Genomic DNA, 72,089 nt, shown 5'->3' on the forward strand with positions numbered 1-72,089 from the left:
CTTGGAAACTTTATGGGACTGCAGGAAACTTGCCTCGCCCAGGATAAATGGCTACACGCGGCAGTCAGAAGTTAATTCAAACTAATTCCTTAGTTTAGATTAATGTTAGTCCTCCTGCAATGAGGTACTGTGGGGAGGCACTGCGGGAGAGCTTCTACCAGGAGGACCAGTAACAGTGCTCTCTGGTCCACCTCACTGGGGGCTTGTGTCTCACTCCTACGTCACATGCTTCCACTTACCCCTCCCTTCCCCCCATTCCTTATGGAAAATAAAGGGTTTTTTTGAACAAACTGAACTCTATTTATTGAACCAAAATGGGTGGGAAATTAAACTCAGGTGAGACTGGGGAAAGAAGGTGGGAGAAGGGAGGAGAGAGACTGGGAGAGGGGAGGGGGAAACATGGGAGGAGGGATCTAGAAGGGAGAGGAAAGAGGAGGAAGGGGGAAGAGAAGCTCGGGGTCAGAGTGGTGCCGGGGCCGCCAGCTCCCATCACCATGTGTGCGGGAGCTTCAGCATCCCCGGGTGTGTGGACGGTGTGGAGGCAGAAGCAGAAGGGGGAGAGGAAGTGGGAGGAGGAGCAATTGCTGGGGAGGCAGCAAAGGCTGGAGTGGCAGAAGGCAGGATGCACCAGGGTCTGGAGATGGGCACAGGTGGCATTGCCCTGGGCAAGCTGCTTCTGCCAACTCTCCTGCTGGAGCTGCAGGTCTTCTTCGACCCAGTGGTCGAGGGTGTTCTGCAGGACTCGCAGTGCCCCCAGCTGCTGCCGCTGGTATTCATCCATTGGATGGATGGGCCTGTGGAGCCCTTGGGTACGGGAGGATGTCCTGGGTGGTGTGGTCAGCCTTCCTCTTGCACCTGGTCCAGCTGTGGAGAACAAGGACAAACGGTCAGTCATCTCTGAGGACACAGTGCCTGAAGCCCAGCCCTGCTCTGCAATGCGGGGACGATAGTTCTCCTTGAAGTTAGAGCCAATGTGTTTTAACACAGACCATGTTTGGGATGTCTGGGGGCCCTGCTATCCCTGAGAGTGGAGCTGCCCCGAGACTGCGCCCATGCCCCTATGCTGTATTTCGGTGTGGCGGGAGGTGTGTGGTGGGGGAGATGTCCCCTGCCTCCTTGTAGAGGGAGGTCATCCTGCCATGTCCCACCCTGGGGTCAGGAGCATGTAATTTCCTCACACACCCTTGTGGCTAACAGGCCCCTGTGTGGCAGCCAGCTAGGGCCATGTGTCCAGGAGTGGCATGGCATGTGCTTGCATGTGCATAGGTTGTTGTGTGATCCATGGCCAGCAAAGCCCAGGCGTGTAGTCCCTCATCCCCCATCTCAGCCTCCCCTCCCCCCCACATAAGGGGACAGTAATGACACTCATATGTTGTTGCTTCACTGGCTTCGGACAACACCTGGGACAGGTCTGCAGGGACAGCTCGGGGGTCCTGGCTCAACTGGGTGGTGACCCTGGCCTCCTCTGGCTCCTGGCCCTCCTCTTCCTCCTCTGTGCCATCATCAGGGCCCTCAGCGAGGATGATATCAGCTGAATCTGCCCCAAAGTTGATGACTACTTGGGGGGAATGAACTTTCCCGCCCTCCCCCCGCCCCCAGGATGCGGTCCAGGGCATCGAAGTAGGGGCAGCTGTCTATGTCTGCCCCTGCTCAGGAACTGCCCTCTCTGGCCCTGGCATAGGTCTGCCGCAGCTCTTTGCTCTTCATCTGCACCTGTTCCTAGGTGTGGACGTGGCCTCTGTCGGCCATGCTGGCAGCCATCCGGCCATAGACATCCACATTCCTGCATCTCATGCAGAGATTGTGGAGGTTGGTGGCATCCCCCAAAACCTCAATAAGGTCCATGACCTCCACACGAGACCAGGATGGAGCCCGTATGTTCCAGCCCCTGGCAGGCTCTTGGGAGCTAGAAGACTGCTCCCGAGGACTGCTGGAGGGCTGGCTGGTACCGCCTGTCTGGCTCATTTTGTGCCACTGAGTCAGGGGCAGCAGCAGAGTAGCTCAGGGCTGGCAGGCCTGATGCTAGCCACAAAGGCTCTGGGCAGACTCTACACCTTTAAGAGGTCTGGAGGTGGGAGGGCGGAGAAGAGTTTTCCTGTTTGTGGCCAGAACAGCCACCAAGGCACCCTGGGAAGGGCTGGAGGCCACCTATTTCGAAATAGTCCATATTCCCTCTCCACACAGCACCTATTCTGAAATAGCTATTTCAGAATAGACACTATTCCTCATAGAATGAGGTATACACATTTCAAAATAAGCCCTTTGCTAGTTCAAAATAATTTTGAAATAGCAGTTTGGCTGTGTAGACGCTAGCACAGTTATTTCGAAATAGTGGCTGCTATTTTGAAATAACTTTGCTGTGTAGACATACCCATAGTAGTATTGCCTTTAATTTACAGAGGATGAAAGGCAGATGAGGATATGAATTAATTTGACCAAGGTCACAAAGGAAGTCAGTGTGAAAGAAGCCTTAGAACCTTTTCTTTAGCCACACTTTCTCATTGTGTTAGTCAAACTGTAACTCACTTCAAAAGCATTTTACTGAATTCATATTAACAAAGAAAAATATTAACGTCTCTTTGATTTCCTCCAAATGTTTTCAATTTAACACCAGAAAAAACCATTTTTTCCTCCTGGAAGCTCATTGTCTCCTGGGCGTGACCAAAACATAAAAATGCACATTTTAAAATTAATCCATTAGTCTTACACGTTCTCATATATGTTTTTTCTCAAGGGTTGCATAGCTCCACAATTAAAATGTGTGCTTCATTGCCTCTCTCAGTTTTTAGTAATTATAAATTCTGCTGAGTGTAAACTGTTGCTAAGATATGCTCACTTAACAAATTCAGCCAAGCCTAAATCTAACAGTGTAGGATATTGTTAACTTCTTCACCAACTGCTCATCCAAAGATAATCACATTTTCTTTTCATCTCTAAATTATAGTTTCCTCAGCTGTGACATGGTTTGGTAAGTTTTCTAAATTTCAGTTTGTGAAGTTGAGAAGAATTATTTAAAAGCAACTTACCTTCCTGTAATATATGCAAGTTGGGGTGATATAATACAGAGGTGGATGACATTTTTCAGATTTTTCCCCCAGGAGAAAGTGGATTCAGTTTGACTGAATCATTTCAAAAAATCATATTGATGTTGGTGAAATGTTTCAGTCAAAACAAAAAGGAAATCTCAAAAGAAATTGAACATTATCAAAATAAACACTTTGGATTATGTTTTTGAGCAAGAACCACAAGAGATTTTGGAGCATTCATAAAATTGTACCAGAGAGGATTCTTTGTTATACCCCTTAGCCCAATAGTTAATGCATTCATCCAGATTATGGGAGATGCAGGTTTAAATCCCTAGAACAGAGTCTTGAATGCTGGTCTCCCAAGTAAATGCTTAAGTAGTAGAGTGGTGTTTATTCTGGACTGAACCTCTCCCTTTTCCAGATGTTCCCCTTTCTACAACTAATAAAATAATCATCCGAGAAGGGAGTGGAACCCAGGTAAGGGCCTTATCCATAGTGTACACAAAATGGAAAATGTTTGGTTGTGGCTCAACCTAAGCCATATTTTTCGTCTCTCAGAGGTATAGCCATGTTAGTCTGTAACTTTCAAAACAACAACTAGTCCTGTGGCTCTGGAGAGCCTAACAAAAATATACAGTATCATGAGCTTTTGTGGACAAACCAACTTCTTCAGATGAACTTGAGTGGAGAAAAAGGGGAGCGGGGAGCAGAATATAGAACAAAAAAGGAAGGGAGAGGGGAAAAGACCCTGCCATCAGTGAGGCTAACTGAGGCTATGTCTACACTACAGTGAAAGTAAAGGGCAGGTATTAAATATAAAATACATTCCTATATTGGAATACTGTGCAATCCAAAAATGTGGGAAACAAGTCCTTGACGATCGTATTTTCTGTGTATTTTGGTCACATAACAATATGGTCTTAAATTTGGTTTGTTTACAGGAAGGGTGACAGATTAAATACACTATGTTTTTGTTTTAATGAAAAACACTGTAAAAATCTCCCTTCCCTAACTATGTGCTGCTACGTACCTATCATTCAGAACCTAGTATGTTAAGAAGATACTGTCATGAAAAGACTTGTACACGTTATTCATTATCTTGAACAGAAACATGGAGTCTTGACTGTCGATCAAGCCTTTTTTCCTGCTCTGAGAGAGCTAAAATGGACTGTTCGGGAATATATCCTGAGTCCATGCTTAGCGCTACACATCAGTTAACTTAGTGAAAGTGCTGGGAAAACATACACAGGATTTATTAGTGTCAAGTGAATGGACTAAAAGTGAAATTTTAGTTACTAACTTATACTGCAGCTGGTAAAATAATGCAAAAGGAATCTTTGATCACAAGATCACGCTACAGACAATGTGGCAACTGTTATTATCACAGATTCTGAGCTACCTACAGCAACAGAACAAAAAACTTCTTAAAAAGAAAAGCTCATGCATTTTTTTTGGATTTTCCAAAGTGTGACGCTGTGTGAGATTTTAATAACGTAATGTCTATTATATAATCAGCAAGTGTTTGTGCCTTGATGGCATCATTTGCCCTGAATAACACAGACAGCTATCCCAAGTTGTAGTATTGGTTGCACTATATCAAAACAGTGTGGCTACATCCAGACTGGCATTATTTTCCACAAATGCTTTTAACAGAAAAGTTTTTCCGTTAAAAGCATTTGCAGAAAAGAGCGTCTAGATTGGCATGGATGCTTTTCCACAAAAGCACTTTTTGCGGAAAAGCGTCCATGCCAATCTAGACGCGGTTTTGCACAAGAAAGCCCCAATCACCATTTTCACGATCGGGTCTTTTTTGCGCAAAACAATAACACGTTGTCTGCACTGGCCCTCTTGTGCAAAAGCATTTGCGCAAAAGGGCTTTTGCCCGAACGGGAGCAGCATAGCATTTCCGCAAGAACACTGACAATCTTACATGAGATCATCTGTGTTCTTGCAGAAATTCAAGCGGCCAGTGTAGACAGCTGGCAAGTTTTTCCGCAAAAGCAGCTGCCAGTCTAGATGTAGCCTGTGTGTCCTGCTATTCTTCACCTGAGCCCAAGGGGATGGAATTTGGGTTTTTCTCTGTACATCTAAAAAAAAAGAGTTTCTTTTTTTTAACTGGTACGACCACACAAATTATACTCTGCGTATATATCAGAAATGAAACAGCTCCCTCTGAAGGTTTTTGCAGAGTTCCACAGTGGCCACTGTGTTGTGACAGCTTCCAGCAGAAGATTCAATCAGGTAGGTTCAGAACACTCCCAAAAGCAGTTCAATGCCACTGGCAAAAGAGGAAGAAGAATTATAGATAACACACAAACAGCCTCTGCACTCAGCAGATGACTCTCTCCTATAGTCCACGCTCAGGCCACCAAGAGTGAGGGATCAAGGGGGCGATTGCCCCAGGGCTCAGCAACTCAAAATGGGCTGGGAGTCCTAGCTGTTGCCACCACTATGCAGCAGCAGTGGTGGTCAGAGCCCTGAACTCTTTGAATCATTGCTGGAGTGTGGAGCGGTGCTAAGGCCTGGCAGAGTGGGGGCATAGCACCGTCCAGGGGGTGATGAGGACATTTTTTTAAGTTTAGTACATTCACATAATTTCCCCCCAAATTGCCTCCAACATCTTATTTTATGAAAACAGTGCCCACTCTATGTGGTTCTGTTGATGCACACAAAATGATTCAGTGAAGATATTGATATGTGACTTTAGCACATCTAAATAAAAGAAAATTAATTAAAACCAGAAATATGGATTTATATCCATATATAGTATTGGAAAGACCATTACTGGAACACTATGTCCAGTGTAAAAAACAGTGTTAAGTCTGGAAAAATCTACCTTACAGAGAGAAATTTAAGAAATCAATTTAGATTATGAAGTTTAAGATCTGTCTTGAACCCACCCTATAAAAACCACAAGAGACAGTAAAGATCTCTGGGTATGTCTACACTACAGCACTAATTAGAACTAACTTAATTCAAATTAGTTAATTCGAACTAAGCTAATTTGAACTAGTGCATCTAGACCTTAAAACTAGTTCGAATTGGCATTTTGCTAATTCGAACTAGCATGTCGACATTGAGTGGACCCTGAACCGAGGTTAAGGCTGGCCGGAAGCAGTGCCGGCAGAGCATCAGATTAGGACTTAGAGCGTGGAGCTGCTGTCTCAGGCTAGCCGAGGGCTGTGCTTAAAGGGACCCAAACCCCACCCCGGACAGACAGTTCTCAGGAGTTCCCCGCTCGCTTGTCTAATTCGATGAGGGACAGAAAAGCAGTCCTGGCTTGGAGTGCCCTGAATGCCCATACTCGGCACATCACAGCACTCGGCCATCAGCCCAGCTGCACTTGCCGCAGCCTGCCATCCGGAGGAAGGGTCAGTCGAGGGGCTTCAGGAGAGCTTCCACCCCAAGGAGCCCGCAGAGCCAGCCCAGTCCTCCCCATTGGAGGCTCGTACCCCATTCCTCCCTCACCTCCTTCCACTTACCCAGGGAGACTGGGAAAAGAAGGCGGGAGAGAGGAAGAGAGAGGGTGGGAGAGGACAGGGCAACTAAAATGATCAGTGGTATGGAACAGGTCCCATATGAAGAGAGGCTAAAGAGACTGGGACTTTTCAGCTTAGAAAAGAGGAGACAGAAGGGGGATATGATAGAGGTCTATAAAAGCATGCGTGGTGTGGAGAGGGTGCATAAAGAAAAGTTCTTCATTATTTCCCACAATAAGGACTAGAGGACACCAAATGAAATGAATGGGTAGCATGCTTCAAACTAATAAGAGAAAGTTCTTCTTCACAAAGCAAATAGCCAACCTGTGGAACTCCTTGCTGCAGGAGGCTGTGAAGGCTAGAACTAGAACAGAGTTTAAAGAGAAGTGAGATAAAGTCATGGAGGTTGGGTCCATGGAGTGTTATTAGCCAGGGGGTAGAAATGGTGTCCCTGGCCTCTGTTTGTGGAAGGCTGGAGATGGATGGCACGAGACAAATGGCTTGGTCATTGTCTTTGGTCCATCCCCTCCAGGGTACCTAGTGTTGGCCGCTGTTGACAGACAGGCTACTGGGCTAGATGGACCTTTGGTCTGACCCAGTGTGGCCATTCTAAGCTCAGGGCTCAGGGTTGGGGGTCTCACTGGACCACCTTGATTTTCATGCCAACCCATGCTCCTGGGTGGCCAGGCTGGCAGCTATCCCGCCCTAGACGGCCACTTTCCTGTGCCTAGTGCGGAGGTCATGGATGAGGTCCACGATGTCTGCACTAGACCAGGTGGGCGCCCGCCTCTTGTGGACCTGGGCAGGCTCCCGGGAGCTGCCAGCCTGGTCCTGGGAAGAGGCGGAGGGCTGGGAAGAGGCGGAGGCTGAAGGCTGGCTCGAGCCGTGCCAGGTGCAGGGTCTGCTGGCTGGGTGCTGGCAGGCTTGCACCTGTCATGGGCACCGTAGCCAGCCCGTGCCCCTTTAAGGGCTCCGGGGCCGGGAGGGGGGCAGAAGAGTTTCCCTGGTGGTTCCCAGAGTGGCCACCAGGGAAAGCTGGGGAGGGCTAGCCTCCCACTAGTTCGAATTAAGTGGCTACACAGCCCTTAATTCGAACTAGTTAATTCAAACTAGCCGTTAGTCCTCGTGGAATGAGGTATACCTAGTTCTAATTAAGAGCTCTGCTAGTTCGAATTAAGTTCGAACTAGCGGTTTGCGTGTGTAGTGCCTATCAAAGTTAATTCAAATTAACGGCTGTTAGTTTGAATTAACTTTGTAGTGTAGACATACCCTCTGATAGTAGAAGGCTGTTTGGTCTAGCACAAGAAGATTCTGTGTCTTAGTAGTTGAGGCTAAATAAATTCAAATTTAGTAGTTGAGGCTAAATAAATGGGGGGGGGGGGAGGTTTGTAACAGCAAGTAACCAGTGGAACAACTTACCTAGGGATATGATGATTCTCTACCACTTGCAGACATTAATTCAAGGGTGGCTATCCTCTAAAATATATCCTCTGGGTCAAAGCTGTTATGAGCTTGATGCAGGAACTATTAAATGAGGTGATCTATATCATGGATGATGTCAGACCAGATGATCATAATAGGCCCTTCAGGCTATATGCTACAGGAAAATTCTGTATAGGTTAAGATTCTTGGAATGTCCCATTTGTGTATTGTTTTATCTCTTTGAAATGAATTGGTGAGTAGATGTCCAAAGCACTGGAACTGAACAATGCAATGAGAATTTTTTGCAGAGATAAATTTTCATATCCTGTTTTGCAATTTCTGTTTCTATTACTATACGTCTATAATGTCAATATGGTATTAGAATTTCAGTGCCTGATTTCATTCTCAGAAATCCAATAATATGCAGGGCTAAACTGACCTTTTCAATATTCCTTTGTTTTATTGGAAGGTGTAGTACAATATGCTAAAGAAAGGAGCTGAAAGACAATTTGTTGACAATTTGCCATGCTTGGGAATGCTGGGATTAAAAAATAATAAATGCCTTGTTCTGAAACATAGATTTTAAACATTATTAATGTTACTCAAAGTCCAAGAGAAGATTTTAAAGTCTTTCAAAGGTAAAAAAACTTCCTGGAGCAAAAAATAAATTAACTGTGAAACCAGTTGTGTTTTTATACAATGCAGTTAAAAACTATTTTGAGAGAAAAATTATTCATACTCAACTTTTAGACTTTTTTCATTTATGTTAATAATATGAACATTTTCAGTCACATTCCCCCTTTTCAGTTGAAACCAATACATGGCAGTTTTTTTACTCTAAACATATAACAGAGTGGTTTTTTGGCCTCTTTGTCAGTCATAATATTCAGTGCTGCCAAGCTGTCATTGAATTATGCATTGATGGAATGGAACAGTCTTGAATTTATAATATACATATATCTATTGCTTTATTCTTGTCAATTTATGTTTAAAAAGATGAAAGGCTCTGGGGAAGCTGTGTTATTTGGAAGTGATATTTTCTGTTTGTGCCAGGTGCTCTTGACTAATTATTCAACATCTCCCACCCTACTGGCAGATGGTTTGTCTTACTTTGCATGTAACTTGTATACCACAATCATTGAGGACTTAAGCTATGACCTATCAGTTTAATAAGAAAGGATTCTGTCTACTGGAGTCAGAAAATGTTTGAAATGTTTCTTAGCAAAGAGCATATTCATTTTGAGTGGGCAGGATTCACTGGCATCATCCATTTCCTCCCTTTTTTTCTGAGCCATCACCTTCAAAAACCTTGCAACACAGTAATATTTGATTAAAGAGATCTAGCTACAGCCTTTTCCATGCATCAGTCAGGAATGTCTACACAGAAGGGCTGAAAGCTGAAATAAGCTACTCAACTTCAGCTATGTTAATTGAGTAGCTTAATTCAAAATAGCTTATTTCGGCTTTTGGTGCTGTCTACACAGCAGGAAGTCTGAGAAAGAGCACTCCTCCTCTGACTTCCCTTACTCCTCATAAAATGAGGGTTACAGAAGTCAGAGTAAGAAGTCCTCCCGCTCAACATTCTTTTGACATGTCAAAATAACTGCTTATATTGTAGATGTGGACTACGTTATTTTTGGAATAACATCGGTTATTCCGAAATAACACTGCTGTGTAGACGTGCCCAATCTGAATTTTGTGCATTTTCCTGTCCCACATTCTGTTGTTTTATTCTTCTCTATTTAGTCTTTGTCACGATAATAAAATGTGAAAGGAATTCAGCATTTGTAATGCAAACTAAGCACAATATTTATCATATTTGGAGAATGTTGTGCAAAGGCCCGCCCAAACTAGATGATATTATCCTTCTCATTGAGCCTAACTCTGTTGATTATTCAAATTTCCCAGAAGTAGATTTTAAGCTCTGTTCTCAGTGAGATATTGTGTCCCAAAACTACTATGCAGGAATAGGTCTGGCACTCTGGAGGTATCTGTGCAGGGAGCCTCAAAGGCTTAAAAATTTGCACTGCTTGAAAGAACTGTTTTGGTGACTATTGAAAATAGCCATTATGCTACATGGAGTCACATAGCAGGGGTGCATCTTCACTGCACTGTAGGTCGAAATAAGATACACAATTAGAGCTATGCAAACTGCATATCTTATTTCAATCTTATTTCAAAATAGCTTATTTCATAATTGGGCGCTGTCTACACAGCACCATATTTTGAAATAATCCACTGTTCTGAAACATCCCTTACTCCTCTCTTTCCCCATTTAACATGCACCCATGCATACACACATACACATATTGTACTCCCACTATGACACTGTCAGAATGGTGTAAAGTGAATTAGTATTACAACCAAATTTTCTAGCTTTTTTGTCTTATTTCATTTTCAGGTAGGAATGAAGAATTGATTATCTGAAGCATTAAGTCACATATGATTTGGCATACACAGTATTAGTCCTTGGTTCAGAAAAGCAGTTAAGTACATGTGAAACTTCATGTGTATGAATGGCCTACTTGTTGCATAAAAAAGCCTCCACCTGAGCTTACTTGATACATGGATTTTCTGTAACGTCTAAGGTTTTAAACTGCAACTTATTGTGATCTTTGTCATACTTTGTAATCTGTGTAACTCTCAGAAATTTACTGTAAACTGCAACTTTGTAATCTTTGTAACTCTCAGCCACCTTGCTTGTAACTTTCCCTAAGCTGCATTCTCCCCTGAGTGAATGGAGAAAGAGTGTGAGAGTGTGTTTGAAGAAGGCTTGGAATAATGGAACACATTTCAATGAGTCATCACAGTATGGGCATGCTCTCTGCTGAATAAAGGAAAGTCTGGGCATGCTCTCTGCTGGATAAAGGGAAGTCTGGGCATGCTCCCTGATGACGAGGTGAATGAGTCACAGGAGCCATTCAGACACTATATAAAGAGAAGGAGCACATGTAAGACTCTCTCTTTTTCCTTCCCCTGATCCAGTGTCTCTCCTGACCAGCTTCCCCAGCCATGATGAGCAGACAGACCATCCAAGATCACATGCCTTGGCTCCTTCTGCAACCCATATGTTTGTGTGTGTGAGTGCCTGAGGGCAGGAATGAATGGGTGTGAATGAGTGAATGAATGGAGGGGTGAGCGCTTGCTTGCTTGTCTCTCTCTCTGTGTGTGTGTGTGTGTGTGTGAGAGAGAGAGAGAGAGAGAGAGAGAGAGAGAGAGAGAGAGAGAGAGAGAGAGAGAGAGAGAGAAAGAGTTCTATCTTCTTTAGTTTAAACCTTTGGTGGCTGCTTTCTCCTCTTCAGTTTTACCTAGTGGAAATAAACCCATACTAGTGTAAACCTAGGTGGTCTCCAGTGAGAATATTTTTGGAGTAACACTACTAACTTCAATGCAGCACACAACTTCTTAATGTTAACCACATATTTAAATGTTCTGTTTGATTAGGGCCAAGGTTAACAGAGGCCAACCATACACCTAAATCTCAAGTTCATGAAGCGATATTAAAATCTAAGATTATCAAAGAAACCATGAAAAACAAATACTGCATTAGAGGTAAGCTTTCATGTGTACATTGTACGTAAGTCAAATGTAATGCATTAGATGCCATTTATGATATTGATGTTTGAAAAGGGGGAAAAAATTTCAAAAGCACTCAAGTAGCTTAGGAGCCTAATTTAAGTCACTTAGAAATATCTTAAAATGTTACTTTTTATCTAAATAAGTGAACTTGATGGGTTAGGCTTTGAGGTTTTCCTGCCCAGCTAAATCTAAAAGCATCTAATTTTAAGATTTGACATTTCCCTGTGTGATTTAAGAAGGTTTGTCTGTAATCCCTGGCAGAAAATGGCACATTTATCCATTGAAAATGTTTGATGATTACAAAAATTTGTCCACTCTACTCTTGGGTGACCATATGTCCTTTCCTATATTTGAACTGAAGGAGTAACTTTTTGATTGCTCTTCTTTAAAGATTTTTTTTAATAGTTCATAGCTTGAAAGTCTTTCCGGAATGTGGGATGTAAGTAGAATGGAAGACACACACTTTGCTCAGACTACTGATCACTTTAACTCATTCTCCTCCAAACTCTCCTCTGTCTTCATGCCTATAAAATGGACAAATGTTAGGCTGCTGGTATACTGAGAGCACAGCCTAAGATGCTGGCTAATACTGCCTCATTTCCTTATTATTGATTTTCCTCCCTGATTGTATCCAGCTGTATCTTGCCTTATTATAATTTCCTTAGAAAGGGATCATCTTTTCATGGTGTGTTTGTACTGTGCTTAGCCCAATGGATTCCCAGTCCATACTAGTCTCCTAAAATATTATAATATATATACTTACTTGTGAAAAGTGCTTTTCTTTGTTTAAAAAAAAAAGGTGCTGGTACTAGGGTTTTCTCAAGGAAAAAAAACAACAACCCAATAACCAAAAAAACAGCCAGGGATAATTTGTCAAGCAAAAATATATAATAAAGCACCTGGGAGTTTAGGGCCAAAATGCAGTCGGGGGTCCTTTAATTGCCACATGTCCCAAGCGGGCTTCCAGCTGGCACAGCGCGAGTGCTCACTCCCAGGGCAGGCTGGGGGCTGTGCCCAAGGAAAGCGGTGAGTGCTTCCAAAAAAAAGATGACTGTACACCATACACATGGTACCAGTGTGTACCATCACAAAAAAAGCACTGCTTGTCCCAGGGCAGCTGGCTACAATAGTTTTCTGGGGGGTAAACTTATTGGGAGCTGGGGAAATGCTTTTCTATTTCCTGAATAAATTGTTTGAGACTGCTGCCATGTAATCAAGGTAGGCTTTTGAGGCTAATTAAGAGCTTGCCTGAAGCAGCAGGCAAATCAGACACCTGCAGCCAATAAAGGCCTGCTGGACTACTTTAAACGATTTCCCCTCAGGTAAGGGAGGGGGAAGGAAAAGAATGAAGGACTGAGAGGAGAAAGTGTGTTGCTGAGTACTGAGAACTGAGAAAGGAAAGAGTGTTTGTACTAAAGCAGGCAAGAGTCTCCAGGGAGAAGGTACCAGGGGAATGTTTGGAGAAGTGGCCTAGAGAAAAGGCTATTGTATTGGGGTTAGAAGAAGAACCCCATCAATTGCCACTACACTGGGTTCTCCCCAACTATCCCCCCACCACTAAAAGGTTTGTTCTTGGAAAGGGAGGCCAGGATTATGGAGGAGTTACACCCCAATCCTTTGACTTTGCCAATGATGAGACTGGCTCAGTAAGCTTTGACCCTGGCCTCTAGAAAAAAGATAAGAAGAAGGGCGGAGGGTTACAGAGAACCTCTGAGGCATACAATAATTGCTTAGAAGTGCAGGACCCATGGGGCATGGCCAGAGATTTGAAACATCCTTTATTCTTGTGCTCTAAAAAAAGTTTCAGTGAATATATATTTTAAAGGCTTTTTAATGAACTTGGAAACTTTATATCAGCTTTTGAGCACCCTGAAGATCTATGCAAGAGCTGGGTTTTTTTCTTACCAAATTTTAAACAAATCTGTATTAAAGATCCATTTCTTGGAGCTTGTTCTCAGGGGATCTGATATAAATTTCCTAGAAGTGTCTGTAAATACTTTAACCTTATGTAATGGCTCATGAGCATAAATGCCAAACTTAGGGCAGACCAGCCAGGAAAGGAGCACAACCCCCCAGTAAGATGTGTTGTATAATTAGATTTCATCTCCAAGTAACAGGTGTGAACTCCTGAAGTCCTACAGCAGGCATAATGTGGTCATAAACAAGCCTCTTGTGCACTCCAATCTATCCTGCCACACCATCAAGCTTGTCTTTGTGATAGATGATCCCTTTTATCAAAAATTTCAAAATCTAGGTTACTCCCTATTTCATACCCCTTCATATTTTGGTCACCATTGCAGTGGACATACTTCAATACTGATGACACTCATTAAAAATAATGTTTTAAATAAAGTGTTAAATATAAATGTGTTCATTAAATTTGTTACTGTACTTTGGGAGTTCCTGGAGAAGAAATGTATGTCTTCTACTCTGTTTTATCAATATTCTGCTATATATTTTATGTTATAAAAGTTTCCAGCATGTGCTCATATTAAGAACACTTTCACTGCAGATTTGACAAAACACAAAGACGGTACCCATGTGAGATTTCTAAAGATAATTACAGCACTTAAGAATCAGACATGCCTTCCGAAACCTTAGAGGGAGGACTTGTGGAACATTCTTTTAGAAGTCTTAAAAGAGCAATGCTCAGATGCAGAAAAAAAAAGAAAGCAAACACATGAAAAGAAAATCAAGCGTCCGCTAGTAGCATCTGACTCAGATGATGAAAATGAACATGTATTGGACCACACTCCTTTGGATCATTATCAAACATATCGGCTACGTCTACACTGGCCCCTTCTCCGGAAGAGGCATGCTAATTTAGAACTTTGGAATAGGGAAATCCGCGGGGGATTTAAATATCCCCCGCGGGATTTAAATAAACATGGCCCTTGCAAGTAGGAATAGGAGATCCTCCGGAAAAGGGCCTTATTCCGGAGGATCGCGCCAGTCTAGACGCTTTTCCCCGGCTTTTCCCCAAGCCGGAAAAAAAGCGGCGGCCGTGTTTATTTAAATCCCGCGCGGGATATTTAAATCCCCCCCGGATTTCCCTATTCCAAAGTTCTAAATTAGCATGCCTCTTCCGGAGAAGGGGCCAGTGTAGACGTAGCCATCCTGTCATCAGCATGGACACAAGTACCCTGAAAAAGGACCTGGGATGACAGTAGAAAAGAAGCTGGATATGAGTCAACAGGATTCCCTTGTTGCCAGAAAAGCTAATGGCTTGTTGGACTGCAATAGTAGGAGTATTGCGAGCAGATTGAGGGAAGTGATTATTCCTCTCTATTCAGCACTGCTGAGGCTACATATGGAATATTGTGTCCAGTTTTGGGCCCCCATTACAGAAAGGACGTAAATACTTTGGAATGTATCCAGCAGAGGGCCACAAAATGATTAGGAGACTGGAACATATGATTTAGGAGGAAAGGCTGAGGAATTTGGCTTATTTAGTCCTCAGGAAAGAAGAAAGAGGGGAGATTTGATAGCAGCCTTCAGCTACCTGAAGGATTCAAAAGAGGATGGGGCCAGGCTATTCTCTGTGTTGGCAGATTACAGAGCTAAGGGCAATGATCTGCAGTTGCAGTGAGGGAGGTCTAGGTTGGATATTAGGAAAAAATATTTCACTAGGAAGGTGTGAAAATTATTTGATTGGAATGGTTTACTTAGGGAGGTGGTAGAATCTCCATTATTAAGGTTTCTAAGGCAAGGTTTGACAAAGCCCTGAATGGATGATGTATTTGGGGTTAGACCTACAGCACTATCTCCTTCAAACATAAACAAGTGTGTTTGTCTGAGCATTTGGCTGAACAAGAAGTAGGACTGAATGGTCATATAGTCTTCTAAAATTTTATATTGTTTCATTTGTGAATGCTGTTTTATTTTTTCACATAATTCTACATTTGTACGTAACCAATCCTGTAACTAACTAACTGAGGATTTATCATGTAGAAAAAAATAAATAAGGGTTATTTCCAAAGTTAAAGTAGGTAAACATACACAGAGAAATGAGATACAGTCATAGGTTCCTAAAGACCATAGTAGCTGCTATAATATACAACCTTTATGTCCTTCAGACTGGTTGCACCTGTTGATCTGTCAGTGTTCAGTAGGATCTAAGGACTTTCCATGAGCTGGCACCTAATCTTCCAATGTCATATATATTATTTGATTTTTCCAACTAAAGCACAAAGACACTTATAAGCGAATGATATGGTCCATGATAATCATTTATTAAAGGCAGAAGAATATAATAATCTTTATAAGAGTTACCAGGGAACTTTATGAGAAACAGCAGTGATGTGATCTAACACATCTCATGTTTATTTCAGAGAATTAATTTAGGTTAAAATATGTTAGCAAATAATCATAACTGTTACTTTTGACTTTCTCAAGTAGAATCAGTATTTGTTTTAGTCTAATTGGCAGTTTAGAGTTTAATCTTCACACTTAGTCATTGTGTTCAAATGGTGTTCTAAGCAACAGTTTTGCCAAGCACTTAAGCCTAAATTGTCACAGTAATACTAGGAACATTTATAATTTCTTGTCACACTTCCACTTTTATTGTTGCCAAAAAACCTGATGACTAGGATGTTCTATTTTTTAAGATTGTTTCAGGGTGAAGCAACTCACTCACAATGATGGTAAACAAGATAACCATACAAATATTATGACAATTATTTGTATTTTCTGTATTAATACTGGTTTGGCCCAGAGCAAAATCTATAACCCAGCATAAGATGTGTTGAGCAGCCAGTAGGGTAGTGATGGAGAGGCGTAAGGAGTGGCCAGCGGGGCGGTGGCCGCAAGGGGCCAGCAGAGTGGCTCCAAAGAGCAGCGAGCAGGTGGATGGCAAGTGACTAGCAGAGTGGGTGAGATGCCTTTTACCTTCTTTCCACCCAACTCAGGATGGGAGGTAAATTCTGCAGATGCACCCTTGAACTCTGGTCTGTCCTAACCAAGGGCAACATCTGTTAGTGGGGTGCAGAAAAGGGTTGGGCATGTGAAGGAGACATTTACATTGCTGGACTTGAGAACCTGAGAGGAAAAGGACATTGCCCAACCTACTTGATCTGGGATGTTTACTCGTGGTTTTGGTTATGAACTCTGTTTGTGATGTTTTCCAAAATTAATGCCATGTTACTTCTGTCCTCTTTTATTAAAGGTTTCTTTTCTACATCAGACTCTGGTTTTCTAGTGGGGAAGCATTGCCTCTCAGAGGTGCCCAGGGGTGTTATGTGAATTTCCCAGGTTACTGTGTTGGATGGATGGAAAGGAACCCCTAGATATTGAACCCAGCCCTGGCTGCTGCTGGAGCTACCTGGCAGAATGGTTACACTATGTTGTCCTTTCCCTTTTGCCCCTCCTGCTTTAAATGCCATTATTTTTTGTTAGTGTGTATAATTCAGTCTCATGTTTGATAGAAAGCTCAAAAGCTTAGTCAAACACTTCTGCATTTGAATGAAAGAGTTGTTAGAAGAAGCTATTAGTCATTAATAATTATATTTACTGTGTTCTATGTCCCCTTCCTAAAAATACAGCTTTAGATTCAAAGGTAAAGGAGAAGAGTTTCATTCATTTTCTTTAGTAAATAGAATATATGGAATATTTGCTTCTGGTTCTACCTATTGATTATAAGTCTAGTTCTTGAAAGAAATAGAGACAATTTAATTTTGATAGCTACTGAAAAAAGTAAATAAAAAAGGATTATGGTTATCAGAGTTGAACAACCAAGAAAATATGAAGTCAAAGGTTATAGCCTGTGCAAAAACTCCATTAAAGATTCTTTACTGTTGATAATAGGTTCTCAGAATCTAACATCCTGCTGTGTAGACTCTCTTCAGTTCCCACCCCCTTGTATTTTCACCTCACTTCTCTCAAAAAGGCTGTTACCACTATGGTCCATGAATCTATTCTAAATGTTATGTAAACTCTCTCTGTACTTCCTATGCATGAAGGCTGCCTGTCTGCAGGAGCAGCTGACATTTTGTGAGGGAGTGATTATGCCATATATTACAGAGGAGAGACTTAGTGGGCTGCCTCATGGAGTGCATCTACACAGCAGGGCTTAACTCGAAATAAGCTATGCAAATTGAGCTACGTTAATTGTGTAGCTTATTTTAAATAGCTCAGGGTACGTCTACATTACAGCGCTAATTCGAACTAACTTAGTTCGAATTAGTTAATTCGAACTAAGCTAATTCGAACTAACGCGTCTAGAACTAAAAACTAGTTTGAATTAGCGTTTTGCTAATTCGAACTAGCATGTCCACATTAAGTGGACCCTGAACCAGGCTTAAGGATGGCTGGAAGCAGTGCCGGCAGGGCATCAGAGGAGGACTTAGAGCATGGAGATGCTGTCTCAGGCTAGCCGAGGGCTGCGCTTAAAGGGTCCCGACCCCCACCCCGGACAGACAGTTCTCAGGGGTGCCCTGCTTGCAAAGCAGTCCTGGCTTGGAGTGCCCGAACTACCCACACTGGGCACATCACACCACTCTGCCATCAGCCTGGCTGCACTTGCCGCAGGCTGCCATCTGGGAGAGGGGAAAATTGGGGGGCTGCAGGAGAGCTTCCACCCACAGAAACCCGCAGAGCCAGCCCAGTCCTCCTCATCGGGGGCTCGTACCCCATTCATCCCTCACCTCCTTCCACTTACCCTTCCCTAGCCCCTTTTCTTGATGTACAAAATAAAGGACAATTGTGTTCAAAAATGGAATCTGTCTTTATTGAACAAAACTGGGGGAGACTGGGAAAAGGAGGTGGGAGAGGGGAAGAGAGAGGGTGGGAGAGGAGAGGGCAACTACAATGATCAGGGGTTGGGAACAGGTCCCATATGAAGAGAGGCTAAAGAGACTGGGACTTTTCATCTTAGAAAAGAGGAGACGGAGGGGGGACAGGATAGAGGTCTCTAAAAGCACGAGTGGGGTGGAGAGGGTGCATACAGAAAAGTTCTTCATTAGTTCCCATAAAGAAGGACTAGAGGACACCAAAGGAAAGGAATGGGTAGCAGGCTTCAAACTAGTAACAGAAAGTTGTTCTTCACAAAGCAAAGAGCCATCCTGTGGAACTCCTTGCTGCAGGAGGCTGTGAAGGCTAGAACTAGAACAGAGTTTAAACGGACGTGAGATGAAGTCATGGAGGTTGGGTTTATGGAGTGCTATTAGCCAGGGGGTAGGAGTGGTGTCCCTGCCCAAGGTTTGTGGAAGGCTGGAGAGGGATGGCACGAGACAAATGGCTTGGTCACTGTCTTCGGTCCATCCCCTCCAGGGTCCCTAGGGTTGGCCGCTGTCGGCACACAGGCTACTGGGCTAGATGGACCTTTGGTCTGACCCAGTATGGCCATTGTAAGCTCAGGGCTCAGGGTCGGGGGTCTCAGTGGACCCCCTTGATTTTCATGCCAACCTGCTCCCGGGTGGCCAGGCTGGCAGCTCTCCTGCCCTAGCTGGCCACTTTCCTGTGCCTAGTGCAGAGATCGTGGACGAGGTCCACGATGTCCGCACTAACCCTGGCGGGTGCCCGCCTCTTGCGGTCCCGGGCAAGCTCCCGGAAGCCACCAGCCTGGTCCCAGGAAGAGGGGTAGGGCTGGGGAGCATCGGGTGGGTGGCTCGATCCGTGCCAGGTGCAGGGTCTGCTAGCTGGGTGCTGGCAGGCTTGCACCTGGCACGGGCACCGTAGCCAGCCCGTGCCCCGTTAAAGGGTCCGGGTCCGGGAGGGGGGCATAGGGTTTCCCTGGTGTTGGCCAGAGTGGCCACCAGGGAAAGCTGGGGAGGGCTAGCCTCCCACTAGTTCGAATTAAGGGGCTACACACCCCTTAATTCGAACTAGTAAGTTCGAACTAGGCTTAATCCTCGTCGAATGAGGATTACCTAGTTCGAACTAAGCGCTCCATTAGTTCGAATTAAGTTCGAACTAACGGAGCGCTAGTGTAGCGCCTATGAAAGTTAGTTCGAACTAACGTCCGTTAGTTCGAACTAACTTTGTAGTGTAGACATACCCTTATTTAGAAATTGGGAGCACCTGCACAGCACTTATTTTGAAATAAAGCACTCTTCCTCTGACTTCTCTTATTCCTCGTACAATGAGGGTTCCAGGAATTGGAGTAAGAAGTCCTCCAGCTTGACAGTATTTTGACATTATTTTGAAATAAATGCCTGCTGTGTAGATGCAGACTAAGTTATTTTGAAATAACGCTAATTATTTTGAAATAATCTTGCTGTGTAGATGTACACATAGAAACGTGCACTTTCTTGAATAATTATGTCCATTAATCTAAAATGAAAATCTTTCAGGCTGAGCCAAATTTACTTGAACTATAGCTGCTTTACATCACAGAGTGAGAAATCACCATATAGGGATTGAAGTTGAGACCATGGTTAAAGTCTCAGTCCTATAATGTTCTGACCACTTTGGTACTAAATTGACAAGGCACAAAAGAAGGTGCTTCACTTTTATCACGAGTTGTCTTTTTTTGAGGCAAGTTAAGCAATGCCTTACTCTGGAACAAGGCCAGAGTGATGACCCCTGGCACAATTGAACCTTCAACAAGAAACAATAATAACATTTTCATCATTGAGTGTCAGGAGAAAAGAATATATGGAAAGACAACATGAAAAAGGGCATTAACGTGTATTTAGTTTCTTACCCAAACCATTACAAAATTCCTCCCAAAAAGTAACAATTTGGGGTTCCACGCATATAGTTGCTAAGGCCAGGGTTTGGATCATAGAATCATAGAATACTAGAACTGGAAGGCACCTGAAGAGATCATCAAGTCCAGTCCCTTGACCTCGTGGCAGGGCCAAGTACAGTCTATATCATCCCTCCTATATCAATCTCTCCTGAAGTTCATGTGTGATAACTATTGTAAGACAATGACTTCTAGATCTGATCCATTAACCGAATAATGTCAATACATAGCAGCTAGTTGTGGGATTACAGTTTTAAGTAAAAAGGTGTTTATTCTGATGACAAGTACATTTGAAATGTATAGAATGAAAATAATTCAGTATATTTCTGGTTTGCAATACAGAGAGTTCACAATTGTTTATGTTGCCTTTTTGCTCTATTCCATAGGAAAATTATAAAGCATAATATAAAATTGTATGTTAAAAAAGAAACAATTGAAAATATCTGGAAAATGCTTTTGCTTTTTAGTTACACAACTGAATTTACTATGGTTTTCATCAGTAGGTTAATTGGTAAAACTGAGATATGTTCCCTAACACACATCACAGAGTTATTAAATAGTAATTCATACAGTAATGATATCTCCAGCTGTGACATAATCCTACTTTCCTCTGCTTATCATACTTACTAGTAAGATTGGATAAAAAAAGTGGTGTTATATAAAACACAACTCCATAATCTATAGCACCCTCTCTGGCATCAACCTGAAAAAAAAAAGAAACTTCACATCCAGTCCGACATCATTTTTAAAACTGATCAGAATGAGAAGAAATGGATAAGATTACTTCCTTAATTTTTCCAGTTGCAATCCCGTGTTCTCTGACCCTTTGTAAAGTACTATAGCCATTCCTTTTGATTGCTTTAACAAAAAGTAATGTTGCTATGGTGACACAGTCTTCCTGAGACTTGATAATGGATTAGAAAAGTATTTTATTTACTTGGGAATATATAAGAAGTGAGTTGCTAAATTTTACCTGAAATTATCATTGACTGAAAGAATTCTGTATTTGAATGACTTTAAACAAACCTGAAGCTGCTTCTCTTTTCTGGAATTTTTTGGCTGGTTTCTTTCTGTGGAATTATGTAGAAATTCAAAATGGGGTTATAGGAATTATCATAAAAATCTATTTAATTCAGAGAAGGAAGGGATCTCTTTTGTATTGTATCTAGCCCATGCTGTACAATCCTCAAGAAAATGTGTATAGGATTTGTCTTAAAGGGCATAGGATTAATGTGTATTTACTGATTAATACTGCCCATTGATTAGATCCCTTGGTCATCACCAGGGTCCGCTCTATCTACCAGGCTCTCTCCCAAAGCCCTATAAACATTGTGCTATGCCTACACTACAGGACAAAATTGAATTAAGATATGCAACTTCAGCTTTATTAATTGCGTAGCTGAAGTCGAAGTAGCTTAACTGGACTTTTGGAGCCGTCTATACTGCAGGAAGTGGAAGAGAGAACACACTTCCTGTGACTTCCCTTACTCCTTGTGAAAGCAGGGTTACCGGCATCAACCAGAGTGCCCTTCTCACTTTGAATTAGCTGTCTTAACTAGACAACTAATGCTAACCCTGGAAGATCAACAGTGTAATTCCTCTGTAGTGTGGACATTCCCTTGGAGTGCTCCAAAGTTGCCTCCCTTGGCTACATCCTCTTATTCAGGTTCCTACTCCAGGGCATGGTCTACAACACATTATGATCAGAACAATGACTAGTCTCCCCCAAGGCTACTTCCTACTATGATACTCATGATGGTGGTCTGTGCATTTTCAGAATCTCTAGGTTCCTTGGCCAGTGCAACTCCTGGTAGATCAGACCTCCATGAGTCATCCACAGGTAGCTGGGCATTGCTTGGATCTTAACACATGTGATTTCTGTGGTCTGGTACTATAGTTGCTCCTGGGTAGGACCCAGAAAGGAGCATCCTTCCTCTCTAGCAGCCAGCTCAGTCTGAGCTAGGCTGCTCCCTCTTATACTAGTGCTACACCTGAAGCATGCCCATTAGGAATGTGTGTGTGTGGCTTCTTCCACAGTGAGAAGTTAACCTTTCTGCATCCAGTACAGTATCGGTTCAACCTATCACACTCCCCTGTAGCCCACATTGAGAATCTCACAGCAGACCTGGAACCCTGCCTGCATTTTCCACTGGTTATATTGGGGCTAGGCTTACCAGTTGTATCATCTGGTGGGTAGCTCTCCATCTCTAGCATCCTGTGTCATTGATTATTCTGTCAAAGTGGAGATCTCTCTCCTGGCAGATAACTCATCAACTTAGATTAAAGTTCATAACTTTCTAAGACTTCAACGAAGTACAGAAATGCAATATCACAAGGAGGAGTTTGTGGCCCATTTCTGGGCCCCTGGATTCAACAGTCATTTATTTCAGGTCTTACAATCTCTGTATCTCCTTATCTCAAGTTATGAAGGAGTTTATACCACCCTCGTGGCTGGCTGGCATGGGAGCCCAGGCTTTCCCTTTGTGCAAGTCTCTGACCCAAAAAACTATGAATAACAGCAATGTCAAGCATCCTGAAGTATTCCTAGAATACCTCCTTAAGTCTCTTCCTACGACAGGTTGAACCTCTCTGGTCTGGAACTCTCTGGTCTGGCAACATCCATGGTCCAGCATGATTTTAGTTTGCTGGATGTCCAAAATTATGATGGGTTTGGCAAGTTTCATGCAGTCCCAGAAAGTTTGTTTATAGCCACTGGACTGGTTACCTGTGTCCCGTGCTGTTCTTTAGCTATCATATACCCCCAAAATGTCTTCTAAAAGTCCAATAAGTAATGGAAGTGTTGGTAATGCTTCTGGACAATATTGGCCTCCCATGGCTCAGCAAATTCTCTGTTTTGGCATCGGTCAGATTCTGTGGGTCCCAGACTACAGAGGTTCAACCTGTATTCACATTTGTAATCAGGATAAGAACACAGTTTCTCAAATAAGACAGAGTGAAAGAACCTTGGCCCAATAACTGTTTGTCTATGGATTTTATAGACATTGGGCCAGAGGGAGAACAAGCCAATATGAGACCACATCTGACGAGCTTCAGCTGAAGAGATTGAAAAGTCCCATGTCAGAAAATCCCATAGCTCTGTGGTTAATGCAATCTCCTGTGATCCCTGCCCTCTTCAAATCCTTTTTCCCACCCTGGCAAAGAGTTGAGTAATTCAACCTGGGTCTCTTCCTTCCCGAGTGAGTGATGTAAACACTGGGCTAAAAGCTACAACATGGTGTCAGCCGACGGTCAGGGCAGTATGTGTGTGTATGCTTCCGAGAAAAGGTTTAACGTCCGTGTCTTTACTGCTAGGACCGGGGTCCTGTCGCAGAGGGTGGCCAGCAGGCCAACAGATGCCCCATTATATAGGAAGAGCTTATTACACCTTAGATTTTAACTGCTAGAACACAAAGTTCCTTCGCAGCGGGCAGCCTGGGAAAGGCTGGAAAGGTGCCCCAACGGATCTTGTCACCTGGGAGTGACACAGATCCAAACGCCCAAGCTCTCCCTATGTCTGTCCCTTTATGACCGGCTGAAGTTCTTTTAAATTGTGCTTGGTTCTGTTACAGCAACTGGAGGAGTCAGGTTAAAGCTTAAACAGTTACAGGTTTATTAAAAGACTTATAAAAGCATATGGTTACAATAGCTATTGCTCTATTTCTTAAATGCTAGCAAATATATATATATATATATATATATATATATATATATATATATATATATATATATATATATAGGTCTTAAAAAATGATCACAGGAAAAAGGTAAAGATAGAAAATAGAAATAATGGTACCAAGTGACAGCTTAATCTTTAAAGAGCTCTAAGTCTATGTATATATATATACTTAAGCAAAGGACCACATCCAGGTACAATTTTTACCCCTTTCTGTGCCTCTCGACTCCAGCGTGTCAGGCCAGGGCCAGTCTCTCAATTCCTAGGAAAGACGAATACGAGGTGGGCGTCCCCTTGGAACCTCGGGAGATCAAACACCTAACCCGACCAGCAGATAGATGGTAGATTGACACTCAGAGAAAATGCGCTGCTGGACCTATCTTTATACCCCTGGGGGCCCGTATTCTCTTTCTTATCTAAGATGCCGAATTGTACTGGTCCGTTTTGTGGCGCCAGTTCTTACAAGCAAGTTTCAAGTTAATTTACACTTGCAAGAGAGATAACTAAATTGTGAGCACTAGACATTTTTTTACTGGGCGAGAGATTCCTCCCCCCACGGATGGATGTGTGTTCGTATCAATATGGGTTTGAGTCAAGGGCACTCCTTGGCAGCCTCTTGGTCAGCAATTGGCGTATCTCTGTTTACAGCCATTCACGGTCACACAGCCTGGGCTTTCTGCTCTGTGTGCCCTGTATGCTCCAGGCAAGCAAAAATGGATGTTACAAGGGGGGGTTCCTGTCTGGCTACACATGGGTACCACCAACACCTCCTCTTTCTCTTTCCATGGCATTTTGTGTGGAACCAAACAGACACCTACCTCAATTTCTTAACTACCCAAGCCACCTGAATGCAAGGGGCTGATTCCAGTTAATGAATCTTGAAGCAGAGATTTATGCCTCTCTGAAGCCTGGGCTTTTATGACTGTCTGTGGTAGGGGTGGGACTTACCATACACACTCCTGTTACCATCTCCCATTCTCAATTCCAGTGATTACACTGGATATTTTATGGCCTGCATTACATTGGGGATTGGACTTTCAGATCACAATGGTCTCTTCTGGCCTGCACATCTACAAATAAGTAGCATACTCACGTTTGCAGATCACATTGCTAGGTTGCTCTTACTCTCCAATCATTTGTGAAGAGATAACTTCATGCACCTTTCACTTAACAAGCATGCATTCATGCTTTTCCTGTGATTCTGTAGGTGCTTAAACATTATGAGCTGTGAGGTGCATCATTGCAACTCCTAAATCTTTCATGAATTTCATTCTTTGTCTCTTGGTTTCTTAGCCTGTCTGCTTAGTGAAATTACTAGTTTTATTTCAGCCTTGTATTAAAGGGACAAAAAACTTTTTTTTATATGACGATTGTGGAGTATTGTTATAAAAACAAATAAAGAGCTAATTTGTTAAATGATTATAAATGAGATGAAAATGAGTTCAGCCCAGTGATCTTATTTTCAGTGTTCACACAGTTTTCAATAGAGATGCTGGTCCATTGCTAATAATATTTTAATATTCTGCTGATTTAGTTGGAAGAGTGGCTGTAAAACATTTTAGACTCACTATTTACGATTCACGAGTCCCTTTAAGGAGTATGAAGATAAATGAGGCTATTTGGCAACTGGAGGCTGGCTTGTAAGCTTTGAGGGGTTTCTTCACCAGTATTTGGGAAATGTCACATAATGTTAGTTAGTTAGTTAGTTAGTTAGTTAGTTAGTTAGTTAGTTAGTTAGTTAGTTAGTGTACAATCTGAAAAAGAAACTAAAGAGGACAGTTTCTTTCATGAGAGAACATTGTGTGTTTTGTGGAGTACAATAAGACCACATAAAAACACGGCGTATTATACAAACAATGCAATGGCTCTTTTGAGAATGATCAATCAACATGGTCTCACAGTGTCCCCTGCTGGCTAGACCAGGGTTGTGACTAGGGAGGAAAAAAAAAAGTTTAGGATTCATAAAAACGTTGACACTTTTCACACAGACAAAAACCTAGATATCTTATCATATAATTTAGAAAGTTCAGAGGGGGGTGTCCCCAAAATCAATCAAAAGAGGATGAAAATTATATCTAATTTTTTAAAATTAGCAAACAAACAGTTGGGTAAAGCACTAAAACAGAGTAAATTACAAGCTTTCTGAAAAATGGGAATAAACTAATATTGCAATGGCCTGAAAGTAGCATGAAAGTCATAATGAGACAGGAATTGTCAAAACCATGTAGTGACTTGTTGCTCAATTTAAGCTGAGTGGCATTTGGCTATCCCACATCACCTAAAAATAAAAGCAAAAATACCCTATTTCTATTATGTCATCTTTTCCTTCTTACCACTTCCCTCTGCTACAATGAATTTGCCTAGTGAGCATACAGATCCTCTTTGTATTTTAGATATTACAGTTATTGCTACTAAACCAACTCAAACATGAACATAGATCCAACTTTAGCCTCGCTTCCAGCCCAGCTACAGTGCTCAGTAGAGCTACCTAAAAGAGAAAGATAGATTTTAACCATAAATAGACACTGAAAATTTTCATTAAAAGCTAGTTGATGTCTCTCAAGTCAATTTCTTCAGTAAGGGTATGTATACACTACAGAGGTTTTTAAAAAAAAACTTCTTCACTTAGGGTATGTCTACACTACAAAGTTAATTCAAACTAACAGACGTTAGTGCGAATTAACTTTGATAGGCGCTACACTAGCAAACTGCTTGTTCGAACTTAATTTGAACTAGCGGAGCGCTTAATTTGAACTAGGTAAACCTCATTCTACGAGGACTAATGCCTAGTTCAAATTAAGCAGTTCGAATTAAGGGCTGTGTAGCCACTTAATTCGAACTAGTGGGAGGCTAGCCCACCCCAGCTTTCCCTGGTGGCCACTCTGGGCACCACCAGGGAAACTTGTCTGCCCCCCTCCCGGCCCCTGAGCCCTTAAAGGGGCACGGTCTGGCTACGGTGCCCATGCCAGATGCAAGCCTGCCAGCACCCAGACAGCAGACCCTGCACCTGGCATGGCATGAACCAGCTACCCGCTGCCACCCAGCCCTCCGTCTCTTCTCGGGACCAGGCTGGCAGCTCTCGGGAGCCTGCCCGGGTCCGCAAGAGGTGGGCGCCCACCTGGTCTAGTGCAGAGATTGTGGACCTCATCCACAACGTCCGCAGTAGGCACAGGAAAGTGGGCATCTAGGGCAGGAGCGCTGCCAGCCTGGCCACCCAGGAGCAGGTTTGCATGAAAATCAAGGTGGTCCAGTGAGACCCCCGACCCTGAGCCCTGAGCTTAGAATGGCCAGACCAAAGGTCCATCTAGCCCAGTAGCCTGTCTGCAGACAGCAGCCAACACTAGGGACCCTGGAGGGGATGGACCGAAACAATGACCAAGCCACTTGTCTCGTGCCATCCATCTCCAGCCTTCCACAAACAGAGGCCAGGGACACCATTTCTACCCCATGGCTAATAGCACTCCATGGACCCAACCTCCATGACTTTATCTAACTTCTCTTTAAACTCTGTTCTAGTTCTAGCCTTCACAGCCTCCTGCAGTAAGGAGTTCCACTGGTTGACTCTTTGCTTTGTGAAGAAGAACTTTCTCTTATTAGTTTGAAGCCTGCTACCCATTCCTTTCCTTTGGTGTCCTCTAGTCCTTCTATTATAGGAACTAATGAAGAACTTTTCTTTATGCACCCTCTCCACACCACTCATGCTTTTATAGACCTCTATCATATCCCCTCTCTGTTTCCTCTTTTCTAAACTGAAAAGTCCCAGTCTCTTTAGCCTCTCTTCATATGGGACCTGTTCCAAACCCCTGATCATTTTAGTTGCCCTCTCCTCTCCCACCCTCTCTCTTCCCCTCTCCCACCTCCTTTTCCCAGTCTCCCCGAGTTTTGTTCAATAAAGAGAGCTTCTATTTTTGAACACACGTGTCCTTTATTTTGTACATCAGGAAGGGGGGCTAGGGAGGGATAAGTGGAAGGAGGTGAGGGAGGAATGGGGTACGAGCCCCCGATGGGGAGGACTGGGGTGGCTCTGCGGGCTCCTTGGGGTGGAAGCTCTCCTGCAGCCCCCTGATTGACCCTCCTCCCTGGATGGCAGCCTGCGGCAAGTGCATCCGGGCTGATGGCCGAGTGCTGTGATGTACCGAGCATGGGCACTCAGGGCACTCCAAGCCAGGACTGCTTTGCTGTCCCTCATCGAGTTAGACAAGCAAGCGGGGAACCCCTGAGAACTGTCTGTCCGGGGTGGGGGTTGGGTCCCTTTAAGCACAGCCTTGGCTAGCCTGAGACATTCCTGAGTCCTAACCTGATGCTCTTCCGGCACTGCTTCTGGCCATCTTTAACCCTGGTTCAGGGTCCACTCAATGTGGACATGCTAGTTCGAATTAGCAAAATGCTAATTCAAACTAGTTTTAAGGTCTAGATGCACTAGTTCGAATTAGCTTAGTTCGAATTAACTAATTCGAATTAAGTTAGTTCGAATTAGTGCTGTAGTGTAGACATACCCTTACATACACACTGCAATCACGTTCTTTAAAAAAAAAATTGAAATAATTGAAGTGTTTTTCTGAAATTGGTAAACCTGTTTTGCGAGGAAGAAGCCTTTTTCTGAAAGAGGTCTTTCAGAAAAAGGTGTGTGTGGATGGGGAATAAGGAGTTCTTTCGAAAGTAGAAAGAGGAAAAAGCACAGGTGCCCTGGTGGCCACTCTGTCCATAATAATCACAGCTTACATGCGAAATAGTGTCCATTCAGTGTGAACGCTATCTTTCAAAAAAGCAGATCGCATTTTTTATGCGCATTTGCTGTTTAGACACTCTCTTTTGGAAGATTTTTTTTGTAAGATCTCTTCTGGAAAAGCTTCTTCTGAAAAAAGCCTGCCGTCTAGACACAGCCCAAGGCTGTGTCCAGACTCGGGGCTTTTTTCGAAAAAAGTAGCCTTTTTTCGAAAAAACTTCACCTGCGTCTAGACTACAGCCGCGTTCTTTCGAAATTAAATCGAAAGAACGCGGCTTTTCTTTCGACGGCAGTAAACCTCATTTCACGAGGAAGAACGCCTTTTTTCGAAAGTGCTCTTTCGAAAAAAGGCGTTCTTGAATGCTGACAGGGCTTTTTAGAAAGAGAGCATCCAGACTCACTCGCTGCTTTCTTTCAAAAAAGCGGCTTGCTTTTTCGAAATTTCCGCTTGCAGTCTAGACGCTCTTTTTCGAAAGAGGCTTTTTCAAAAGTATCTTTCGAAAAAGCCTCTTTCGAAAGAGGCTTGCAGTCTAGACATAGCCTAAGAGAAAAACTGTAAATGATCCCAGTAGAGCAAAGCTTAGCAAGAGTGGAAGAAGTACGAAATTGGAGGGGAGGGGGAAGCGCATGAGTTATATTTTCCCCAAAAAATAACATTCCCAATATTTTTTTTATATTCCAGCCTTCCCATTCTATTTTGAAAACTAATTTAAAGAGTTTTTTACTATTCTCAAATTAGTTTCTGTAAAGAAAGTGATTTGAACAGGACCAATGAACCACAAATTATTGCTGCAAGAGTAGCTGAGCCCATGGGAAAAGAAAGAGTAAGAGGTCTAGGAGACAGACTAAAGAAGGAGGAAAACAGACAACCTAATAGGACAACAATATAATCAAAATTCTTGAAAAAATATATTTCCAGTATTTTTCCAGTTTTTTTCTTTCTGTCTGTCATTGTAAAGTATTTTTCACAATGGAAGGACATTAAAAAAGAAATCTGCATAAATATTTTTTCTAAAGATTTTGTATTTTTAACCACAACCTGAAACTAATCATGTCATAATTTAAAGTAAAGGTATATTGAGCTATTGATCCACTTTTCTTTTGGCTTAAGGCCACGTTTCTCAAACTGTGGGTCCCGACCCCCAGGGGGTCGCAAGCAACTTAGAGAGGGGTTGCAGCAACTTAGAGGGGGGTCCCAGTATCACAAAGTTTGAGAACCCTGGCTTAAGGCATAAAACCATAAGTCTCAAACTGAGGGCTTGCTACTTCCCTTACTTCTAGAGTGAAGTTTAATTTAAATGGTGTTAGAATGTGTATTACCTATGGTAGGTACAGACAAGGTAGAGACAAGAAGATGGGAACACCACAGCATGTATGTTCATTATGACAGTCCAAAAATGTTGGCTGAAACTTTTCTTAGGCAATGGAAGGAATGTGGTCCACAGTGTTGTAGATCTATACTGTACTAGGACGATGGGTATGGCCACTTGATTATGTGGTAAAAAAGCAGTGGCTCAACATTTTTGTCCCTGTGTGTAGCATATTTTGTTTCAGAAAGTGTTGACCACAGTTGTGAGGATGTTTTCTTAAACTTCCATTCAGACAAGAAGGTAGACACTTGGTTTGATAGCTTCTCTCTGAATTATATGATTCACTATCATAACTCTTTATGGAGTTTTGCTTCTATAAAGTAGTATTTTTAAAAAACCACCCAAAACACCAGTTGAGGGTTTGTTGTTTATATCTCTGTCAGTAAACAGACTCTTTGGCAGCAATGACACTTTGACACTTGCTGCACTAAACTCTTGGGTATGGTTTTAGCTATTTTGTGCTATGCCATCTTTGTAATTTGGCCCTGGGAGTGGAATGGTTTCTAAGTTAAACTGGCAATGGGAGTGGAATGGTTTCTAAGTTACCTACTCCTTGCTGCAAGAACAAGTGATATGGCCACAGCTAAGGGTGCATGGCTGGGCTTTCCTGCTTCCCGCCACATTGTGGCTGTTATGTAAGTTCCTTGGAGCTATTGACAACCAGCATAATTTGTAGTAAACTGCATGCTGGTCAAAGTTGTGCTAAAAGGTTGGGTGAAAAAACAGCTTCCTGATATCTTTCAAACAGTGCCACTCCTCACTTTACACTCCTCGAATGTAGCAGAGAATCTGGACCAATAGATTTTCTGTTTTGTGGGCAATTTTCTGTTTTGTGGGCATAATGTCTAAATGTCTCTACTTTGTCCACCAAAATATTGCGCTCTGCAGTGGCAGCCAGTGAAAAACTTTTCCTTCATGAGAAAGCACAGTCAAAATAATGAAAATTCCAAAAATGTGAATTTTGACCATCTATGAAAAAAATCCACTTGACCTTTTTTAACATGGTCCCTTAGTGTGCTTCAATGGGGAAAGAAGGCAAAGAGTTATTGGTTGATGGCTGAGCTTTTCACTTTGCTGTTTTGTTCCATTCAACAACAGCTGACTGTTTGTCAATAGATGTGAATGTATTTGTCAACCAGAATTAAGTACAGTGATTTTTGATTTTGTTCTTTTATTTAGGTTGCATACAGGCCACTACTGAGTTGGAGCCACACGCTTAGACATTACTTGCTAGGTTGCTAGAACCCCCCCCCCACACACACACACACACACAGAGATTTGTATTGTTGTTTAAGATCTTAATTTGTTTGTTCCCCAGGGCCAATTGAATTTGGCACAGTAACAACATTTAAAATGTTATAATTGTCCTACAGTGCTTCAGGGCTAATAACAATATTAGCCTATTATGATATGCTTGCAGATTATGTACAAAACTCTCAGAAAGAGACATAGTGAGAGAAGAGGGAACAAAGTGATCTTGTACAAGAGCTAAAATAATGTTTTGACTATCATCCTCACAATAATGCCAGGACAATAAACAATTATACAGAGGAGAGCGAAAGAGGAATATTGTTTACTGGTTTACAGGAGATGACAGGGTTAGAATACCTGGATTCTATTCCCAGTTGTTCTAAAGAGTAGTTTAATCTTGGTACCTCAATTTATGTCTTTGATAAAAAGGTACTAATGGTTACTGAAAATTATATTATGCATCTTGATTAATCAGGGCCAGATTGGGCCTTTGCTCAATGAGCTGAGTATGATACCAGAATGTAGCTGAAATGCCCCATTCACAATTCCTCCCATACTTTCTGTCCCAACCCCAGCACACACTCACTCCTAAAAGTAGAAACTTACTGTAATCCTTTATTGGTTGTAGCATGTTTCCACCTCATACCATCTTAGAACCAGGGCCTGCTCTTTTGGGAGATATGGGGCTAAGATTCTAAGATGCTTAACAGTGGGGGTGGGTGGAATTTCCAAGCACACAGAGTGTATTCTTAATCCATACTCCCACTACACCTAGACCCAATGTCCAGAGAGCCCTTATGTAGAGGCAGAAAAAGGAAACAGGTGTGCATTTTTATTTTTCATAACTGTGTGAAGCCATGATCCAGTTCTTGGTGATTACGTAGGTAGAGTCTACCCTGGTTTGAAATCAAGATAATATGCATGGGTGTAAATCATTCCACATCTTTTTAAACTTGGAATTGGCATGGTGTAGCCATGTTGCCAGTTCAGGAAAATATCTCTCATAGACATGGATTTACTGTGGATTAAAAAGTAACAGAAATATTCCACATACCATTCATTGTGAGGCAATTAGAGTTCAGTTAATAGTTCATAGGAAATACCAGATTTACCTTCTTAAAACTTTTTTTGTCTGTGAACTTTCTGCAAGTCTTACCATTTAATCAACACAGTATTAAATGTGAATTGCAAATATTAGTATTGAATAAATAATTTGAAATTCCCCCTCTGTTGGTTATTTATACAAGTATCCCAGCAGGAATCGGAAAATATACCTTATGACGGATAGCAGGGGTGGGACCCTTCAGCCTGTGGATCAGAGATGATTCGTCAGGGTTAGCTGCTGGCACGCTGCCAGATGGTTTGTTTACCTCAGCATCTGAAGGCATGGAACCCTCCATGAATATTTAGCAAATATTTTTGTCTTGCATTTTAAAACAAAATGCCCCTTTATGCTAGGCAATCAATTAGCATAGCTAATACTCCAATGTGATGACTTTTGTTACCGTCTCGAAGATTACTGTGTAACTTCATATGGGTCAGAAAATTAGTTCAGTGTGTACATAGTAAACGCAATGCTAAATTGACAAGAATCCAAAAACATAAAATTTGGTTACTGCAAAGTCTTAATCCTATGTAATATACTTCCTCTAAATCAATTAATTCATATTTAATTATTAATGGATTGACATAGTGGCATTTCATATAATAGGATTAAATTTACGCCTCTGGTAAGAAGCAAAATTCCCTATAATCATTTGCAATTTCCTTTGAGATCTAGTTAGCTGCCTTCCCCCCTAATTTCCCTACTTATACCAAAAACACTTTGAAAAACTTAGACTTCTCTGGTATGGAAAAATTACTATATTAACAGGAATAAAATTGGGAGCTTTCTGATCTGAGAATTATATATACTCTACCTTTATTAAGTGGAGTGTTCTCTTTAAGCATCTGAGCTCTTACAAACAATGAAATGTGATATCTTGAAAACAGCGGGAAAATTTTCAAGCTTGTTTGCTGGATCACACTCACAATTCAATTTATTCTTTTTTTTTTTCATTTTACATAACCAGTCTATGTGTGCAAAAATGTTTGGGAATAGCTTTTGGTATGGCTGTTGCATATGAATGCACCCATGTGAGCATTCAGGAGAATGTTGGTGCTGCTGAGAAAATGGTTTAACTCATAAAGGACACCTGGGCTCTGTACAGGAGCAAAATGACATTGTATAGAGTAACTTTCTAAAGTATTTTTAAAGGAGTCCTGAATTCAATTCCCAATGCAGCCCAGACTTGATATTTTTCCTTAATCAAGTAACTTAGGGCTCAAGTTTGTAAAAACAGAATGGCTTTAGGGGTAGATGACCACCTGGGACATTGGAGATGAGAGGCTATTCTTGTTGTTAGATGCAAAAGGAAAAATAGAACATTTGAAGTCAAATGTTTCAGTGTGGATTCACTGTGAAACATGAATCCATATGTGCATTCATTTTTCATTAACCTCCTACAATGTTCTGGACTTTGGTAGAATCTTGTGGAATCTTCCAGACTTTCTGAGAAGCAAATTTTCCATCTATATCCTAGAATGTTTTCAGTCATGACCTTACTAGGGGCTTGTCTTTATTACATGGTGGATTAACACTGCAGCAATCAATTCACCGGTGGTTGATTTATCACTTGTGCTTAGATGTGATAAATTAATCACCAAGTACTCTTTAAGTTTTTATATGCTTAGAGGAAACTATTTTAGCATGGGAAGTACTATTAATTCTTGGATTATCTGACACTTAAAGAAGTGTAAATGGGGGATGATCCCACCATTGTGGGAACTTTTGTGCCTTCTATACAACTCCAGTGGAACTGGACAGTGAAAGAATCTGAGTCCCCACCTCAACTCCATTTACCTGATGCCTTCCTGACCTTATGGGCTCATTTTCCTCTCTCCCACATGATGGAGTCCTTGTAACTGTGATAAGGCTGGATCCAGAATCCCCCAATCATGTCATGGGTCATTCAGGGCTCAGGATAGGGTATCACTGCTCTGGGACTCTCTCTTGCCACCCAACGATTGCTACATTGTATATTAAGCACATACTACTATTAATTAAATAGAAACTGTAAATGAATAAGGGTATGTCTACACTACAGTGCTATTTCGAATTAAATTAAATAGTTAATTTGAATTAAGCTAATTTGAAATAACGCATCAATACACAAAAACTAATTTGAAATAGCATTTTGCTATTTCGAAATAGCACGTCCACACTGAGTGGACCCTGAACCGAAGTTAAGGTTGGCCGGAACCATTGCTGGCAGGGCATCAGGTTAGGACTAAGTGTGTGGGGCTGCTGCCTGAGGCTAACTGAGCTTCGTGCTTAAAGGGACCCTACCGCTACCCCAGACAGACAGTTCTCAGGGTTCCCTGCTTGCTTGTTTACCTTGATGCAAAGCAGTCCTGACTTGGAGTGTCCTGAGTGCCCGCACTTGGGACACCATACCACTCAGCCACATGGAGCCAGTGCTGCCACTGGGCATGCCGGTGCATCTCATGGGGTTGTTGCCATCAGCCTGGTTGCCATCAGCCTATTTCAAAATAGCGGTTTGCCTGTATAGACACTATTAAAATTAATTTGAAATAACTTTGTAGTGTAGACATACCCTCAGGGAATAAATGAAAGGTTAAAGAATCCAGGAACCCTATATGCTGGGCATGGGAACATCATAAGCTATAATCTCTGGAACTCAACAAAAAAATTCAGTCTATTCCTTACATGTCCCAGGCCTCCTGCCCAGGACATGACTGCATTGCAGTGATTCCTCAGATGCTTTCAGATTCTATATGGTGGGAACATGCTCATCTCTAGTATTACTTGTGACATAGCTTGCCTTACATTAACCCAACCCACTGTGGCTCGGTCATGAATCACCACTTGTGCAGTTAGTCGATCCCCAGTTCTTGGCCGCTTCTTTCCCTCATCTCATCTCTGAAAGATCTGCTGTACTCTGCCTCTGGAAGTGCAGCTCTCTTGGATTATGGTTCCTGTGCTAACTCCCTACACTACAGCCGTTAGTTTGAATTAACTTTAATAGTGGCTATACATGCAAACTGATATTTCAAATTGAATTCGAAATAGCGGAGCGCTTAATTCGAACTTGGTAAACCTCATTCTATGAGGAGTAACGCCAAGTTAGAATTGAGTAGTTCGAATTAAGGGCTGTGTAGCCACTTAATTCGAACTAGCTGGAGGCTAGCCCTTCCCAGGTTGCCCTGGTGGCCATTGTGGGCCGAACCAGGAAAACTCTTCTGCCCCCTCTCAGCCCCGGAGCCTGCAGGTGCTGGGGGAGCTTGAGGAGCGGGATGGCGGGCCTCATGCTAGTATCCTGTCACCACAGAGCAGAGGCGAGCCACTCACACAGCTCCAGGAAGGTGTCCTTCTTCATCCTGAAGTTCTGGGTCCACTGTTGATCTCTACAGCACTCCAGGACGATGCAGTCCCACCAGTCGCTGCTGATGTCCAGACGCCAGATGCGGTGGGGCACGCTGGCATCTGGGTGCTGCTGCGGCTCCTCCACGGCCCCCAGGGAGGCCAGGGGGAGGGGGAGGGGAAGGGGAAGGGAGCTGACATGCACCAGATGGTGCCAGGCAGCCTCCAGCCTTTGGTGCCAGGCTTGCAGCACCAAGTCCAAAAACTGAACCAGAATGCTCAGGGCGAGGTCTGGCTTCATGGTGCCAACTGCAGCGGTGTCCCCAATGAGAACCACAGACACAGGCAGACAGAGAGGAAAATGTTTTGCTGTCCCTCAGCGAGGTAGGCAAGCAAGCGAAAAAGCTGAGAACTGGCTGTCCAAGGGGGTCCCTTTAAGCACGAGCCTCAGATAGCCTCAGACAGCAGCCACACAAAGCAACTACTGACCTGATGCCGCACTGGAACCGGTTTCAGCTGCCCTTAAATGCGACTCAGCGTCCATTCAGTGTGGACACGGTAATTCGAATTAGCAAAACACTAATTCAAATGAGTTTTTGGGTCTAAATGAGTTAAGTCTAGACAAGTTAATTTGAAATAACACTGTAGTGTAGACATATCCTCATTGACTTGTCTGCATTGTCAGTCCAGCTAACTTGAGATACTGGCTTCTCCTCATTGGCCCTTCAGTTTATCAGTCTCAGGGTCTTGACTTCTCTTTGGCCCATCCCATTTTTCTTGATATTGGGAAATGGCTGCCCCAAAACACCAACTTGCAAAACAGTCCACTTGCAGAAAAGAACTGTTACTTACCTTGTAAATGTGGTTCTTCTAGATGTGTTGCTTATGTCCATTCCATGTCGGTGTGCACACGCAGCATGCATGCATTTTCCCCTAGCAGAACCCGTCAGGCCATCAGGGGAGCCCCTGGAGTGGTGCCGGTGTACTGGCCCATATATACCCCTGCTGGCCTTTCACACCCTTGGTTCCTTCTTACAGGACTACTCCAAAGAAGGGGAGGTGGGCAGGATTTGGAATAGACATGATCAACACATCTCGAAGAACCACAGTGACTGCCCCAATGTAGGTGATCGAGTGAGTGGGATCACTGAAGGAGGGGCTCTGGACCCAGAAAAGACCGACTCTAGTCTGGGGGCGGGGTCACACCTTGACTAGTGGTAAGCCCACGGGATTCAGAAGGGCCACTGAGATGGAATTGGTGCCATTGGGGGCCATGACTGATACATCCCTGGCACAGGGGCTGGCTGTTGCCATTGATTCTGCTGTTGATGTGCCATGCTCAGTACCATTGAGTCCCTTGTCCTGGCACTGGGTCCAGTGCCGAGGCACGGGCCAGTGTCGAGGTTGCTGTCGGTGCCAGCCCCGATGGAAATGCCGCTGATGTGGCAGTGCTGGACCAGTGTTCCCTTGACTCAGTGCCAGGGCACTGTGTGCCTTAGCCTCTGATCAGTGCTGACTGGAGTCCCAGTCCTTGGCTGAGATCAGTGCCAGAGGAGAGGGGGACAACTTGATAAGGTCCCTGGCAGTGTTGAAGACCTCCAGTGTCAAGGGCTCTGGGAAATCCCCATCAGGCAGGTGTCCCAGTGTGTACTGGTATGTTTGCCTGACCGAGAAGGTCCAGGCTCTGTGCCCAAAGGTGCCATGTGCCCCATTTCAGGGCACACAGAGGGCACGTGCCATGGGGGTTACCTGCCCCTGCCAGACCTGTTCTTCTTCTGTGGCACCAGGGATTGGGAACAGTGATGAGGTCTGTCCGGTGCCAGAGAGGCCTGTGAGTGGCTCAATGCCTCCCACACCAAAGCCAGTGCGTTCTGGGTCACTGATGCCAGGTCAGAAGCCGGTGCCAGCCGCAAAGCCGCCTCCATTAGGACAAATGGACCTCACTCAGACACTTAAGGAAGGCAGAGTGCAGATTACCACAAGACATAGGTCTCTGGCACTTCTCACAGCCTTGCAGTCTGAGCATGCCTTGTCGCTCGCACCCGGATCTCAGGCCAGGGACTATGGTGGGTCCAGTGATAGAAATGTAGCCGTGTTAGTCTGGGGTAGTTGAAGCAAAATGCAGGACAATGTAGCACTTTAAAGACTAACAAGATGGTTTATTAGATGATGAGCTTTCGTGGGCCAGACCCACTTCCTCAGATCAAATAGTGGAAGAAAGTAGTCACAACCATATATACCAAAGGATACAATTAAAAAAAAATGAACAAATATGAAAAGGACAAATCACATTGCAGAACAGAAGGGGGATGCGGGGGGGGGGGGTGGGAAGGGGGAGGAAGGAAGGTAAGTGTCTGTGAATTGCTGATATTAAAGGTAGGGAGAGTGGGATGTTTGTGAGTTAATGGTATTACAGGTGATAATTGGGGAAACTGTCTTGGTAATGGGTGAGAAAGTTCAAAGTCTTGTTAAGTCCTTGTTGACAAGTGTCGAATTTTAACATGAATGACAGTTCAGAGGATTCCCTTTCAAGTGCAGATGTAAAAGGTCTTTGTAGCAGAATGCAGGTGGCTAAGTCATTTAGAGAGTGTCCTTTCTGGTTAAAGTGGCAAGAAACTGTTTTCTCTTTGTGATCTTGTCTGATATCTGTTTTGTGGGCATTAATCCTTTGGCGAAGTGTCTGAGATGTTTGTCCAATGTACATAGCAGACGGACACTTTCGGCACATGATAGCATAGATTATATTTCTGGATGCGCAGGAATATGTGTTCTTGATCTTATAACTCACTTGGTTAGGTCCAATAATGGTATCAGCAGAATGAATATGTGGACAAAGCTGGCAACGGGGTTTGTTGCAAGGGAAGGTACCAGGGTTGGTATTAGTGTGGTATGTCCTGTGGTGGTTGGTAAGAATCATCTTGAGGTTAGGTGGTTGTCTATAGGAGACTATGGGTCTGTCTCCCAGAGCCTCTTTGAGTATGGTATCCTGTTCCAATATAGGCTGTAGTTTATTGATAATGTGTTGGACAGGTTTAAGTTGGGGGTTGTAGGTGATGACAAGTGGTGTTCTATTGTTGGTTTTCTTGGGTCTGTCTTGAAGTAGATGGTTTCTAGGTATTCGTCTGGCTCTTTCAATTTGCTTTTTTATTTCTCTGGGTGGGTAGTTGAGATTTATAAATGCTTGGTAGAGATCCTGAAGCTTCTGGTCTCTGTCAGTGGGGTTAGAGCAGATGCGGTTGTATCGAAGGGCTTGGTTATAGACGATGGATCGTGTGGTGTGTTCTGTATGGGAGCTGGATGCATGTAGGTAACTGTATGAGTCGGTGGGTTTTCTGTAGAGAGTGGTGTCTAATTTTCCATTGTTGATTTGTACGGTGGTGTTCAGGAAGTATGGTGGGTCCTTAACTCAGGAAACTACTTAACTACTTAACAAGAACTTGATAAGAACAGTAACTATAACACTAGAACAAAGAACTGTAACACTAAGCTGCAAAGGGGCTGTTGCTAAGCAAGAGCAGAAGCACATTCCAATGATCATCACAGGCACTCTAAGGTATGTTTACACAACAGAAACACTCTCACAAGTGTGAACCTCAGAGCCAGGAGCTCAATTGACTGGGCCTTGTGCCATAGGGCTAAACATAGCAGTATTGATGTTCTCACTTGGGCTGAAGCCAAGGCTAGAAACCAAGTGAGGGATGTGGACATAGGCGACTTGTTCCTGCCGGGGCTGGGGATGCAAGGATAGCCCCCCAAAGGAACAGGTATGGGGTATGCAGGGGCACCCCGTTTAATAATTAAAATTCATAATTCGGCACCGTCTGCACAGCATCAAATTTCAAAATAACCCGCTATTCCAAAATGTCCCTTACTCCTTGTGGAATGCAGTTTATGGAGATGTTGGAATAGCGAGCCCATTATATTTCAATATAACGGGCTTGCTCTTAAGACGCGGGATAGCTATTTCGGGATACCAGAGCCTGCGACTCACTGTTTCAGGTGACACCCCAAGAGTGCTCAGCACTTTGAAGGATAAGGCTTAAAATGAAGTATAGATGTTTATGATATAACAGGATTTGGATAATGTGGGTTGTCAATTAACTGATATTTGACAAATAACCTTCTGACTAACTGCAAGTTATTTGTCTGCCACTGAGAGCTTTGAAACTGAAAGGCATCACTTTATGACAGACAGTAAAGATTTTCAATATTGTTTTAAAGAAATAACATCCTTTCCAAATTTGAGACTTATCAGTTTGTGCTGGCTTTCTCAGGCACTGCTGTGCCTCTCAGAGACTGTTTCTATTGATGACAGACATCTGCTCTGATCACAGGAGCAAAATATCCACAGAGACAGTAAAGTTCGTGAAAGTTGTTATGGGACTTATCTGCATAATAACTGCTGGGAATTTGAGGAGTCCCAATTTATTTAAAGTAATAGGTCTGGAACACCCTGGGGAAAATCACTAATGTGAAACATCTAAATAAATTAACACTTTTACACTGATGCATTGCATTGTATGTATCTGTTTTCTGGTTATAGTTTAGGGGAAAGATTCTTTGTGGTCCCTTTTTAGTTGAGTGAATGTATATACACAGCTTTCATCAGAGTAACAGGACTTCTGTGCCATCACACTGCATCACACAGGCAATTTACTTGATTTCTATGAGACAAATGCTTCTCATAGATCTACTGAAGTGAATAAAGTTAAGCACATGTGTAAATGTCATTTACTTGTCCCCATCATACAAGAATTAGGGATTATCAAATTAAATTAATAGGTAGCACTTTTAAAAGCAACAAAAGGAAATATTTATTCACACAATGCACAGTCAGCCTGTGAAACTCCTTGTCAGAGAAAGGTGTGAAGACCAGGACTTGAAAAGGGTTAGAAAAAGAACTCGATAAATTCATGGAGGATAGGTACATAAATGGCTGGCTGCCCTAGCCCTGTCCCTTTTGCCCAGCAGTGCCACTGTCACCTTTTCTCAGATACCAATGAAGTTTGTCACCAGCTCTGCCTTCAGTAGTAAGAACCTTGTTAATCCAGGAGCTCAAATGCCAGAGGCCTGTGAAAAGAAGAGGAGTGGCAACAGATTGCCAGCCAGGAGCCTCCAAATCCTCCCCCAAGGTCCTCCCTGAACTGCCTTAATTTGTTACTCTGCACTGTTCAAGGAAAGAGCTATATGGCTTAATTAGCAACCTCTTCTTTTTTTTTAAATGCTCAATCAGAGTTAAAATTAGTTTTGGCAGAAATGTGTTTCTGCCTTGCCTACTAAGAGCTAAAAATCACTGAGAGCTGAAGGCGCCTGAGATAGGGCAGTGTTTCTGCCCAGCATGCAAATAGCTGAAAATTACTAAGAAACTGATGAGTAGAGGTCATAGCAGAGAGGCAGGTGGCAGCAGAAGGTGACTGATAGCTAGTAAACTAGTACCCAGTGAGGTGCAGTCACAACAAGCAGCCAGCAGAGTGGTGGAGAGGCATGGAGTGGTGAGCAAGTGGCCAGCTGGAGCAGGCAGATGGCAGCCAGTAGGCAATGAAGGGTGGCGAGAAAGTGCCCAATCAGTGGAGTGAATCTGGTGCCTCTTTATTCCCCTTTCAACTAGGGTGGGAGGTGAACTCTGCAGATGCACCACTGAATACTAGGTCTGTCCCACCAAGGAATGCAACTGTGAGTTGGGTTGCTGGATTTAAGAACATGGTTGGGGAGAACAGGATGCTGTCCTACCTACTTGGGGAGTGGGTCGTTAATTCATGGTTCATGTTTCTGAACCCTGTTTGCCAAAATAATGCTGAGTTATTTCCATCCTTTTAGTAAAAGTTTATTTTCTACACACAGATTCTGTGCTTGTGAGTGGGGAAGTCTTGCCTCTTGGAGGCACCCAGGGATGGGGTGTAATTTCTTGAATTGCTGGGTAGAGGCTCAAGCTGATAGTGTGTTGTATTGATGGAGAGGAACTCCTAGATTCTTAACAAGGTCCTGGTTGCTGTTGGCTCTACCTGTCTGGAAAGACAAACTACATAAATTGTTTTATTTAAAAGCAAAAATATAGATTTAAAAACTTAAACATGGATTTTTAGAAGCCTAATGTGAAGTCTCCAGCTTCGGAAGCTTTTGAGCAGATACATACACTGAGTCACAAAAGAAAATATGAACTAGTAAATAAAACATTTACTGCACAATTTTTTGTACACCTTTAACCTACTCTGCCCTCTCACCCATTTCCTGGGGATTTATTCAAACATTTTAAAATTCCATGCTTCACAAATCTAGTTTTTGGCTACATCTATGCTTGACCATGGAGATATGATTCCCAGTTTGCATAAGAGTTATTTTAATCAGTCTGCCAGATACGTTTCCTTATTCTCCAGTTATGGAATTCCTTTCTCCACCATGATATGCAGAGCTAGACACAGGAGTCTTGTATTGTCTTGTAGTTAAGCAAAGATCCTTAGTGTATTGATGTCATACATAGCACTTGCTTCCCATCCTGGAATGCCAAGTGAAGTAGCATCTCAGGTTCATGATTCTTTTATATACACCAAATATATTTTTGGTCATATTCAAAATTTATGGGTCTCTCTCACACCTCTACCATTAAATTCATGGCAAACAAGACATATACAGATGGAAGGATGCAACAAAGAGTCAGAAGGTATTTTAAAAAACCCTAAAATACAGGGAAGGGGCTTGTAAAATATGTAGCATTATCTTAATATGGTGTTGTAGCACAATAGAAGGTTTTTAATGACACTTTGTTTGAATGACGTGCAGATTTCACTCAGCGTTTCACCACTTATGAGGAATGAAGTCCAAACTCAAGTTAATAAAACTTTTATGCAGCATAATACTTTAATTTGTTCTCTCTGTGTCTTTATAAACTCATTTAGACATTCATAAAAAGAAAATAATAATAAAATATCTAAAGGGTTTAATAAATCAAGAAGAGAAATGTTCAGAAAAATACCAAAATGCTTTAGGCTAAAACAAAAAGGGGAAGAGGCCAGTCAAAGAACAAAAGTATAAAAAGAATGCTTACTAAGTGCACAACAGAAAAGACATTAACCGATGTCATCTATTATTGGCCATGTACTTGCTATCTTGGATTACTTCAGGGTCAGTAAGGCAGAAGTGATAAGTAAACTGGGGCAACTCCAAGCCAATAAATCACTGGGGCTGCACAAGAGTTATCCAGCTGTGTGAAATGAGACTAGGGAGAAAAAAAACCCTCAGTGGAGAGCAATAGTCTTGGGAAATTCATTGGGTATGAGTTAAATTGTAAAGATGTGAAAGAAGTCAGGGCAGAGCCTAGGTAGTAATGGAGAAATAGAATAAATTTAAAAAATGCAGGCCTGCATTAAAGCTATGTCTACCCTGCAGAGCTTTTCTGGGATACCAGAGGTATCCCAGAAAAGCTCTGTCGCGTCCAAGGAAAAAATTTCAGAAAAGCAGACTTGGTTTTTTCGGCACCCCTGTAAATCTCGTTCTATGAGGAATAAGGGATGTTCCAAAAGAGGGTTTTTTCCCCTAACATTTGGCCCCCGTGTAGACGGGCCAAATGTCAGAAAATCCTCTTCGGGAAGAAAAGTGGGAAAAGATACACAAATTGCGCAAAGCGCAATTTGTGTATATTTTTCCAACTATTCCCTGCAGTGTAGACATAATCTAAGGGAAATTATACAGTGTGTAGTAGAATATCAGTATAGCTCAGCAATAATCACTAGGAAATAATTAAGGGCCAAATCTTTCAGTCTTTATTCAGTCCCTATTCCAGCCAAACTACTCAGAAATTTGCAGGCTGCTAAGCAGAAAAACAAAAAGCAGCGTGAGCTCTTAGGCTATATCTACACTGGGCCACTTATTCCGGAAAAGCAACCGCTTTTCCGGAATAAGCTGCGAGCTGTCTACACTGGCCCCTTGAATTTCCGGAAAAGCACTGACGATCTACTGTAAGAAATCAGCTGCTTTTCCGGAAAAACTATGCTGCTCCCGCTTGGGCAAAAGTCCTTTTTCCGGAAAACTGTTCTGGAAAAGGGCCAGTGTAGACAGAACAGTAGTCTTTACTGGAAAAAAGCCCCAATCGCGAAAATGATGATCAGGGCTTTTTTTCCGGATGATCAGGGCTTTTCCGGAAAAGCATCCTGCCAATGTAGACGCTCTTTTCCCGGAAATACTTACAACAGAAAACTGTTCTGTTTTAAGCATTTACGGAAAAGGGTGCAAGTGTAGACGTAGCCTAAGGGTACGTCTAGACTACCGGGTTTTGTCGACAGAAGTTTTGTCGACAGTACCTGTCGACAGAACTCTGTCGACAGAAGGTGTTATGCCTCGTAAAATGAGGTATACCAGCGTCGACAAAACTGCTGAGTTCTGTCGACGTTACGTCGACAGAACTCAGTGGTAGTGTAGATGCTGGTATAGTTTTGTCGACAAAAGTCCACTTTTCTCGACAAAACTCAGTAGTCTAGACACACCAAAATGGAGGAACAGTTTTCGTGCCTGAAGGGTTCCACATCTGTAAGGAGAGATTCTGTTTTCCCCACTGATTTAGGGACTCTTCATAGATTATGGAAACAAGCTTCCAGCAGCTTCCACAAGGTTGGAATATTTCAGATACATCAATCCATGTTATTTCAACTTAGATTCGCTTTTTCCATTTTTTCTACACGGGGTCCTGAGTGGGCACTTCGTGGTTTGGTCTCTGTGAAAGAATATTGAACCAATTAAACATGCAAAAAATCCTCTTCATTCATCTAATTAGGGCTAATTTCTGCCTCTGCTACACAAACTGGATAGCACCTTAGTTTGTGAATTGTCTAGTTCACTTTAGTGACAAAAATCCCACAATAAAGACCTACTCAAGGGATAGCAGAGTTTGCCCTTGAGGGTGAAAGTTAATATGATATCATATATATGGAGTCTTCAGGAAGTTTCATTTTGGATAACCTTTCCATAAACCACAAAAGTAAAATTATAAAATTGGAGTAGGAATAAAGAAAAGCAAACACTGAACAATGAATTATAGTATATCACTACAAATAAGGCATATTCTGTCTCATATTTCTATTACAGAACACTGCACAAAATGCATTTAGAAATTTCTTACATTTTATCTTTTGGGAAGCTCTAATATTTACCTCCCATAATATTTACCTGAAAAGTTATGTTTGTAACTCAGACAAATAGAAGATATTATAAAAAAGACACTCACACTCACCACCCAAAACAGGGATTTAGGCCAGGGAAAGATTGGTACAGAAAGAGGAAACTTTGCTGCTCTCCATCACAGAAAAACTAATAGGGTTTTTCTAACATTTCACTCTATTTGAAAAATGAATTATCAATTAAATTACACCCAGATCAAAGGTATAACTCTTGGCACATCTGAGGTCTTTGCTATTTTACTAAAAAAAGGGGGGGAAAGGTGTTTTCTGAATCTCTCCATGAGAATTCTAATTTCTATTTAAATTAGATTGCCCAATTCAGATTCCTGATTCCTGGTCTAGCTATCATAAAATCAATGCCTTCCCACTTTGCGCCAAGGACAATGAGACTGATTGAAAGCTGGGAATTTATTCTACTCTGAATTCATTTAGTATTTCATAAAGAGAACAGATACAGTCTTAACCTGTTACAGAAGATTCAGTAATGCAATATATACAATAAAAATAATGACTTGAGAGTCTGAAGGAAATTGTTCTTTGATAGTCTTTGTCTCTTATCACTGGTAATTCATCATTACTTATCTTTTCTGTTCCAAACATTCAAGGTACCCTTAATCTCCTTTTGCTTGTCAAAGTACAAACCAGTCCTGTTTAAAATTGCAAAGGTGTTATCACAATTATATGCCACAAAAATCTTAAAATTATGTAAGACACAGGTTTTCCCCAGGGCTACATCTAAACTGGCATGATTTTCCGCAAATGCTTTTAATGGAAAAGTTTTTCCGTTAAAAGCATTTGCAGAAAAGAGTGTCTAAATTGGCATGGACGCTTTTCCGCAAAAGCACTTTTTGCGGAAAAGCGTCTGTGCCAATCTAGATGTGCTTTTCCGCAAAAAAGCCCCAATCACCATTTTCGCGATCAGGGCTTTTTTGCGCAAAACAAATCTGAGCTGTCTACACTGGCCCTTTTGCGCAAAAGCTTTGAGCAAAAGGACTTTTGTCCAAACGGGAGCAGCATAGTATTTCCTCAAGAAGCACTGATTTCTTACATGAGATCATCAGTGTTCTTGTGGAAATTCAAGCGGCCAGTGTAGACAGCTGGCAAGTTTTTCCAGTCTTGCCAGTCTAGACATAGCCCAGGTGTGTATGAGTGTCTATACATACACACACACATATATATATCTTATTTTTAGGGTTTCTCCTGCTAAACTGAAACTACCTATGAAAATATTATATCTACAAGACAGACAAGGGGCCAAATTATGGTTTCAGATAGGTGGAGCTTCTGCTCTCATTTACATGGCTTGATTGCTTGGATGTTTCACAACTGATACCCTATACGTGTTATTTTTTTAAAAGCAGAAAAGCCCTTATGATCTCCTTATTTTTCTCATATGTATAACTCAGCTCATTCCAGATCCCTCGTGTTTGTTATTATTTAATCAACAAACTGATGCAAGGGGGAATCCAAGGAGCTCTCTACTCTCCCTTCCTACATATTTACAGCATTGGTAGTATGTCAACATGATAGTTAAAACTTTTAAGTAAAGCTTGTAGACTCCTGAAGAAAGTTGGAAATTTCCATTCTGCAAATAAATACAGGTTGAACCTCTGAAATCTGGGACTCTCTAATCTGGCAACATGTTGGATGTTGTGGTCAGGCAGGACCATGGATGTTCCTGGATCAGAAACCCCCCGAGCCCAGGATTGTGAACTGGCTGGGAGCCCCATCCCCTGGGAGCCCAGGCCAGTGGGGCAGCAGGGGCTCCAGTGAGCCCCATACCCAGGGTGCGGCAGAAGCAGGACAGCCAGCAAGCCTGTCCCTGGGGATTCCCAGTTATTCAGGGGAGAAGCAGGGCCACAGCAGCTGGGGAACTCTGTCCCTGAGGAGCCCCACCAGGCCAGAGCCCAAGTCCAAGCTCTGCAGTCTGGAGCCCAGTGGAAGTTGGGCCAGAAAAGAGCCAGCTGCAGAGAAGGGGAGTGTCTCCTAAGAGGCCAGTGACAGAGGACCTCCCCTCAGGTCCCAAGGCTGCCAGATAAAGGAACACCAACCTGTAGTGTGGAACACAGTTATATGTGAGTGCCTTTTATTTTTCTCATGCTGCAAATTTATATCACATGGTTCTTCTGTAGATTGTCCCACTGTTCAACCATAGAAAATAAAATAATTATGACATAGGTTTTTCCATGTTTATTTTTTTATTTTCAGTTCTAGCCTCTCTGAATATAATCACTGTACTTAGAAGCGGAAGCATAAGTCATAAAAGCAAGTCCAAGAAATACACCATGTCTTACTAGACTCAGTTCTTGCCCAAGTTTAGCAATCCAACTCTGGTCCAAAACTTCTCAGAGGTGAGGAGTTCTTCATAAAAGGTTAACTAATTCAGCTGAGCCTAGCCCCTACATTCCCACAGAAGTAATGACAGTAGGGACATGTACAAGCTGCAACTTTCCTGTTTCGCCCATACTAGAATGAATTTTATCACTAACGAATCCTTTATGCTAAATGTTTTGGGTGACATTTTTCAGAAGACTCGGTACTTAATAGTTCCCAGTTAGGCAACTAACTGAGAGCTAATGGTGTGGAATGCTTTTGAAAAACTGCTGCTATCCTGTGTTAAAAGCTAAAATTAGAAATATGAGCATATGGCTTATGGCATTCAAAACATGTGAAGTGAAATCCTAGCCTCTTTTTTTTGCTCTAGTTGTCCATTTCATCTTGGTATTGCTTTGTACTCAGACGCATCAGGTGCATTAATAGAGGGAGATTCTATAGGTTGTACCTCCCTTACCCAGGACTCTCTGGTCCAGCAACATCTGTGGTCCAATAGGACCACAGATTTTCCTGGACCATAGAGCCCAGGTATAGGGAGGCCAGACCACGGGGAGGAGGAGGGTGGTGACTCATCAGGAGCCCTGTGTTGGGGGAGGGAAATACAGAGGAGCAGGCAGAGCATCAGGGAATTCTAGCCCCTATCAGGTCCTGAGAGTGCTGGTCGAGGGAGGTCCAACCTATAGTACTAGATTGATGTTCCTCTGTGGAATTTCCTGTGTTATTACATGCTCATTGATGCTGATAAATCTTGTGTATTATGCTGTATTAATATTTGCTTTCTACTTGTTAAAATAAGTTGGTTCATCAACAGTTTATTTCATGTTAGTAGATAAAGTTTGAGACAAATGATTCACCCCTTATAAATTTCACTTGTTTAAAATTTGTGCACAAACAAATCACAATTTTCTCAAGTGTATTCAATTCATAATTCTTCATAGAAAAAAGATCTTCCTCTGAGCAGTTCAATGTTAAGATTTGATATTTCAGCTGACCTATAAACCCAGGGTAATTTTAAGTCTTTCTACAGATCATAGAATCATGGAATCATAGGACTAGAAGAGACCACAGGAGGTCATCGAGTCCAATCCCCTGCTAAAAGCAGCACCAACCCTAACTATATCATCCCAAACAAGGCTTTGTTAACCTTTTATCTCCACTATCTCTTCTTCTTCTATCTCTTCTTATGCAGCCACACAGATGAACAAAGAAGCATAATATCATAGAATCATAGGGTTGGAAGAGACCTCAGGAGGTCATCGAGTCCAGCCCTCTGCCCAAAGTAGGACCAATCCCAACTAAATCATCACAGCCAGGGCTTTGTCAAGCCGAGACTTATAAAACTCTAGGGACGGAGATTCTACCACCTGTCTAGGTAACCCATTCTAGTGCTTCACTTCCCTCCTAGTGAAATAGTTTTCCCTAATATCCAACCCAGATCTCCCCCACAGTAATTTAAGACCATTGCTCCTTGTTCTGCTATCCGTCACTACTGAGAACAGCCTCTCTCCATCCTCTTTGGAACCTCCCTTCAGGAAGTTGAGGGCTGCTATCAGATCCCCCCTCACTCTTCTCTTCTGTAGTCTAAATAAGCCCAAATCCCTGAGTCTTCCTTATAGGTCGTATGCTTCATTCCCCTAATCATTTTGGTTGCCCTCCGCTGGACCCAAATATGTCATTAGCCTTCTTGGCTACAAGGGCACACTGTTGACTCATATCCAGCGTCTCATTCACTGTAGTCCCCAGATCCTTTTCTGCTGAACTTCTACTTAGCCATTTGGTGCCCATCCTGTAACAATGCCTGGGATTCTTCCATCATAAGTGCAGGACTCTATATTTGTCCTTGTTGAACCTCATCAGATACTCTAATCTGTCTAGGTCACACTGGACCCTATCCCTGCCCTACAATGTATCTACCTCTCTCCTTAGCTCAGTGTCATCTACAAATTTACTGAGTCTCCATCTATACTGTTTGTTTTTTCCGGAAGAGGAAATGCAAATGAAGCACTCATTTGCAAATCTCACGCTCTTATTAGTATATTCTCTTCCAATCCTTTTTGCAGAAGTCATTTGTGAAAAAAGCCTGCAGTGTAGACGGGGCCATTTTTCCGGGGGAAAAAAACCTTTTGCACAAGATTCTGTAAACCTCATTGTTTGAGAAATAAGGGCTCACAGACAATATTTATAACTCATCCCACCAGCTCACAACATAGCCTCCCAAAAGCCACACTTAACCTGTGATATGCCCCACCACAAGATGGCATCAGCTACATATGCTGTGGATTGAAGTGAAGGTGAGGAGACAGGCTTCATAAAGCCAGTACATTCTCCAAACACCCCCCAACTGTGCAGAAAGGAGACTGAGCAAAGCCCTGACTCCATCCATTCTATGTACTGATCAATGTATTAAATTTATTTTAAAATTAATGGAGATTATCTATCTCCTAGAACGGGAAGAAACCTTGAAAGGTCATCAAGTCCAGTCCCCTGCCTTCACAGCAGGACCAAGTCCCATCCTGGACATTTTTGCCCCAAAGTGCTTCTACAGGGATTGAACTTACAGCCCTGGGTTTAGCAGACCAATGCTCAGACCACTGAGCTAGCCCTCCCCCACACTGTAATTGTACCAAGTGATGCATCCTGTGTTGGGTGTAGAGCTAATATGATTTCATTCCACTTTGGAGCACAAGAGGAACCTGAGAGTGAGATTATGACTTTCCCAATCATAGTCTGCCTCCTGGGCTGGTGTTGGGACACCACAACTACAATACTGCTCTCTGCTTAGGGACAGTTGTGAGGTGGTGATTTAGCCTTGATTGGATATGCATAGCCATGAGAACAATTTTCTGGTATCAATAGTCATCTTTATAAATTGGAATTTTACTTTCTGATATAATTTTTAAATATTTGCTTAAAATTCACTTTTTGGAGATGTTTCATGCCATTAAGCACATTTGCTAATATTCACAGAAGGAAAAGAAACAAAATGGATGTAAGTTCAAAATAATATTTGTGGGAAAATGTGTGGCATATTCATGCAAATATTTCTGAGTCATGTTAGCAGATGGGATCAGTTAGCTTATTGCAGAATATAAGGAATATGGAAGGATCGTCAGGTAGATTTAGATACACACACAGAACAATAATGACCTTTTTATCAAGGTGGAAAATGTAGTTTTGTACTGTTTTCTTGTAATGAAGAAATGTAAGGAGTCACTAAAATATAAGTGACTCTTTTCACTCACTTGAGAAATTCATGTCTCAAAGCATATTATCTTCCTCTGCAATATTTTGAATTTAGCTACATCTCTGAACATCCCTACTTTTTTGTTTAAACCCTGAGGTAATACATGAATTTCACAGACTCTTCCTTTTCTGTGCATAATGTGACACCCCTAGTTCCAAGGAAACTTACTGATCAAACTTTTTTTTTCTGTTTTTTGTTATCTTAACTCTTTGTTTTACATTATATTGACAAAGTTTGTGGGGATTTTTTTATCTGTTTTTCCCTCTCATGATCCTTCCTCCTATTTGGAAACCTTTTCAATACTACTCTATCACAGTTGTGCCACAAAGATCTTCCTTCATATCTGGTTATCTTTTTCCTCCCCTCCACATTCTTTTGTGTATAACTGCAGCTAGTTTTGTCATCACTAAATAGCATGAAGAACATCTGGACATCCCTTAATGTATCTTTGAACATTTTCATTTTTTTCTTTTTTTTCCATTTTGTGTGTAGCTCTTGCTTCAGAGTGTTGAAGAAAATGGCACCTCAGCACCTGAATATAGTCTTGGAATAATCCCAAATTCTCCATCTTAATAAGCCTTAGGACAAAAAAATGAGTAGCAAGAAAGAGCTTTCTCTAAGATAACTGCAAGGTACTCACACTTCAAAAGAGAAAATATCATGCAGTTCGCTGTTCTTATGCATTTTTAATTATTTTATACCTCTTTAAAACATTTTTCAGAATACTTAACAAAATATAAAAGCAAGCAAGCAGTGTTATTTAGAGTAAAATTTCACAGCTGAGAAAATACTGACTATAATTCATAAATGTGTCTGAATATTTAAAAGTTCACTTTACCTCAATATTTTATTTGTTGTAGATTTAAAAAAAGTAAGTTCACATTGTCTAATGTCCTTGTTTACTACTTTAGCAGACTTTTTACCCCTTACTTTTTATGTTGCTAAGCATATGAAGTTACAGTGAATCTGCCTTATGCATGTAAAACTAGATATTTGTTGGGGGGGGGGGGAGATCTTGTAATGTGTGGAATGAATATTATCTTGGAAACTTTCTGCTTTAATTGATGTGATCTGACCTTGCCATTAGTCTAGCTAGAGGCAAGCTATTTCTATCTGCATTACTTTTCATTATTACTTTTCTGTTGAAACTCAGTATCTGCTTCTCCATATAAATGTGACAGGAGCTAAAGAACACAGTTTGGAAAGTCATTCAACTTCTATCTCCTCTTTTACTTTCACTGTTAACCCACTCAATTGTACTTCTATCCAAGCACCATATATCAAAGTCTGCTGTAGCAACAGAAATTTGGAATAACAAATTTTAGATTTGATTTGAGATATTGAAGAAAATTTATATTCCTTCCTTATTTATCTAGAGCACAGGTTTCATCACAGTAGATACAAATCAATCTTACCCTGTAGCAGCTACTTTGCAGCTGTGCCTGAGCTTATTATTAATTTACTCTGTTCTTCCTTGGTGCAGAGTGAAGGAGACATTCAAGTGATACATCACATAAACAATTAAAAACTATCCTTGTGGCTTTAAGCTATTGAAATGATGAAGAGCCTGTACAAAATGTAACTGTCCTTGAATTACTTTCATTGTTAAGTATTAGACAGTATGACAAATTTTAGTCCTCCTCAGTCATTTAGAATGGTATCTACAAAGCTCTGTCAGATGTTGATTTATCTTTATTATTGTCTGGTAACTTAGGTTGACACAGGATTGATTAAAAAATACAACGATACTACATGGATTACATTAAAAACACTTACATGCCTCATTGTTTTTCTCCAAAGATAAATGCAACAGACTCCTGGAATTGTATAGCAAATGTCATTAATTCAACTTTTTTGAATGTTATATTAATCTCAAGCAAATATCTGTCAATCTTCCTTGTTTCAGACATTAATTAAAGATGCTGCTTAACAAATATATTTTCATTTGTTTTTGTATAGATTTTTAAAGATCTCTGTTGTAAAATAATTAGAGATCTTACAGTGGTCCAGTAAGTAGGAACTTTTATTAAACTTTTTCATTTCTTGGGATTGTAACGACGCAGTCAGGGTTCCCCCCATCCTGCACCCCATTAGCAGCAAGGACAGATTCTGCCAGCAGTAGAATAGCAAAGTTTTATTGCTCCCCCAGGATACAGCAGAGCATAGAAGTGGTGCATTTACAGGATTCAGGGCCAGGATGTTTCAGACCCTTTGGGTTAGGGGGTCAATCACCCTTAGCCCTCAGCCCCAGCAACCTCAGAATGTCTCTCTCATGGTTCCAGCCCCAGACTGACCCTTCCCCCAAACACTCACTTCCCTAGTTCCCTCGCTGCCCCAACTTGTCTGACCGGTTGGGTCTTTGTCTATGGCAACGTCTAGACTACATGGCTCCATCGACAGAGCCATGTTAAATAGTTTATTCGGCATAGTCAAAGAAGCGGGGATTTAAATTATGTGATGTAATGTCAGTGCCTCATGAAACCAGGTTTACTGGAGCGGTCAACAAAGGCTTCCCTAGTCAACCATGTCACGTCTAGACTGCCGCGCTGTGCTGGATCAGCTGATCGTCGACACAGCTTGGTGGCCATTTTTATTTTAATGAAGCGGGGATTATTTAAATCCCCGCTTCTTTGACTATGCCGAATAAACTATTTTACATGGCTCCGTCGACGGAGCCATGTAGTCTAGACGTAGCCTATGTGACATAGGCAGCCCACCTGCTGGGCAGTGCTCACAGGCAGAGACCAGTACGGGTCATTCACAGCCCACAACCCAAGCACAGCAACCAGCAATGTACTGACACTACATCACAGGGCAGGGGGACAGTGGAATACAGAGAAAACAGCACCCCCACTATACCACAGGGATCTAGCTTATCACACACACACACACACACACCCCAACATACCAACCCTCCACCAACACATACACAGTTTCAACGCAAAAGAAGATGATTTCTGGATATTTTGCATGCTAGATCTTAACCCAAGGTTGAGTTTTTCTGGGAAATTTAATAGGAAGTTTTTTAAAATGCAGAAAAGGAGCTGGAAGCTATATTGATTTATACTAGTTGAAGAGCTGCCTCAATCAGTTTTAAAGTAATGTTGTTTTAAAACTTTACTTGAATTTTCCATATGGAAAAATATGTGCCTTCTTTTGGCTCCTAGTGTCTTCAAAATGATGTTGTCATAGAAACTTTCCATTAGCTCTATTTTCTTGACATTGCTAAGAAGTCTATGTTGATATTTTAGTCATTGCAGTGTGGAAGTTACAAATATGTTTGATGAAAACATGAAACATCTTATGACACCCTGCTATCTGTTGCTTGTAAAGATGTTTGAATAACGATGAAGAAAGTCATGAATTTCACATCTTTTTTGCTACCCTGGGAAGGAGAAATGTTCTATACAACGTACTTTGGGCCACAAAAGTGCACTATTTTTCTCTTGTCTCTTCCATCCCTTTCTTGCATTCTATTTTCTGTATTTACAGGTGTACAGAGTAGGGATTAAAATGTCAATGTCTAAATATTTATAAATATTTTCCAACTGAAGAGGATGTAGGGTGTGAAGGGGAAATTAATAGTGGACAAAGCCTAATACTACCCTACAGTGTAAGATTTGGGATTTATGCTGTGTGAGAACCAAATGGACACTCTTTTTTTCATATCTACTTCCCCATTCTAAATATTCAGGGCTTCTTACATAGGTTCTTTTGGTGCTGGGCCTGGTTAAGAGAGTATAGGAGTTACATCTACATGATTATTTAAGATGTCAGATTGTTGTTGGGATGAGATTACATTGTTATAAGGCTAGGAAAAATATAGGATGGATATTTGATGTGATTCTCTATTTTAATAGTAACCCTGGTCTTTAAGATTTATACTTAAATTCCTCATCTAAAATACCCCAGGAGGTCTAATTAAGATATGCAATTCCAGCTACATTAATTACATAGCTGGAGTAGACATATATTAAATCACGATTCCACACTGTCCACAGTGGGAGGCCAACAGAATCAAATGCTTGCATCAGCTTCCTTCCCAAAAAGAGGAGTCCCAGACACCAGCCAGAGCTTCCCTCAGCGTTCAATTTATGGGTGTATGCTGGACCTGCTAAATCGAATGCCAGATTGACCTCTGGAGCGTTGATCTGTCAGTAAATATAGAGGTGGCCAAAAAGTAATAGTGCATTATGTTCCTCCCACTAATAGAAATGGCAAAACTGGCATTGACATCACCGGGAGCAGAATCAAATAATGTAATCTGAGCCTGATCCACTGCTATAATTAAGTTCCTGTTTAATAGAGAAGAAAATGCTCTAAACCAGCTATGAACTATCTTTGCAGCAGCCACTGTGCCTAAAGCAATTTTAATCTGGTGATTCTGCAACCTCTCAATGTCTCATTGCAGAAAAGTAACATGTTACAAGAGATTTGAGGTCTATCCATGCTAAAACTGCCATTGCAATACCTGAGTCAAGGAAAGAAAGATTAAGTCACTGCACCTCCATCCCTAAGCTGGCAATTATTCTTTATTCCATTCCACTTTAAAAGACATAATTTAAAATGACGGGGAGGAAGAGGAGAATTTAATCTTTAAATTCTTCATTTAAAAATATTAGACAACACAGTATACTATGAGTTCTTATGTCGGATGTGATTCATCTATTCTCTACATGGCTTAGGTGAAATATTACACTATCAAGGCTGCTTTCTTATATTGCAGTGTATTAGGTATTGAACAGCTAAGTATTTTCTCAGGAAGTAGGCTGAAGAAATAATCACAAGTAAAGCAAATTAAGCAATGTCTCATTTAACAGGTGGGACATTTGAAATTTTGCATCTGTAAAAATTTGTATAGGAATACTTGCTATGATTCCTCACATCTAGCTATGTTAGTAATATAGAGTAGCAACCAAATCTCATCCGTTATCTATGCTTTGTGTCTGCACAAATAAATTAAAAGCTGGGAATGTGAGAAAAAATAAATGTGTGTGGTATGAATGACATTAATGATATCAATGGACGGGTTAACGTCAAGGTTGGAGGTGGTCTGAAAACAAGAGTACTTTCCCCACTTGCCACTTCATTTCTGAAAATGATCCATTTGGAACTCTCCCACAGTGTATTGTAACATTTGATATGGTTGGGTATTCAAAAATGTAGTGCCTGCCATTAAAATCTGTATTTAGCTACAGTTATCATATGATGTTATCTGAGATATCTCAGTGTACTGCTGTATTTGGAATAGGACATAACTGGAGTCTCCCTGATACTGTGGAATGCTAATGAGTTAACATGGATGGCTATTATGATGTTCCCCTCATTATATGGGTTGCTGAATTCTAGGTCAGAATCTTGACTGTGACCAAATTAGGCTCAGATGCATTGAGAGGGAGGCCTTTGGGGGTGCATTTACACAACAGGGCTTAACTCAAAATAAGCTGCGCAAATTGAGCTTCATCAATTGCATAGCTTAGTTCGAAATAGCTTATGTCGAAATTGGAAGCAACTACACAGCACTTATTTCAAAACAGAGCACTCTTCCTCTGACTCCCTTACTCCTCCTACAATGAGGGTTACAGGAGTCAGAGTAAGAAGTCCTCCAGCTTGACAGTATTTCAACATTATTCCAAAGTAACTGCCTGTTGTGTAGACGCGGACTAAGTTATTTTGGAATAGCGCTAGTTATTTCAAAATAATGTTGTTGTGTCAATGTACCCAAGGAAGCCGGTGGTGACTCTCTGTTCCCAAGCAGCCCAAGCATGCCACAATTGCATATGGTTGCTTCTAATTTATGCCAGTGAAGGAGTAGGCCTAGTACACCTGCATTCTTCCTATTTCACTCAGTCCATCTCCATACCCCAGGCTGGGGAGAGTCATCTGGTACAGGACTGCTCCTCTGAGCATGGTCCCCCCCCCCCCCCACACACACACAAAAACATTTTCTTCTGTTTTATCTTGATCTATGCAATGCAAAGTTGATTTGTCAGACAAGAGAAGTTGGACCCTCCACTTACGGAGGTAAATATTATAGGGAAAATCTTTCCCATCTATGTGTATAATCCAGATTCTCATGAATATGGGATAATTGTCTGTTAATGAAGGAACACAATTAAAATAAAATTTTATTAGTATTTTGATTTTTTTAAATTTCTGCAGACATTTGCTTCATATTGCCTCTGGACAGTCTTTGCTGCCCAGTTGACACTGAGAAATTTACATACTTTAACAACAACTGTCTTACATTGTTTGTTCAGGATCCACACTGGAAATGAAATTCAATGTGATATAGTGTTTAAAACCCAGAATTAATCATCCAGATTCATCAGTATCTTTAAATGGAAGCAGCAACAAGAAAGTCTAAATGTTATTTGTAAACCCAGATACATCACTGTGAAAATGTTACTTTATTATTATATTAGATTGCATATTTATAAATAATGCCTTCAAATAGCTGACCACAGTCAGTTTTATTTCCCTTATTTGCTTTTGCTGCCATATAGCTGTATTTTGCAATGATAAAAGATAAACAGATTGTAAAAAAGAGACCATTTTATTACTCTTACTTATTGATCTGGTGATCCTACCCCTAGCTCATTCCCCAACTTCCTTTTTGCATTAAACGATTTGTGATGGGTACAGAGAACTCTGCTAACAGCTTGAATGGGTCCAGAATACAGACAGCCTTGGGGGTCAGAAGAGGCTGAATGCTAAATAAATAGATGTAGTATTGCCATAGTGGAGTTGTGATCTCTGGACGATTCCTGACAGCCAGAAATTCTCTACCACAGATTTAACCAACTTATATTAGCCTCCAAGACCTTCCATAACTTCACTTCTCCTAACTTACCTAGGCATGTTTCTTATCATGTTGATCTATTCATGTTAATGCCCCATTTCTTCATTTTTTCCATAAATATCTCTATGTTCCTTTCCTACTGGGAAGCCATCAGACTCTCATTAGTCAAATGTTCCTGAAACCTATCTCCCTCCATGACACCTACAATAGGTTAGTCAAAAAGCTACTTAATATTTTTAATTCATAGGTGCATGACTGTATTCTTGTAAATGCCTTCTTACCTCACAATATCCTTTCTAGCCCTATCACCAGCCATGTGAGATGCTGCAAGGAAACTTTAGCAAAAGGAGCAGGAGGCGGCCCATAAATCTTCCCTTTGAATATTTTGATATAAGAGGTACAATTTTCTGCATTCAAGAAAGCTTAAAAATAAAAAATAAAGGGTCAGACTGGGAGATAAGTGCACCCTGCAAAATAAATATAAGGGTACGGGGAGGTGTAGTAAAAAGTTTCACTTTAGCAAAAGTCTTCTGGCATCACTTCCTTTTATACTTATCTGTCTCTATTGGCCCGTGCAGAAATAGGAAAGAACATGGCTTATTTGTTAGCCTTATTCAAAGACCTTTTAACACCAGACTTGAAAGAGAATCCTCTGAACTGTCATTCATGCTTAAATTTGACACTTTATGCCTACATTGAAACAAAGACATTAATTATCTTACCCATTACAAAGATAGCTTCCCCAATTATCACCTCTAATATCCTTTTCATGTGTTCATTTTTTTTATTGTATCCTTTGATATATACTGTTGTGCCTATTTTCTTCCACTATTTGATCTGAGGAAGTGGGTCTGGCCCACGAAAGCTCATCACCTAATAAACCATCTTGTTAGTCTTTAAAGTGCTACATAGTCCTGTTTTTTGTTTCAGCTACACCAGACTAACATGGCTACATTTCTATCATTGTTAGGAAAACTGAGACTATTCTGACTACCTATAATCTAAAGTATAATTCTAACTGTTCTCTGGACCACAATCTGACCTGAAAAGTTTATGATGAAATAAAAAAATTATGATGTTTACCTGGACACCTCCTAATGACAAATGGACAGTTTGGCAAGTTAACTTCTGTTAGAAAGTCAGTAAACATGCAACAGTCCCAACAGAATTAAAAAGGCCTATAATGTGCCTTGGTTTATATCCCGTCATATCTGTATAGCAATAAGCAATACTATTATTTGTATTTAGTAACAGTAAAATGTAGAATCTTTAACCAAGATTTGGGCTCCTTTATACTATGTGCTGTACAGATATATCAACTTTTTCCAGAAATCTTATAATCTAATAAGAGAAATGGTAGGATAAATTAAATAACATTTCCATTTAATGGCTGAGGAATTGAGGTGTGGAAAGTTTATAGATCTGTACTAGCTTGAGCAAGGTTATCTGCAGTAGAGTCAGCCAATAAATCAACCAAGTTGTCCTGAGTTCCAGTTCAGTCTTTTAAACATCTGATCATCCTTTCTCTCAAACTAATGATACCATATCATTGTTTGCTGTAAAACAAACAAATCCTCTCCCATTCTCTTACCCATATATTCAGAAGGTGGCCTCCTTTTTCAGCTACCATTCACAATGAGATCTGCCAAACCATTCATACTCTGAGAAAAGTACACTCCAAAATGTATCCCACCATACAAAATTAAATCAACTCTATAATGCTTTGGCACATAACTCTTTTTAAATCAAATAAAAATAACTGAAGCTGTCTCAATTTTTGTTCTAGATTTTAATTTCCTTCTGCTCCCTTAGGCCCACTCTTTACTAACTCATTTCTCTCTACAACATTCCCTCTCATACTTGTTCATAGCTCGCTCCCCAGCTCCATTTCTCACTCAGTTCTTTCCTTCTCTTAGGCTGTGTCTACATTGGTAAGATTTTGTGCAAAAGTGGCCGCTTTTGTGCAAAATCTTGCCACCTGTCTACACTGGCCATGAGTACTTGCGCAAGAAGACTGACATTCTAATGTATAAAATCAGTGCTTCTTGCGCAAATACTCTGACACTCCCACTCAGGGATAAGCCCTCTTGTACAACTGTTATTGTGCAAGAGGCTAGTGTAGACAGGCAATGTTAATTTCTTGCCAAGAAAGCCCGATGGCTAAAAGGAGTTTTCTTGCACAAGAGAGCATCTACACTGGCACAAATGCTTTTGCGCAAAACCACATCTCTTGCGCAAAGGCACATGCCAGTGCAGATGCTCTCTTGCGCAAATACTTTAACACAAAAACTCCTGCGTTAAAAGTATTTGCACAAAATCTTGCCAATGTAGATGTAGCCTTAGATTCTTCTACTTTTCAGTTTCACTGGTGAAATCTGTAGTTCTCCTCTCTCCTCTGAATGTCTTCTACTCTTTTGCTTTCCCACCTCTGCTCCCTCTTTCCTCCTCTACATACTTTTATAACAGCCAGCTTCTGATCACTGCTGCTAGGCCATTAGGTTGCTTTCCAATAATCCCCTGCCAAATTACTTTTTGTCTAAAAGATGATCTTTTCTTCCCTTGACAATCATTCAGATCAATTCTTGACCTTGTTGTCACTCTAATGAGTGTGAGAAAAAAAATTGAGTTGGTGACAGAGAACACTGAATAGGCATCAGAGAAAGAGAATGGAAGCAAGTCATGATGGTCAACTAGATTTTTGCAATCTATCGCTATTTATTTATTTTGAGTGAATGAAAACATGTTTCGACAATAGAAGCTCAGTTTTAATCTAAAATATTAGTTTCTTAGAGGATTTGCCTGGCATTGCTCAGGTCCTTAACTGATTTTTTCTTCTTCGTGTAAAACATTGCTCTGAGGTGAGGTTGAAGAAGAAGGGTTCAGTATGTAGGCTGCCCCAGGGAGAAAGGACTACCTCAGCTCTGCTGCAACGGGCACAACCATGTAGGGTGCATAACCCCAGCTTGGGGAAAGACACACACACAGACACACACACACACACTCAGACAAACTCTCTGAAATATATACTCGATGGCTGTCCCTGCCCCTCCTTGCTAACCCTATGGGGTTATAGTATCCTGGTACCCATCTCTGGCCCCTTGTTGCCCTCCTCTGTGATCATTATACAGTATAACTGTCCCTGCTAGCAGACCACTCTTTTTCCATTTTATAAGAAACAATCCCATTCTAGGCACATCCCATTGTCCTGGAACAACCAAACCCTTATATTGCTTTAAGTTATGATAAGGAGAAGCCACATACTAAAATTGGCAGTCCTAGCTCTTACCATTTAAGAGAAGTTCTTGAACAAACAGATACATGGACAGACAGACACATATATCTATATATACACTCTCACAAATATATCATATTTAAAGGGGAAAAAGTGTAATTAAAAAGAATACATGTAATGGTAAACAATCAGATACAGGAACATGTTTAAATGAGGAACACTGTGTCTGGGAAAGCTTTAGATTTGATGTTTACAAAAGATTCCTGTAAGAAGATTGCCATGAAAACTATTACTCAATTTAAAGTACTACCTATTATGGAGCAAAAAAGCTGTTTCATATTTAAGAAGTTGTATCTCTTTTTTCCCCGTTATTTTTCTCTCTTAAATTTGGAAGTCTATAATCATTTAGAAAGACAACAAATTGTCAGATTAGAATCAGATCCATTGGAAGAAGATGACACTTACCATGGTTGACATACTTTTGCAGTACTTGATTGAGAACAACCATCGATAAAATTTTAGTGGCAGTGTAAAGCATATAAATCAGTTATCAAATATAATGTTATCTTTCATTCTCTAAAACAAATTATGAATGCTCCCGTTATTGATAACCCTGACATTTACCAGAAAGACCTGTCTGGTCAAGGTATTTTTGATCAAAGGACTTTTTTAAAGAAAATAATTGCAATAAGTTAAAAACAGCATTGTATTCCTGTAATTAAAGTTGCCATACCTCTTTGATTTTAAAAGAAAATGAATAATTAATATCGTAACACAAGTCTTACACATTGAATCGATTGTGGATATAAATATTTGTACTTAATAAAACACAACACATATTATATCAGTGCAATTACTCATCATTCTGGTGACACTGTCAGGGGTCTACAATTTAAATAATGTAAGTCTTTCCTTTCAAAAGACCCTCATTTTTCACTGTTTTGTATTAATGTGGCTGTTGAAATGATTTCTGGCAGAAACTTTACCATACAAGCTCTCAAACCAAGAATAAGATATCTTAACATATTTAACCATTTTAAATTGTGCTTATAAATTAGTTAAATTAGTTATAAATACTCCATTTCAATAAAGTAAAAAAAAAACCGTCAAACAATTAATCTATAATATAGTCTAATTACTTTCTGTACTTAAAAAGAAAGAAAGTAATATACTGAGATGATAAAGCATGAAAGGCATCAGGAACTACTTCTACAAAGGAGTTTTAACAAGCATGACTTTCAGAATGTTGGCACGTGGGTTTATGTTTTACAGGAAATATAATCCCCAACTTTTTCCAGTACCTCCCTATCTGCTTCTGAATCTAATTAAATCAGGAGATTCTATGGAAACACGTTATAATGGTTGTATCTTATGCACAAGTTTGGACAGCAAGGCTATCTTTGGCCTAGTTTGCAGTTTCCTTGACATGAGTGAAATGTTGCCTTGGTGACTTTGCTATCAGTAAACTTGTTTATAACAGCTGTGTAGGACAAAAAGGAAGTTTTCACAACAGGATGTGATTAAATTGAAAGGCAATTAGGAAAAAAAGCAAGTAGAGAAATTGAGAAGTTCAAAAATGCCCTATGGAGAGGAAAAGATCAAAATCACCTGGTCAAATATACTTGATCAGTGTATAATAAACCAATTAGAAGAGACATGTAGCATGAAAATAGCAAGGACAGGAAAAGGCATGCCAATTGCAGTTTATATTTGTGTATTGTATGAGTTATATATGATCCATAATTTTCACTATACTTAATGACTATTGGAAGAGAAACAAATAAATATGTCATATGTGGGAATTTGTAAAAGACAGGTAGAATAGGAAAAATTTATTTTGACCCACCTATATGTTAGAAGACAACTGTTCACTATATCTTACTGTGTCTCTTGTTTAATTAGTAATAATTGTCATCACCCTTTTTTTACTCCTTTTATATTTCTCCAGATACATTCAACAAGTCTTTCTGCTATTTTCATCTCAACCCCAGTTCAACTCTAAATATTTTGAATACATAAGGCAAGGCCTACACCTTGAATGGTCCCTTGAAATATTTCTAACTACTTATGTTAAATAACCTGTTTCACAATGTGACACTCAACATTTTTTCCCCAAATCTAAAGAAGATCTCAATGAAAGCTTAAAAAGTTTCCTCTCACACCTCTATTGGAAGTCAGTCCAATAGAAATATTACCTGCTTTGTGTCTTTAATTCTATTACTAGAAGATTTACCCAGTGTAATTTGGGTCCTTAACAAAATTATTTTTGTTTGTTTGTTTTTGTTTTTGGAAAGTAAAATGAAAATTTACATGCTTAATTTAAATCTTTGATCTAGGGTGGGATCATGGTTGAGGGGATCAGTATACAGGCTGCTTCGGGGAGAGGACTACCCCAGCCTTTTCTCACTGCAGAAGCTTGGGGTTAGGTGAGAAGCACCTTTCCAGGGCCGCTGTAGCTCCAGCAGACACAGTTACAGGATGAGTGCATATCCCCCAGATGAGGCTGGTCCAGATTCTTCTGCCCACCTGTACTCCCAGCCAGAGTACGGAGTGCAGCAAACTGCACTTTTCCCTTCTCCCCATTGCTCTGGTCCTTAACCCACTTAATTTTCAGTTTTCTTCATTAAAATCATTGCTCTGGGGTAGGGCTAGGGATGGGGGTATGCAGGTAGCACCAGGGAAAGAACACTACAACCCAGCCCTCTTTCAATGCAGCACCTTAGGACCAGGTGAGAAGTGCCTTTCCATGGCACAGCAGGGGAGAGGTGGAAGTCACCCAATGTGACAAATTCAAGTATGTCTACTCACTAGCCAGAGTGAGGAATGTAGCAAACTGTACTTTTCCATTGCTCCCGGATGAAGGGGAACAGCTTGCTAAGACCTCATATGAGTTGTGGGAGGCAGAGGCTTCAGCCCACCCCCACTCTCCCTAAAGGGCACCTGGGCTGGGAGGGTCAGGTCTGGAGCAATCCTGGATGGGGGAGGATGCACACCCAGCTACTTCCTTCCCTCTGCCTAGTGATTCTGTCTTTTTTCTATTTGGTTTTATGAGAAGCAATCCCATTCTAGGTACATCCCATTTTCCTGCCACAACCAAACCCTTTCCTTGCTTTATGTCAAGGGTGGGAAACCAAAGGAACGGCGGCATCCAGCCCCTGGCTTGCATGGGTCTGGCCCCTGAGGCTCAGGGATTCTCCTCCCCCAGCACTTGGGAGACTGTGCTGGCACTTTAGACCCCCTGCCACTCCACCGTGGGGCTGGAACACACAAAATCTACTAGCCTGGGCCCCCCAAAGATCTGATGTGTGAGGGGAATGTGGGAATTGTCTTTCTCCTTCTCCTTTTTGTTTTGGTTTGGTTTGGGTTTTTTGCTTCTTATTTATGTGTGGCTCCTGATTGATTTTTCTGTGGATCAGAGGCCTCTTACCCGAAAAAGTTCCTCATCCCTGCTTTAAGTTATGAGAAGAGAAAGCTATATAATGAGTTTCATGATCCTAGCGCTTACTATTTAGTAAGAGTTCTTGAACAATACACAGACAGACAGACAAACTCTCTTAATATATATACTAGTTATAGAAAAAATCCTGTAGCAGTACAAGGTGTTCAGTGTGCACTGAAACCCTCACTATATTACTTAGATTTGAATGCATGGACTACTGACAATATTTGGTAATTAAAATTAATTTATTGTAAGGTGGAACTGTTATAAAGTTACCATGAGATTTACTCTGCCTTTTTAAATCATCTACATTTATGTTTTAAAGGGAGAAAAAAATAGTTTTTTAATAACTTGCATTTTAAAATAGTACATTTACTTTGGTGACAGCTTGCTCAGTTCAATTCAATATCTATATATAATGATGGCATTTTGATTAGATTTTTTAAAAAGTTTCTCGTATTGTAACACATTCCTAGGAAGATGTGTTTTATGGAAAAAATCCAGCCAATTAGTTAAATAATTAGGCATGATTAAGCATGTTTGAAGGAAAACATAACTCTCATTACACCTTCATTGATTGCTAGGTTCAAATAAAACTCAAAATTGTTTAGATTCTGATGTTTTTGGATAGCTTATATCTTTGTATGCCAGGAATCTGGGCAAGACCAGGAAAAAAGCTGCCAAGTACTGCGGGAAAATGATACTTATGATGCAGCCTATTCTTGAAAGAGTCACAACCTAATTTTGCATATGCAAAAAGTTACATTAGTTCAGATAAGCATTAAATAAATATTCAAAGTTTGGATATCCATATTCCAGAAGCATGAGAAAAAATATATTTCAGACACATAACTGATCAATGCAATAATGAAAGATATATTTTGTGGTGATGGTGGTGCAACAAAGAAATAACATAATCAACAATATAATTACAAGTTTTCTAATTATTTGAAGTAAAGTTAATGGGAACCTCATGACTATATATTTGTACAGCACGCGAAATTAATTAACTATCACCTTTTGTGGTGATGATCATGTTTCTTTGATGTTTCTAAGAATCTAATGATTGGTTTATTTTTAAAATTCTGATACTCAAGATTGATACATACTAGGGTGAGTGTGATCCCTGTAAAGATTCCAAATCTTAACAAGAAGTGACTAACTCCATTAACTTCAATACACAAACTATAGGCCAGATTCTCAGGCTGTTCCTACATCTGCACTTGCTTGAAATTTTTTTGTTGTTCATGGATGCTTAATAAAACCCTGCAAGTGAATGACAAAGTTTTGCCACAGCAAGTGCATGTGTTAATATTGCTTTGTTGGAAGGAATGCTTCCCTGATGACAAAACTTGCTCACTGTGGAATAGAAGCGACGAGGAGTCCTGTGGCACCTTATAGACTAACTGAAGTGTAGGAGCATAAGCTTTCGTGGGCAAAGACCCACTTCGTCAGATGCATGTAGTGAAAATTTCCAGAGGCAGGAATAAATATGCAGCTAAATGCAGTGGAATAGAAGCATTTTGTGGGCAAAAGTGCGAACAAACAGCATTCACACATGCTGACTTTTAGTGACGGAACTGTGTTGACACAGTATTGTCACTAAAAGCTTCATAGTTTAGACACATCCTTAGCTGGTGTAAATCAGCACAACTCCGTAGAATTCAATAAATTAGCTAATTTTCACTACTTGAAAATCTGGCAAACAGTTTATTCACTGCATAAGTCACATATTCACTGAAATTTTTACACTAGAATAACATTCTGTTTAGTTAATAAACACAATATTTTGTGCCACATGTATGTCTCGTAAATTGTATTTAGAACAATGCGTTTGACTGCAAATGGCATTTTCTATATTAATATTTAACTTTAATAACTGAGTTCCAAATGTTTTATAAATATGCTTAAATGTACATGGTGATTTATAAATATTTTTATATCAAATATAATTTAAGTTTTTGTGGAATTGCCTTCAATTTATCAAATACCACCTACAGCTATTTATAAAAAGACCTTGAGGAAAAAGACTGTTTTTAGTTCCTTTGAACAGTTGCTCTAGAGTTACAGTTTTTTAATGTAATATTTTGTATTACTTTGTCACTACAGGCTTTATCCAGCAATTCTCGTGCAATACAGCCTCCTTCACTGACTTCAGTAAATTTTAGGCAGATTTGAGATGATAATTTTGGGAAAGTGGAGGAGATTATTACTAGCTAATCTGTAATAAATCATCAGATTTTTATTCTTAGTAAAGGTCCTGCAGTATCAATATATTTCCATAAATCCCAGACTACTATCAGTGACTATCAAAGAAAAAGAACAAACTAGCAACACTGTTTGTTTTTTTTTCACTTTTTTAAATTGCTGTCCTGATAATTACTTTTGTACCTATTAAATAATCCTTAAATAATTGATAGAGGAAAATAGATGTAGCATTCACTAACGAGGCAAGTAAAACCTAAAGAATTAAAGTAATTGCATATCTGGGCTATGTAAAATAAATTACCTAATCTTCTTACTTTATGTGGTAATAATAATTTGTCTCTTTTTAGAAAATGAAAAGATTAGATGTTCAATATGTTCTAAGTATGAAGGTCAATTGATTTAAAAACATCATTTGACTAACTCTTATATTATCATTCAGATCTTTATTAGCAGAAAAACATAATTGTCTATCTTAAAATAATCTTACCTTGAGATGCACTAAATAAAGATTAGGAATGGTAAAAGGGTTGGAAACAATCCAAGACTACTTGAATAAAACAAGGACTTTTCACTGAAACATAACTGAAATGTTACTAAATCAGTTAATTACACCCTAGCTCCTGATAGGGAAAATCCTCATGACAATTTACACCAGCTGAGGCTAACAAGGAGTCCAGTGGCATCTTGGAGACCAACAGATTTATTAGGACATAAGCTTTCAGGGGTAAAACCCACTTTATCAGGCTATCTGGGTTTTCTAATATGAGATACAATTAATCAGTTTAGCTCTTTTCTTTTGAAGGAACACAAGAACATAAGAATATAAGAATAGTCCTACTGGGTCAGATCAAAGTTCTATCTAGACCAGTATCCTGTCTGCTGACAATGGCCAATACTAGATGCTCCAGAGGAAGGAAACACAACAGATAATCCTCAAGTGATGTCTCTCCTGTCCCCCATTTGCAGACCATGGGAGGCTAGGGAAACCATTTCTACCCATCCTGATTAATAGTCATTGATAGATCTAACCTCCATGAATCTATCTAGCTCTTTTTTGAACCATGTTACAGTCCTAGCCTTCACCACATCCTTTGGCAAGGAGTTCCAGAGGTTGACTGTACACTGAATAAAGAAAAACTTCCTTTTCTTTGTTTTAAATCTGCTGCCTATTAATTTCATTTGGTGTCCCCTAGTTCTTATGTTGTGGGAAGAAGTAAATAACCTTTCTTTATTCCCTTTAGTCTCCTCTTTTCTAAGATAAAAAGTCCAAGTCTTTTTAATCTCTCTTCATATGGGATCCATTCCAAACCCCTAATCATTTTGTTGCCCTTTTCTGAACTTTTACCAATGCCAATTTTTTTTTTTAGATGAGACAACCACATCTGTACACAGTATTCAAGATGTGGGTGTGCCATGGTTTTATATAGAGGCAATAAGATATTCTCTGTCTTACTCTCTATCCCTTTTTAATGATTCCTAATATTCTATTTGCCTTTTTGATTGCTGCTGCACACTGAGTGGATGTTTTCAGAGAACTATCCACAATGACTCTAAAGCTGTGTCTACACTGGGCCACTTATTCTGGAAAAGCGGCCGCTTTTCCGGAATAACTTGCCAGCTGTCTGCACAGGCCACTTGCTTTTCCGGAAAAGCAATGACAATCTACTGTAAAATTGTCAGTGTTTTTCCGGAAAAACTATGCTGCTCCCGTTCGGGCAAAAGTCCTTTTCCGGAAAAACTGTTCTGGAAAAGGGCCAGTGTAGACAGCACAGTAGTCTTTTCCGGAAAAAAGCCCCGATCACGAAAATGACGATCGGGGCTTTTTTCCAGAAAAGCGCATCTACATTGGCCACAGACGCTTTTCCGGAAAAAGTGCTTTTCCGGAAAAGCATCCTGCCAATGTAGACACGCTTTTTCCGGAAATACTTATAACAGAAAACTGTTCCGTTTTAAGCATTTCCGGAAAAGGGTGCCAGTGTAGACGTATCCCACGTTTTCTCTCTTGAGTAGTTATAGATAAATTAGTCCCCATTATATTGTATCTAAAGTTGGGATTATTTTTTCCAATGTGTATTACTTTACATTTATCAACATTAAATTTCATTTACCATTTTGTTGCCCAATCACTTAGTTTGGTGAGATCTTTTTGCAGTCTGCTTTGGTCTTAACTATCTTGAGCAGTTTGGTATCATCTGCAAATTTTGCCACCTTACTTTTCACACCTTTCTCTAGATCATTTATGAATAAATTGAATAGGATTGGTCCCAGGACAAACCCTTGGGGGACCCTACTAGTTATCTCTCTCCATTTGGAAAACTTGTCATTTATTCCTATCTTTTGTTTCCTGTATTTTAACCAGTTATCAATCCATGAACTCTATCCCATGACAACTTACTTTACCTAAGAGCCTTTGGTGAAGTAACTTATTAAAGGCTTTCTGGAAATCTAAGTAAATTATATCCACTGGATCCCCCTTGTTCACATGTTTGTTGATCCCCCTCAAAAACCCTAGTAGATTATTAAAGCATGATTTCCCTTTATAGAAACCATGTTGACTTCCCCCCAACACATTATGTTCATCTATGTGTCTGACAATTTTATACTTTACTATAGTTTCAACTCATTTGCTAAGTACTGATCTAGAATAGCCAGGATCATTTCTAGAACCCTTTTAAAATATTGGTGTCATATTAGCTATCTTCCAGTCATTAGGTACAGAATCTGATTTAAAGGCTAAGTTACAATTCACAGTTAATAGTTCTGCAATTTCACATTTGAGATCTTTCAGAACTCCTGGGTGAATGTCATCTGGTCCTGGTGACTTGTTTTTTTAAGTTTATTAATTTGTTCCAAAACCTCCTCTAATGACACCTCAATCTGGGACAATTCCTCAGATTTGTCACCTAAAAAGAATGGTTTGGGAATCTTCCCAAGATCCTCATCCATGAAGACTGAAGCAAAGAATTTATTTTGCTTCTTCACAATGACTTTGTCATCTATGTCTTTGTCTACACTACAGAGTTTTTGCGGAAAAACAGCCACTTGGTCACATTGCAAGTGCATTTTTTCGACAGTAAGTTGACAGTAAATTGAAAGAACAGAGGAGTTTTTGTGCAATTACTATTCCTCTTTCTACAAGGAAAAAGCCTTTTTGTGAAAGAGTATGGATGGGGAAGAGGGTTTTTTGCGCGGAAAGAGGAAAAAGCACAGGTGCCCTGGTGGCCATTCTGTGCATTCCAATCAGTGTTTACTTTTGAGTGAGCATCCATGCAGTGTGGATGCGCTTTTGCACAAGATGTTTTTGCACAAGATCTCTTCCGACAAAAGCTTCTTGGCAAAAGGCCTGCAGTCTAAACATAGCCTTTGAGTGCTCCTTTTGCATCTGGATCGTACAATGGCCCCACTGGTTGTTTAGCAGGCTTCATCCTTCCAATGTACTTTAAAAATATTTTGCTATTACTTTTTTAGTTTTTGGCTAGCTGTACTTCAAACTCCTTTTTGGATTTTATTCTTATATGTTTACACTTAATTTGATAAAGTTTATGATCCTCTCTATTTTTCTCACTAGGATTTGTCTTCCACTTTTTAAAACATGTCTTTTTATCTGTCACTGCTTCCTTTACTTGGTTGTTAAGCCATGGTGGCACTTTTTTTTGTTCTCTTACTGTTTTTTTTTTTTTTTTTTTTTTTTTTTTTAATTTGGGGTATACATTTAAGTTGTACTTCTATTATGGTGTCTTTGAAAAGTTTGCATCCAGTTTGCAGAGATTTTACTTCTGTCTTTTTCCTGCATGAGCTCTAGACTTTGTTTTTTGAAAGATCAAACTTCAGTAATTGCTGTTCTTAACAAGCATTTTGCTTTTTTTTTAAATCAGTTCTGTTAGGTTATCATAATGTAACCTGTTAGTGTAAACGTGCTGATCAGAGACAACATCAGCCATTGCCTATCAATTCTTGCCTCTTTACAGCTAAAAGCATGAGCTGATAAATTTTGAAGTAGAATTTCCCATGTTAGTTCCCGGTATGTTAGCCATGGCAATGACCTTTACAATGACACAAGAGGAAACAAAGATTTTCAAGATGAATATGTGAGGAATTGGTAACAAACTATAATGGTAACTTCCCTCTCCCCTTCACCCGTGACAAAATTCAGATCCCTAGACCTGCAGTATCTGCCCCTTTAAATATTTTGTCTATCTTTAAAACCACAGTGATATCCCACAGTAATTATTTTTTATACATATGGTTATTTTAAAGAATTTTCCTGGTTATTGGAGGTCATGAAACATGTAAGATTCAGACACATACACAAATACACTTTTTAAAATTATTTAGAAATAAACCTTCTGCTACACTACCCATGTAAAGATTTCAGGCTGACTTATACCATAAAGCCGTATCGTCTCACAAAAGGGAGTGTGGAGAACAATTCCTCAGTGGGAATGCATTGGTGTTTGGACTGGTATAAAAACCCCTTTGGGAAGCAAAGTTTCTGCTCCATTACTGAAAAAGTGCAGAATGGGCTCCCTTCAATCCCTAGATAGTACTGTTGTTTTGAGCATAGAGAGTGAAACTATGGCCTCACTTGATTTCTGCCAACTTCTGAAAGACTAACACCTGTAGCTCTGTTACATTTCATTATCTTTTTGCTCAAGGGAGCATAAAAATCACAGTGCACCTGGCTTCCAAACAGAGGAGAGGATTTTTATATTGTGTCCCTAACTTGTGCATCTGTGCTGCACCTGTCAACATCTTGCTTCAAAGAGCTGGATCAAGAATAAGATTGCTAGTTACTATATATTTCTGCCTATTTAGGTAGCAATTAATAAAAGTAGCTTGTTTTTTTCCTCAATAACGTTTGTAGAAAAGAGGTGTTTTACTCTTTAACTGAAACACATCTATCTAAAAAAATGGTTGAGATTTGGGATTTTATGTAGTGTGATTTTATATATTTGCAATACATTTGCAAATTTGGGCATATATAAGATTTAGCTCAGTGGTCAACCTGAAAATACCCTGTTTTTAGAACAGAAGGTACATTCAACTTTAATGAGGAATGAGGGATATTACAGTGTACAAATTCAAGCCATTAGCTGATAAATAACCTATTGAAAATAGCCAAAGGCTGAGCAAATGAGACTGAATATTGGACTCTGCTCTTGGTAACAGATTTCTGTTCTTTCTTATGGATCCAGTGAATTCACAACCTTCACTGTAATGCAATAAATAACAAGAAAACAAAACAAACAAAAACAAAGTAAAAGCCACACAACAAAAGGCATTATGTACAAATCCCTTGATTTGCTGGTAATACGCCTCTCCTTGGATATCTTTTGTTATATGTAAACCGAGAAATGCATATTGCTTCATTGTTCTGCTATTTAACCCAAACAATTCATAACAATGGGTTTTTTAGATGGAATAAAGACACAATATAAAGCATCCATCTAAAAGAAACACTAAAGAGTTTTTCTTAATAAACAATGCAAATCAGCGAGTGATCAGTAGGGTAATTGAAATCAATGAGAAGATGTTTGAAGGGGTGAAAAATATCAGAAAACTTCTTCCCAGAATGATTATATAAATGGCTTGGTAGACAGCACATTGCAGTCACGTACCAGGGGGAAAAAACAAAATCAAAGTTAGTAAAAGATAGAACAAAATTAAAATGGATAAAAAACTGTACAAAAATCTCCATTTTCATTGCCAGGATAACACAGAGAAATATTCAGTCAAGTACAATATTGAGATCCCAGAGGACAGCACAATGAAGGGGGTAGGAGTAGCATGGTGTTTGGTGTGGTTTATGGCCATGGGTGCCAAGCTCAGTGCAGACTGTTAAAGCAGGGCATATGCCCCCAAGCATTGGTCTACAGTAGGGAGTTATTTCGAAATATCCCCCTTATTTCGAAATAATAAGTGGAGCATTCATACCTCCAAGGTCATTATTTCAAAAGTCAGCCATGAGATTGGCACTCATGGCCATGAACCTCACCAAACACCATGCTACTCTTACCCCCTTCACTGT

The 72,089-nt window shown here is 40.8% G+C and overlaps 1 long non-coding RNA gene across 1 annotated transcript; it reads right to left on the reverse strand.

The window, feature by feature from the left end:
* Positions 1-25,682: 25,682 nt before the first annotated feature.
* Positions 25,683-37,709, reverse strand: LOC142827104 (uncharacterized). The gene is made up of 3 exons (XR_012901529.1): positions 37,613-37,709; positions 32,487-32,590; positions 25,683-25,796 (listed from the first exon to the last, which is right to left on the reverse strand). It is a non-coding gene; the product is annotated as an uncharacterized LOC142827104 (long non-coding RNA).
* Between the last annotated feature and the right edge of the window lie 34,380 nt (positions 37,710-72,089).

Source organism: Pelodiscus sinensis, chromosome 1 (assembly GCF_049634645.1).
Source record: "Pelodiscus sinensis isolate JC-2024 chromosome 1, ASM4963464v1, whole genome shotgun sequence".
NCBI classification, from domain to species: domain Eukaryota; kingdom Metazoa; phylum Chordata; order Testudines; family Trionychidae; genus Pelodiscus; species Pelodiscus sinensis.